Consider the following 72,089-nt stretch of genomic DNA (forward strand, 5'->3'; position numbering starts at 1 on the left):
CATGTATGTTTGAACTCTCTATTGATCATAGTTCAATGTACTCAATTACCTTTTGAGCACCTAAGTGTTTGTCTCAGTGTCCAACACTAAATGACTTGAGACTAGTCATACTCACGCTTGAGTTAACATAACACATACTAACCTTAGCGGATTGTCAATGCCCAATTGACAATCCTATGGCTAGGAACATTTTAGGATTGAACATAAGAGAAATGTCTCGTTAATCTTACTTAGATCACTTCTCTCTTAGATCAAATACATTCCTTAGATTCCCTTATTGCTTAAACACACAATACAATAAATAGTGATTAACAATAAGCTTTGCCCTTCATTAAACATATAATAGTTTAACATAATAAGTATTCCAAAAGCTATTACATCAAATGAGTGGCTTTGTGGGCATACTTCCAACAAAATAGCCATCATTTCTCTAAAACAACTTAAGTCCAACTCTCTTCTAAAAATCTTCAAATTTCTCTAAACACTTTTCCCTCAAATTTTAACTTTGGTATCAGAGGTTCTTCGGCCAATGGCCCCCCAACTCATCAAGGGCACGTGAGGCTTTTGGCCTTGACCTAAGGTGTTAATTGTTTTGCAGGTGCATTTTCATCCAAGAAGAAGAAGACGGAAATTTGCATCCACAAATTGGTGTTTTCATTAAGAGTTTTGATTCACACGCTCGTAAAAGACTCTCGCATTCAAGGTTTTTGTTTTCTTGTTCATTTGTAGATTTTTTGTATGTTCTTATTCTTGGAATTTTTATTTATAAAAATTCATTGACAAAACATAAAAGAAAAGTACAATGACTAGAAACTCGTAAACCACAACGAACGGAAATTCCAAAGTTCAAAAATTAGGATCACGGTGATCCACGAGGCTAAACGGGACGACGAGTGGAGCGGCACCACCCCTAAGGGACACCACCGTGGCTATGCCTACAACAGCCACCACAGCAGTAGCCATCGTGGCAGCTCACAGTGAGATGGGGACTCACGGTAAATGCCTCACCTTGCAACCACAAGCCCAGGTCCGTGCCACCTTGTAGCAGGAAGCCCAGGCTTGTGGCACAAAAGATCCTAGCACGGCCTAAGCTCAATGAGCCCAAGCTGCAGCCGCAGTTGCCAAGGCAACAACCCAAGGCCCGCAACCCAAAACACTGCACAGGCCCATGCCACATTAAGACAAGCTTAGCGCCCATGTGCTCCATTAGCCCGGTCAATGCCCACGACCTGACCTGTTCTCGCAGTCTAACTCGAAGCCCAACTCACTCTCATGGCCTTCCAAGCAGCCCAAGTTAGTCTAAGATTGGTTCAACCATCCCGACTCCAAATTTCTAGGCCCACAATTGAACTAAGGGCATTTTGATCCTATTTATCCTTGGATTTGACATTTCCCAACTTAAATCGTGTGCCTGAAGTTTACCACACATCCGTTACTCAAGGAGACGTATTATATCCAAGCTTTTCCATCTTAGATGGCGAACAACACTTGTCTTGACAAGTCATAGAGTTGACGAGCACCTTTGCACAATAGACGACCTTGATGAATCAACTCTTGCAACGCACCGAGATACAACATGCCCTAGCGAGGTGTCCCGAAGTAGGATAAGGGCAAATGAAGAACCTCTCCAACAGCATCCTAGCAAACAGCCACTCGACCAACCACGAACCGAGCGTTCCGGTAGTGTACACTCCCAACTAGGCCCTCGAGATAACATATAATCTCGTCTTAGCTCGCAGAAGAGCATGCACTCTCGGCCAGGCGAAGTGTTCATAAATGGCTAGGCCTAGAAGGAGCATCATCCACCTCACATCGAAGTAGGTAGCACGACGGACGGAGAGAAACAGTCACTCAATCCGGCTCAAGTTCAACTGGCAACCTACGAGGAAATCGCTCGTTTGCTTAGAACATACCAAATGCACCGTAATCACGGTATAGATGAGCCGAACATATAGAAGAGTAGCCTAGACTAGCAGGTCACGACCGGGGATAGTTGAAGGCTCCGTTACCCCAACAAAGATAAATTCAAGAAGAAGTAGGAAGGTTATTGACCGAGCAATTGCATGATTTCTAACACAATGAGGTCACTGATGAGGCGTTACGAAAGAATATGACCAATATGAGTAGGTCCTCCTTCATGGACGAGGTCAAGTAGGCAGAGCCTCCATGTAAGTTTAGTGTGCCACATTTCATATTCTTAAAAGGAGATGGAGATCCCGAGAGACACTTGAAGCACTAACAAAGCACGATGGTCCTTTATCGGAACAACAATGCCCTTATTTGCAAGTTATTTACCACCACTTTGCAAGGTGAGGCGCAACATTGGTTCCACACCTTGCCGCCATGGTCCATCCAGAGTTTCAATGATCTTTCTTTGGTTTTCACCAAAGAAGATTCGTCCTATCGCTCAGTCAAGAAAAAGTCCGACCACTTATTCAATGTGAAGAAGAACCCAAGGGAGTCGCTTCGTGACTACGTGAAGAGGTTTAAAGCAGAGAAGGCAAAGATAGTCGGATGGGACGACTCGATAGCAAGCGCAGCCTTCCAAAAAGGACTCTAAGCAGACCACTCACTGTTCAGAGAATTGATCATGAAGGAAGATCTAACCCTGGTAGAGAAGTATCCCATTTGGGACGAGGCTCGGTGAGTAAACAAAGCACCCGAGCAGCCTCGAAAAGATTTGACAGTGGCTTAAAAGAAAGAGGACGGAAGAAATACAATAATACAAGTAGGTATGAGGCCAAACGTAGGGACCGATCCCCAACTAAAGTAGGCCCGACACCCAAGAGCTATTCTAAGTTCTTGATCCCGATCCACCAAATCTTTTGCGATGTCAAGAGCGAAACATGGTTCAAGCTACTGAAGCAATCAAAGGGATATACTTCCAAGTTGGACCATACCAAGTACTATGTATTCCACCGAAGTCTCGGTCACACAACTGACGACTGCTACACTTGGAAGAATTACTTAGAGAAGCTTGTGAAAGAGGGTAAGGTCGACAGATACTTGGACAAGCCAGCTGTGCAGCCTAGAACAAATGCAGACACCAATGAAGAGTCGTCAGCTAAGACAATTTGGATTAATGGCATCTTCGCTAAATCCGAGCACTTGGAGGCCACCAACAATTCCAAGAAGAGGAAGATCCAACAGGAACTACTAGTCTCACAAGTCCAGGCAGTCGTCCAACCTGGACCTTCGTTAGTTTCACTAAAAAAGATGCCGTAGACGTCGACTTTCAGCACGATGATGGGTTGGTGGTATCTGTCAAACTGGCCCATGCCATAATTGGCAGAATGATGGTTGATAATGGAAGTGTGGTTAACCTTCTTCAACTCTCAGTAATTTAGAAGATGGGCCTGGAAAGCACAATCATACGTCGAGTGGATGTACTCATTAGGTTCAACGGACACACCTCGACTGCCATTAGCCACATTATACTTGACGGGAAAACACCGCCAGTTGTCTCAAAGTAGACGTTCATGATAGTAAGCAACCCGTCTCTCTGCAATACGATTCTAGGGTGACCTTGGCTGATAAAGCTGGACACCGTCACTTTCGTCAAGTATCAAAAAATTCGATTCTGCATCTTGGAAGAAAGAGTCAGAGAAATTAAGTCTGACCAGGCCGCATCTCGACAATGCATTGTGCAAGTATTAAAGGAATCAAAGAAGAAGACCTTTACCCCGTATAGGCTACCGAGGTCCGAGGGGACGATAAACCTACTAAATAGCAACTACAGTAGACGGATTAAGAAGATGGTGTCTAAACCAACATGCCAATAGACGAGACGGGATGGAAACCCAAAAAGGACACCGAGCACATCATTCTTGATCCCCAGCAGCTGGAGAAGACAGCTAGTATCAACTTACATCTAAGGCCGAAGGAAGAGGAAGATCTCACAACTTTCCTTAGGGAAAATCATGACATATTCGAGTGGTCACCTTCCGACATGCCTGGCATCGACCTTAAGATTGCTTGTTATAAGTTACACGTCGACCCTGTTGCCAAACCAGTGATCCAACAAAGAAGGCATTTTGGGCCCAAACAAGTGACAATCATTGAAGTGGAAATTGACAAGCTACTAGAGGCCGGATTCATAGAAGAGGCAGCACACTCAGCATGGCTTGCCAACGTTATGCTAGTAAAGAAGAAAGAGAATGACAAATTGAGGGTTTGCGTAGACTGCACCGACCTCAACAAAGCATGCCCAAATGATTCTTATCCACTTCCCCGAATCGATCTATTACTAGATTCAACTTCTGGGAACCAGCTGCTCAGTTTCTTAGACGCATACTCCAGCTACAACCAAATAGCCATGTATGAGCCCGACAAGGAGAAAATCGCATTTGTGATCGAGTGAGGCACCTACTATTACAAGCTCAATCCCGCCAAATGCACATTTGGAGTATCTTCCGGCAAATTCTTGGGTTATCTAGTAACCCAAAGAGGAATCTAAGCACATCCCAAGAAAATCCGAGTAATCCTAGAGATGAAATCTCTAACTACCTTAAAGGAGATCCAAAGCTTGGCTAGATGAACAACCGCCGTTAACCGCTTTCTCTCACGATCCACTGATCGATGCAACCCCTTTTTCAAGGCCATCAAGAGGGCACAACGAAACAAATGGGATGATGAGTGCGAAAGAGTTTTCTAAAACCTATAGAAGTATCTCACATCACCTCCTTTACTATCCAAGTAAAAGCAGCGGAGGACTTATACATCTACTTGGCAGTATCCAAAGTAGCAATGAGCTCTGCCTTCATATGAGAAGACCTGGGGGCCCAACTGCCAGTATTTTACACTTCTAAACCTCTCTATGATGTGGAAACTAGATATCCAAAGATTGGAAATTAATTTTGGTGCTAGTTGTTGTGGCTTGGAAACTCAGACCATACTTTTAAGCTCATACAGTCATCGTCATGACTTAATATCCTCTACGGTCAATCCTACATGGTCCAAACGCTTCTTAACGAATGATGAAATGGGCTTTGAAACTTGGCCAATATGGTTTAATTTTTTGACCTTGCATGGCGATAAAGACCTAAGCCTTGGCGAACTTCATAGAAGAATTCATGCCTAGCCTAGGTGACGCAACACCTTAGCTGAGCCTGCTACACCTAATGGAGATTTCTAGCATTTTCATGTTGATGGCGCATCCAACTACAAAGGCTCAAGAGTGGGCGTGGTCCTTGTCACCCCAAATGGCTCAATGCTCGAGCAGGCGATCACTCTAGGCTTCAAAGCATCTAACAATGAAGCGGAGTACGAGGCCTTGCTAGTAGGCCTCCGAATGGCAAAAGACTTGGCAGTGAAAAAGCTAGCAATTCAAGGATAGCGCAATACCTATAGGCATTTCAGACTTACACCCTTACTCAAGTTTCACGGGCAGATAACACCCATACGGACGCGTTAGCCGGCCTAGGCTCTGCTTTCGACCACAAACTCAAACGCTCTATTCTGGTGCTTATCTAGACAAGCCATGCATAGAGGCAGAGCCAGCAGTCGAAGTGTTACAGGTTAGTATAACTCCCAACTGGAAAAGTTCTATTATAGACTACCTGGTCAATGGCACACTCCCCATGAAAAGGTTGGCGTCTAGAAAGCACCAAATGGTGGTAGCATACTATTAAATGTGCAACAACATTCTCGTCCGAAGATCCTACATTGGACTACATCTCCACTGCTTAGCGCCTCTCGATGACCTAAAGGTTCTAAGCTCAATCCACGAAGGTGTTTGTGGAAATCACTCTGAAGGCCGATCCTTACCACAAAAGGCTTTTCATGTGGGCTACTAGTAGCCTACCATGCACCAAAATGCTAAGGAATTAGTACAAAAGTACGACCGCTGCCAACGCTACAAACCGGTACCAGCACTGCCTGCCATCAAACTACACCCGCAGACGAGTCCTTGGCCTTTCATGCAGGGGGCAATCAACTTGGTAGGGCCAATATCACCCGCTACTAGAGGTAGAGGCATGATGATTGTGGCAATCGATTACTTCATCAAATGGGTAGAAGCAAAGCCCATTACAACCACAATAATGGCCCCCAATTCGTGGGCAAAGATTTGGCGAAGTTCTTCCAAAAGTATGGCATCAAGCAGCACATGTCTACGCAAAGATATCCTCAAGGCAATAGGTAGACTGAAGCATCCAACAAAATGATTCTTGACTTCCTCAAGAAGTCCCTCTCTAACAAGAAGGGAAAATAGCTAGACGAACTCCCCGGATGTCTATGGGCGTATCGCACCACCAAACGACGAGCTACCGGTAAGATTCTTTTCTCTTTGGCATTCAGTTAAGAAGCAATCATTTCTCCTAATGTCATCATGCCAAGCATTAGCACTCTACTACCAAGCATCAAGCAGAACAATAAGGAGATGGCCACAAGCCTAGATCTGGTAGAGGAAAAGTACGAGTAGACCGTCACCCGTATCGCAGTCTACGAGCAACAACTTCTCTCTAGCTATAACAAAAGGGTCAAGATCCAGCAATTCCAGCCTAGAGATCTAGTCTTAAGAAAAGCCTTCATCACTACCTGCAGAAAAGGCTCCAAAAAGATGGATCCTATTTGGGAAGTGACCATACAAGATCAGCAAAGTAGGCGGCAAGGGTAGTTACACCCTTGCCACCATGAACGACAAAGAGATCGAAAAGCAGTGGAACGCCTACAATCTAAGGAAGTACCATGTGTGACCTCCCGCTACACTAAAGCCCGAAGACTCAAGCAGCTTAACGGGTACCACCTCGTTAGCTGAGGATTATCTAGTTGTTATGCTGTCTCTACTTTACAGCTAAGTTTTTTGTTCGTTTCACTAGTTTTTCAATGAGGAATTCAGAAGTAATTTACAACTTGGCTTGACTATATGTTCACAACAATTAATCACTCATCCATTTCAAAAGAAGATCACACCCTTGTTAGGGACTCATCGTAGGAATTGCACCGCCCAAAGGACCAACCATGTTTTCCAGTGCAAGAGGGTAAACCAGTTCCCCGACACCCACATGGTTCTATTCTTCAAAGCGGGATGATAAACTCTACACTCCGAATATCCAGACGTGGATGAGCTGGGATGCCCTAGTATAACTAGATGCATGATAGCTTGCGCCGGGATTCGTAGAAGTAGCCATAATGGTATTTTTCAAGGCTTAACTAACATAAGGATTTTGGGTCTCTTGGCCTAATCAACGGGGAACTGGGTACCAGAAATTGAGGGGCCACATTACGTGGTATGCCCTATGGATGGCTGCCTTGGAACCCTCAAGCTGTTACCCAATGCACTAAGGTGGCCTATAGTTTCCAGAAAACTGCCTATAGTTTCCTAAACTTATACAACTGCACATTTCTGTGAGAGGTTAAATAAGTTAGGGTGCATATACGAAGCTTCGTCCATCGTTGACATGCTACACAATCGATAGGCTTCATTTCTACCAAAGCGTGGAACGACCTACACCAAGTCCTAAAGTGTTGTGATACTTGCTACATAACCTACGGAATTGGAGAAAGCCAAGGTTAATAGCCTAGTGGTCAAGAAGACTTGTCTGCTTTTGTAAGTAAGGTGTTCGACTCCTGACACTATGGCTAACAACTTTGCAAAGTTCTACACCAACACCTACAGCTGCATAGGCTACACGAACCTGACTGCTTATAGAAAAGTAGCACATTCAGTAGCGGCACCATCTGCAGCTGCGACACCTTCAGTAGCGGCACCATCTGACTCTTTACCCCCAGCTACTCCTACTTGGGCATCAACTTCTCCAACTACTTCACCAATGGAAGCCTCGAAAGTAAAGATGAGCAAGTATTCTGAAGAATAAAGAAGGTCTCGAAGTCTTTACCAGAAAACTCAAAGTCAGACGGCCGCCCAATGAAATGGTCTACATAACCTAGCTTGTAGAAATCAGCTTGACTATGAGTAAACGAAGCCTCGAACCTAGCCTTTTCACCCTTCAACTACTCATTCTCCTCGAGTAGACCAGCACGAATGCGTTGTGGCTCCTCCACTTCTTTCTTCAGATTATCGTTGATCTTTAAAGCACCCTGGAGTTCCAACACTTAAGGTTAAAGCCTGTCAATCACCTTCTTAAAGTGGATCACTTGGTTATTAGCAGCGATCAGTTCTTTAACCTTTGTGTAAGTAGCAGAGCGGAGGTTAGAGACGACACGCTCAAGGTTTTGAATATAAGGTATGTAACACCCGATCTCTTTCTTTATACTTTTATACTTAACTTGGATCACGTTAAGCCTAGTCTTCAAATCCACGATCTTCTGGCGAGCGATCTCAAGCTGCAGAGAAGTGGGGGCAAAGATATTAGACCCTTTCAAAGCGGCAAATGTAGATTCCAACCTCTTGACTTTATCGACGAAGGAGTAAGCTTCGGCTACCATAGTCCTTGCCACCTTCTTAGCAGCCTTGGTGTCCTCTTGATCAAAGAGCATAGACTCAGCTGCTAGAATCTCTGTTTTCTACATCATAGTCAGTAGAGCAATCCTTCTATACTCAGTCATATGCTGTACAAAGCAACTTGGGCTAATAACCCATTTGACGCCATCAACAAACTTGGCACACATATCCATATACTCAAGCAGATCTGGTCCCAAAAGTACACAAATCTCAGTAGCTTTCCCAGAAACAAACTTAGTGGATTTCTCACAACTACCTGCATGAGTAGTCTTATTCTTCTTACCTGGCGAATCAATCCCAGCAGTAAGGGGATAGGGTTTTGATGCCACTTTGGCAACAGAATCCACTTTATCGCTATTCATGGTAGCAAGACTTTCCAAATGTGAACCAAATTTAGCCCCTGACGGAAGTTTTGGCACAAATTTTAGCATTAGGGGCATAGCGGAACTTCTACGCTGAGCAGTCCTAATTGAACTAGCCACCTTCGGAACGACATCCTCTTTCTTTCCCTTGAAGGAAGTCAAGTTAATCACAAGTTTGGAAGCAGCTGGCAAACCTTCGTGAGAAGTGGAAGAAGTCTTTGGCTTTTTCTCAGCTGGCATCTTCTTAGCAAACGGGAAAAATCTCTTATTTCACCTTCACGGGCAGCAGGCTCAACTACAGTGATCGGATGAAATAACGCCTCGGCCTTGATTCGCTTTATCTCTTCTTTCGGGGGCAGGCCACCTTTCTCCCAGCGAAGAGGACTAAGTAGCCAACGCCACTCACAGTACTCAGGAAGGATACCTATGGCAATATACACCTTCTTCATATCTGAAGAAGTCTTAGGAGTCAAGCCGAATTCGAAATCTACAAGAGTAGCAAAAAATAATCAGCAAATCAGATAATAGCTTAGCACAAGTATAAAGCAACCGAGAGATTAAGCAGTCGACTACCCGGATATGAAAACCGTCGAAACATGCAGCTCGGAGGAGGAATCAGACTCTCATTCTCCATTTATCTCCAAAGTCTCCCTTGTTTGAATGATCAAATAAACTATGGCGGGATCGTAGCTGTCCAACTCACTAAATGTGGCCTATGTCAAAGAAGTACCAAAATTCGTTGACGGTCAAATCTAAATAAAAAAATTGCTTAGATTGAAGAACCCCACTATCGCACGAACTGCATTCAATGAACATTGAGTGATAGCATACTTCATGGAGCAAAGCACCTCTTGGAAGAAATGCGGCATGGGAAAAGTAAATCCCAACCTGAAGTAATAAAGATTGAATTTGATGGCTTTTAGAGCCCCACTACATGGCTCACGACTGCTACTCTCCTTGACGCGTTTCACATGCACTCATGACAAAATGACTTGTCTATATGCCTCAAGAAAGTCTCTGAATGAATCTTCTGAGCTAATTTTGAAGTAAGCAGCCTTAAAGTAACCTACCTAGCTCAAGGACCCACCTGGACGATACAATGGCGACATACCATCATCACTCTTGTGGCTTGGGGAAGACATGCTCGAAGAAATTCTACAAAGACGCAAAAAAGATTCATTAGACTGCTGAGCACAAAAAAAAAAAAAAAAAAAAAAAGCAGGCCAGACCCCACAGCCTGGATCGTATCTCTCATCTCATCCCACTCAAACGGGCAACACACTTGGTCTCTCTCTCTTCCTTCTATGCCAGCACGGGGCAGGGCCCAACATTTAAAAAAAAAAAGAAGGAAAATTCACAGCTTAAGCTGTAGGAGTCCAACAACTGTGTCAGGCCCACAGCATGGCCTGAAATCCACTCAGCCCGTAAGCCTCACGACCCAAACCAAATGGAAGAGGGTTGATGCCCCACTCCCTCTCTCTCCCTTTCTCGCATGGGCCGAGGCCCAAACCTAACTCACCAGCCTGGCCCGCGTCAGGCCCATCTTATCACCCTTACGCTCCCATCAGCCTAGCCCAAGCTGAGCCACCACTGGCCTAACTAGCCACTGCCATTCCAAACAACCCCACGGCAAGCCATGTCGTGGCCTTCTACAACCAACTTTGACATATCCTCGACCCTTGTCGAGCCAAATTTTAAGCCCCGAAGCTCGCAAAAATTGCGAAGACAAGGAAAAATTAATTTTTTCTTACCTTAGTGCGGCATGAAAACGAAGTAAGCAACAAAAGACAGTCTTTTGCACATGCAAGTGTAGAAGATTGCTAGGGGAGGGGGAACAAATATCCTTTAGCTTTCTCTTTCTTGTAGGGTAGAATAAATTGCTCTCTAAAGTTGATTTAATAATCTACTTAAGGTAGACTTATATGGACTTTAGAAGTAATTTATTTCCCTTTCCTAGAATCTAATTTTTAATTAAAGAGGGAATCTACATCAAAACAGAAACAATCTTATGTTTCCTAAAGCAAGAAGATCTTTACACCTGCTGCCATTTCCTGGGAGCAGCCCGACATTTGTGGAGCAAAAAATAATCAAGAAAAGTATGGAAGCGACACATGGACTTTGGGGTAAAAAGAAAAAATTACCCTTGAGGCACATCGGGACTCCCACGCACATGCAACAGACAATAATGACTCAATCGAGGTCAAAAGTGATCAAAATGGTATTCTTTTATACCCTCTCATCACTCCTCATCAAACCTTCATCCACAAGGTAATTCCCAATTATTCTTTTCAAATTGGGATTAATTATCAAAATTAATTGATTAATTTTCTAATTGATTGCAAGATATTTGACATAATATCTTGCAATTAGAGCCAATAAACCACCATAAGTGGCCGGACCCCTTTTCTCCAAAGAGGGTCGGCCACACCCTATAAATAGCCCTCATTTCTCCAAATAATCTAAGTCCAATTCTATTCTAAAAATCTCCAAATTTCTCTAAACATTTTCCCCTCAAATTCTAACTTTGGCATCGGAGGTTCTTCAGTCAAAGCCCCCCTCCCATTCATTGTGGGGGCATAAGGCTCTTGGCCTTGACCTAAAGTGTTAATTGTTTTGCAGGTGCATTTTCGTCCAAAAAGAAGAAGACGAAAATTTGAATCCACAAGTCTCACATAAAATGTTCATTAAATGCCTTTAAATGATTGTATGAACCTTGGTAGTGAGCTCACCGAGTTTCTGGTTTTTCTACGTAGGGCTGTGTAATATTGCATCTTATCTGTTTACTTGAGTTTCTTAACTTAAACCAAACCAGAAGAGCCTATAGCCAAACAATAGGTCTCGTCGATAGGTAATTTATTTTGTTATCTGTAGAATCCAGAAACTAGGTAAAATGAGTCGACTATTTAGGACAAACTCATATGCCAGTTCTAGCTCTAGATCTGGTCTAAATAGGATCCCAGACATAGTGAATGAAGAACAAAAGTTAGAATTTCAATTAGATGAAAGTGTTGACTTTGGAGATTGGAATATCCCCAAGGTGTCTAGTAAAGAAATTTATAAGAAAAATGGTCAATCTCTTCATTTAAATATGAACACCATGTCAGAACAGTTAAGCAAGCTTATGCTCTTAGTAAAGAACATGAAACATTTTAACTATTAACTCCAGAACAAATAAGAGCTCATAGAAAAGACGATCATAAATACATTCACATTGGTCTTGTATAGATCGCAGTAAAACCATTAACAAGAAGAGGTCTCAACACCTTTATTTTGTTATGTCTTCGAGATGCAAGATTCACTTAATTTAGTGATAACATTCTTGGAATGGTTGAGTCAAGCTTAAACAATGGACCAATCCATTTCGATTGTTTCCCAGATCTCACAGTAAGCTTATAAGATCCTCATATGTTAAAAGCACTCACATTAAACATAAAAACTTTTGGTTATCAAGTCATGGAAGGTGTCCAAGCATCAGCTCTAATTTTCAGAGTCTATTACAAATGCACGGGTACAAATATAAACTTCCAAGCCATAGCTAAGAGTTCTAGAGGCCACACCTTGTTAATACAAAGTAATGAAGAAAATGCCAATGTCAAAATACCTAGAACCATTAAGTGGTCAGACATCCGTTTACCCTCATATTGGTGCCTAATTAATGAAAGTACCAGTAGATATCCAAAACAATTTAGTCAATCTAGACAACATAGAACAATACTTTAATGGTAAAATTAAAATCAATTTCAATCCTCCAACTACAAAGTCAAGCATCCAACTTCAAAGAATTAAGTCAATCAACTATGTTTAAAGAACCAACTAGACATTCTTTTTCAGGATCCACCTTAACAAACATATTAGAACGTGACCAAGAATTAATTATTCATTTAGTAAATATGAGACTTAAATCAATTAGAAAAAAACTCCAAGTTACTCACCCTTGTTACGAAAACCAAAGTCAAACTAAAACTACTCAAACTCAAGAAGATCCAACTTCGCCAACATCAACCGATTTTGAAGTAAATCAAATAAATCAACAATTATTGGTTTTAAGTAAGCCATTTAAAATACACTGGAATTCATTAGAAATTGATGTCAAAGCAGACGAAAATATACAAAGGGGAGAAAGATTCATACAAAGTTATACTCAAGAAAAAAAAAATTAGATATTTACAAAAAAAAAAAGGAAACTTTTATGAACAAACACAAGATTGATATATTATTCTTCAATTTTGTTGAAGAATATTATGAATCAGAAAAGAAAATCGAAGGAATCACAAAAAAAGGATTGGGTCAAACAAGACAATATTAATCACTACTTTAAATACACAGGTAATGGCTACACCTTACAAAATTTCTAAAGAGAATGCAGGAATTAAACCAATCATAGAACAAAACAATTTCACAAACCAAAGCCTACATGTCATTGGAAAATAATTAGACAAAACTGAGAGTAAAATCGACAAACTTCCACAACAAAAAACAATGACCAACGAAAAACCTAGGGGTGGGTGTGGGTTGGATTGGGTTGGTTTTAGGCCAAAATTGAAACCTAACCGACCTAGTCGATTAGGCCAAAATTGCAAACCGAAACCGACCAAGCTAGGTCTAAAACTGATCAGCTCGGTTAATCAACAGTAGCGGGTTGGTTTGGGTCGGTTCTCGGTTTGCGTGAAGACAAAAATACATAACGAATGTTAAAGGAATTAAAGGAAGAACAAAAAACTATTAAAGTAGTAAGACAACATGAGTCGCAACCAGAAACAACTTCTATAAACTCAGAATCAGAACAAAGTAATTCAACCACAATAGAAAATTTAGAAGAAGCTTTACAAAATCTTGAAATAAAAAGAATAACAAATAAAGGTAAAATAACCTCAACCAATCTTACCAAGAATTGACATCCAAGACCAACACCCCTAGAAATTTAATTTGAAGAAAGAAATTTTCAAAGTCAACTCCTAGTATTTGTAGATAAACTCTATGAATGGAACATAGATGGTTTATTTGAGCAAGAAATTTTAAACAAACTACAACACAAATCTATGGTTGCTAACAATTATGTTACTTATCATAGTCTCAGTCAATCAAAAGTCGTCAACCTTTTGGTCACTGGATTCACAGGAAAACTCCAATCATGGTGGGAAAAAACATCTCACTGAACATTTTAGGTCAGCTATTAAAAACACAATTAAAAAGGAAGAATGGTATGGGAGTCCCAGTTGCTATTAACACACTACTTTTCACAATAATTGAACATTTCATAGGAACACCTAGTCATACATGACCAACTCAGTAATCTAAGATGCCCTACCTTAAGTGATTTGAGATGGTAACCAATCATTTTGAAAAGAAAAATTCATTAACAAAACACTAAACTTGTTTGCTCACAAAATCAGACAAGTTTTAGTCAATGAATAGGGTATCATACCATATAGTACCCTTATTTATGGAATATTATTAATATTATCCAAAAAGAATGATTAAAATGTGTATCAATATGAAAATCACAAAACACGTCAATAAAGACAAATCAATAGCTAAATATGAGTTAGGGATATTATGTGAACAATATGGTTTACCCTTTATTGCTCTGTCCAATAAAAAGAAAAGAATAGAAAAACATCCCAATAAATACCCAAGTAAAAGATTTCACAAATATAACAAATACAATAGGAAAGACAAAAATAAACATTTTGACACCAATAAATTTTATGAAAAGAATAAACCTAACAAAAATTGGAAAAAGAAAACATTTAAAAACCCCATAGATCAAACCAAAGGTAATTGCTATAAATGTGGCAAGTTTGGCCACTATGCAAATAAATACAAAGTTAAAAAGACAATTAACATATTAAAAATATCTAAAGAAGAAAAGGCTGAATTAATTCAAGTTTTATGATTAAAAGACACAAACCAAAGTGAAAATGAACAAGACTTCGAGTCCAACTCCTCATAGTCAAATCATTCAAGCAACTTTGATTCCCCAAACATAAATATGGGATGCAGAGATACTTGTAGTAAAACAATTTCAGTTTTAACAAACAAGAAGAACGAGAAGATTTATTAATTGAATTAATCTGTAAAATGGATAATCTAGAATTAAAATCTTATTGCTTGAAAAAATTAAAAAAAATTAGTCATCTAAGGAAAGGCTAGCACCAGTCAATCGTCGGCTTCTCAAAGTAAAATATGTTTAAATACAATTTTAGAAAGATTTAGTAAAGCAAAAGGACAAATAATAGTTAAAGATTTACAATACGAAGTAAACAAAATTAAGGAATAAATAAAACTCCTCAAAACAGATAATCAAGAAATCCGATCATCTCAGCTACAGACAAACACAAAAACTTGCCAACAAAAACAATGAATCAACTTCTTTCTATCTGAAGAAGAACCATGAGAAGTCAACTATGATGAAATGATAAAGGATCAACTAAAAGTCTAATTTTGGGTTTACTCAACAAAATAAGAATAAAAATGGTATTCAAAAGTAAAAATAATAATTGAAGATTTCCAATTAGAAACAATCGTACTAATAGATTTAGGAGCAGATTTAAATTGCATACAAGAAGGAATAATTCTAACTAAATACTTTCACAAATCAACCGAAGTACTTAGTGCAACAAATCTTTCACCAATGCAGTTAAAATATGAACACCAAAAACTCACATTTGTCAAGATAATGTTTGTTTTAAAACACCATTGTCTTAATAAAAAAAAAATATCACACCATATCATGTTGGGACTTCCTTTCATAGCCCTATTATATCCCTTTACAGTAGATTATGATGGAATTTCCACAATTGCTATGGGTTAAGAAGTGAAATTCTAGTTCTCTTAAAAAACAAAACTTCGAAAGGTAAATCAGCTAAAGAACGATATTATTTCAAAATCGATCAACTTAATTGACAGAAAAAACACAACATATCAGTTACTTAAAGAAGAAATAAATTACAAAAGGATTGAAGAACAATTAACTAGTAAACCTTTACAACAAAGAATCCAAACCTTTCAACCAAAACTTATTAAAGAAATTTGTCCATATTCCTAATGCTTTTTGGCATAGGAAACAACACATCGACAAATTACCATACACCAAAAGAATTTAATGAAAAGAAAATACCAACAAAAGTAAGACCAATTCAAATGAGTAAAAAAATCATGAAATTCTGTAAAAAGAAAATACAGAATTACTTAGTAAATGAATAATCAGAAAAAGTAAAACGCCTTGGTCATGCCAAGCTTTTTATGTTCATTAGAAAGAGGTACACCAAAACTCATCATTAATTACAAACCATTCAATGAAGTATTGGAATAGATAAGATATTCCAATCCCCTATAAAAGAGATTTAATAAAAAGATTGAGTCAAGCTGTAACTTTTTCAAGTTTGACATGAAATCTGGCTTTTGGCAAATCCAAATTGATGAGGATGACAAATACTAAACAGCATTTGTCACCCCTTTTGGACATTATAAATGGAATGTAATGTCATTCGAACTAAAAAAGGCACCCAATATATTCCAAAACATCATGGATGAAATATTCAATCAATATAGTCACTTTTCAATAGTATACATAGATGATGTTCCCATTTATTCTAAATCAATTGATGAACATTGGAAACATTTAAATATGTTTGTCAGAATAAATAAGTCAAATGGGTTAGTTGTCTCAGCGTTAAAAATAAAATTGTTTCATACCAACATCAGATTCTTAGGATACAACATCCACCAGTCGACTATCTAACCAACAGATAGAGTCATCCCATTTGTAGACAAATTCCTAGACGAGATTACTGACAAAACCCAACTTCAATGATTTCTAGGATCATTAAACTATGTCGCATAATTTTATCCAAATCTTAGAGAACAATGCAAAACTCTATTTGACAGGCTCAAGACTAACCCTCCAACTTGGTCTCCTACACATACATCTATAGTCAAACAAATCAAGTCACATGTCAAGACATTGCCCTGTCTTGGTATTTTTACAGTCAATTAATTCAAAATTGTTGAAACTGATGCCTCTAAAATTGGTTATGGAGGTATCCTCAAAACAGTCAACTTGTTCCAGTTCTCCTGAACAAATTTTTTGTTTCTATTAAAGAGTATGGAATTTAGCTCAACGTAATTATAGTACTATCAAAAAAGAAATACTATCTATAGTACTATGCATTAAGAAGTTTCAAGACGATTTATTGAATAAATGTTTTTAGTAAAAGTCGATTGCAAAAGTTCAAAGCATGTTTTACAGAAAGATGTTGGCATCAAAATAGATTTTTGCACGATATTAAGTATTTTTTATTTTGAAATCGAGTATTTAAGAGACAGTCAAAATTACATTGTTGATTTCCTAACAATAGAGTTTTTGCACCCAAAAAAATATCAAGATGAAAACCTAATTAGAGAAGGCTTCTTGCCTCTCTCAACCCAGTAAAAAAGGAATCAGTCAAATAAAAGGCAAGCCTTGTACCTTTCCACCAAACATCTATTACCAACCAGAAAAGTTATACAAAACCCTTGGGTTTTACAAGAGTATACTCTTTGAAACCGAGTCAATAACCATTAAACTCATCGCTAGTCACACAGATGAAAACAACATCCTTATAATTTACACATTGGAAAAATCATGACAAAAAAGGAATGGGGAATCCCCATTTACAAACACAAGTCCCTTCATACTCAATCACCAAATATTTAGTACAATTACCAATGTTCTAAAAATAGCCCTAGGCAGTGGCTTGCACCATAATTAATCCATAATCGAGAGAGATAACGTGAAAAAAATTAGGCGGACAACTGGGCGGCTTAGGCGGGCATTCAGAGGCCTAGGCGGGCCCTGAGCGGTAAGTGTAACTCAGACTTCCTCTCAACTCAGTTCCTCTCTCTGCGACAGAAAGAATTGAGAACAAATCAAAGAGCTTGATCACTAAATGTGGAAACTGAAAAGCCTTGGAGAACAAATCAAAGAACCCATCTAGAAATAAGAGTTTGGAAGAAAGAAATTCATTACATAAGAGATGCAGCGGGTCATGGCGCTCTTTTGCTCGCCAAATCGATATGAACCTTTTTTTTGAAACTCGAAGTCTAAACCCTCGCCAACTTTATTGTCTATAGTTAGATTAATTTGGAAATAAGCACTAACAAATTTATGTTATATAATAATAGTAAAGGGAAATATATAATAAATATAATATAATTTCTTAATTTTATCTTTATTTAAATTACTTGGTAATGTTTTATTTCCATTCTTTTCCCTATTCAAATCACCCTAGTCTGTTTAGACCCCACCTAGGTGCCTAGGCGCTAGACCCTAACCCGCCGCCCGACTAGTGCCTAGCGTCTTATAGAACCATGACAATTACTATGATTACAACAATGCATAGACCAACATTTTCTTCTATCAGAAAGAGGATTTCAATAACTCTTGGTTTATCAATTTCGACAAGAAATTTCAACCAATATTTCCAGCTTGGTTCTCCAAGTTGTGGTCAGTTTCAGTTCATGGCCCAACAGCCAGTCTTATACCAGACTCACTCATGCACAGAGTCCTCCATTTTTAGTCAAGATTTGACAGAAGTTAGTTCACCAGGAAAATACCTCTTCTTTAAATTTTCATGGCCAAATATAAAGTTCTATGGATTTTAAAATGGGGGAATTAAGCAGTCAATGAAGAAGTTCATAGAGTCAGATCAGTCAAATGGTAGGACAAATTCAACCAACAAAGAATCATCGACCAGGTTCTTAGTGAATTTCCCATTAATCCATAACTAGTCGTTACAACACAGTTATTATCAGACATCTCCTCATCTTCTTCACTAAAGGGAAAATTAAAATTCTCCAAGTCATCAACATCAAAGAACAAAGTTGTAGAAATTGAAGTCCTTCGATAGAAACTTCTCACCCAAGCAGCACAATTACAATCACAGACAGCTCAATTACAGTTACAATTAAACCGGCCCAACCAGTCTAATGAAGACAAAGACAAAACTTATTCCGAATCTTCAGATGCATCATCACAACAACTAGTAAAGCCAAACAATCAAAACACCAAATGGGCCGACTACCAAGATGCCTAGGACTTATTTGCATGATCCAACCTGTGTAAGCATTTAGAAATTCAGAGAGCATGTGATCACAACAAGAAGCATGTTTTCATTAGTCAAAAGCACCAAAAGAAAATAGTAGAGGCAATCAAGCCGACAATTTAGTATTCATGAAAAGTAAAAACAGTTTACTATTTAGCAACAGTAAAGGCATCAATGATTCATCCATCGAAACAAGAATCCAACTCACAAAGCAACAATAATTCACATCCAGCTCACAAAGTGTTACAACCCGTTCATTAAAATATTATATTTTATTCTCGAAACATGTGAAATGACTATTTTGCCCCTGAATGGGTGTCTTAATTAATTTATTGAGCCTCGACTCGAGAATTCAATCCTTGTACTTTCTTAAGTCTCATGAATTTAATTTAGCACGTTATTATAACGTCAATAATCGAATTTTAAATCAGAATTTGAGGGTATAATGTAATTTTCACAATTTTTACAATTATGGAGGGTAACTGGGTAATTTCATTTAAGTTATGAATGTTGTTAAACTCACCCCATTGTCTTATTTTTCCACCAACCTTATTATCCCACCACCATAAAAAATTTAAAAATTTAAATCTTATTTTCTCACACACTATTATTCCTAAAATAACCTTTATACCACCACACCTCCAATGTTCTGTTTCCACCACTAGTCCCTTCCCCTGAACTAACTTTACACCAAAATCAAGATTGCAAATTTTTAACAGTGCAAACTAAACAAACCCAAAAATTTATCTAGTGAAAATTTACAACCTTGAAAGCCATTGTCATTGGTTTTGTTGGAGAGTTGCAGAGAGCAGGAGATCTGCTTCCTCAATTCAACTAATTTTGTTTGAATTGAAAGAATTAAAAAGTAAAAGTAAAAAAATTCTAAAGCTGAGATTTGATTCAAATGAGCTGGAAGCTATAAAATTAAAGATGCAATTCAAAATTGCATTAAAACGTCGAAAAGTTAAAAATTTATTGGAAAACACCACAAATTGATTAACATATTTGGACCACAAATTGATTAACATATTTGGAATTGGAGCCCTAGAAATCATATAGAAACAAACAATGAGAAATGCTGGCTGCCGGCAGATTCTTGAACTTCTTCTGCCGCCGGAAAAACTGGATCTTTCTCTCGGATGGAGAGAGATGAAATGGAAGAGAGAAGAACGGGGAGGAGAGACGGTGGTGGAGAGAAATGGGTAGGGATTTAAAAGTTTTTTTCTACAAGGATAAACATGTCATTAACATTTTCATTAAAATGTTGATAAAAAAATAAGCTTAGTAGCACTCTAAATTATTTTAAGTGGGATATACCCACGTCCGGTTCTCTCTCTTCCCTCATTTTCAGACTCTCTCACTCTCTAAACCCTTTTTCTCTCTCGAACTCACTCTCTCTCTCTCTCTCTATCTCTCTCTCTCTCTCTCTCTCTCTCTCTCTCTCTCTCTCTTTCTTTCTCTCTCTCTCTCTTTCTCTTGTTTCTGGGATATTTGGATGAGGTTTTTAAGCTATGTGTTCAAGTCTAACCCCTGCATGCACCCTCATCTCTATTTCCAGTTTCCGGCAATAGAAGGAGGACTAACGCCGGCGAATTCGAGCCACGGTTCACCACCAATCCTGCTGCACATGGTCTGGGTAAGTTCTCAGTTATGTTTGTGGGATTTTTCTTTAATTTAATGTTGTGATTTACCTATGTTTTGATGCATGCAAACTCTCTGTCACTTTCTGCAGTTTCGGCGAGTTTTTCTGAACAAAAACTGTTGAATCCGAGGTGGATTCAACCTCTCCTCCTAAACCAGTTCTAGGTGAGTCTCTTTATCTTTGGGATCAATTTGGGACTAAAAATCAGTGAATTTGGAGCTCGGGGAACCCATGATCATCTCTGTGTTTTTCTGCAGATTTCAGCATTGGCACCGACTGACGGTCAACGGCAGTCGCCGTAGTTTTGAAAGCGGTAGCGACGACGCCGTTAACTTTAACAGCATATCCTTCCTCTGCATGTATATCGCGTTACATTTAGTTAAATCGCACCGGCGAGTGTGACGTGGCGACCGCGAGTATGACGGCACGTGTTTCCCGGCACGTGACACCACAGTGACGGCGCGTGCAGGACCCGTGACCTTCCCCTAGGTTTTTTGGTGTTCTGATCACGTGGTGTCCTCCGTATGTTGCAAATTCATAACCGAAATGGTAGTTTTGGACGAATTTCGATAAAATGTCAATTAAAGCTTAACTTAGCTTATTATGATTACAACGGACTCATTAGAGGATCAAAAGGATTTAGGCAAGGAGCCTATTGACGAGTGACGCTCTGCTTACCTATAAGTGAACCCTCTCGAAAAATAAAACAACAAGCAATGAGACTTTCGCAACCCACAATTATCACAAAAATCCTTATTTGAAACTAAAAAAAGTGGACCCTAACAAATGCCTAGAAGCTAAAACAACAAGTACTTGACGAGACGGATGCCTAAGACAGCGATGCCATAAAAAGGCAACGCAAAAGTGTTCTTTGAAGCAGAAGTCTTAGAAGCACGACCAAGTTTAATTGGATATAGTCCATCCTCACATGGCCTCTGAAAAAGAACAACTCCCGTTTTTAAATCACGAATAACAAATTCCTAAGTGAAAAATGTCAAACTACCAAAATTATCCCGAGTAAACTTAGCAACAGACAACAAATTTTTACGAATGGCAAGAATGTGTAAAACATTAGACAGACGAAAAATAAAAGACTGAGATGCAAAGGACAAATTACCAGTGTGCTCAATAGGGAGAGTTTCACCATTACCAACCACACCTAGTGGTACCAGTCAGAGAATGAGCATCATTAATCATGTGATGGGTTGCACTTGTGTCCGGAAGCCAAGACGCATCAGAACATTGAGCAAGGTGCTTACCAGCAAATGCACGGGATAACTCATCGTTAGGATGAAGGGTCTGCGGGCATTGTGCAGCCAGATGGCCTTGTTGACGGTAAATCTAGCAAGGACCACGAGAATTTGGTGATGACCCAAGAAGTCTAGGAGCTGCAAAAATACCTCAATGAGGGGCCCTATTATTGTTGTTGTTATTGGGGCCATACCCTTGATTTGGTGCATTGTGACCACCAAAGTTGCCATGATTTCCACGTGGAGCAACAGCTCCACCACTATAATTACCATACTGCCAAGGACAGAGCTAGAAAATTTTTTGATTGGGGGCGTCTTAAAACAACCAAGTAAAATAATGGGTTTTAGGTTATTGAGGATCAAATACAGTAAAAAATCTCTAAATTGAAAGGTTAAATTGTAATGCCACAAACAAATGAATGAAGTAAATTCATATAAAATACTTTGGAGTAAAATTTTTGTATTAAATTATGATACTTCATCATTTGAATTCAATGTATTTATGTCACAGCCCGTCCCGAAATTTTTTTATCGGGAGCGTGAAATTACGAAAATACCCTTGACGGGTATTAAGGTCCGTGTTTGACATATGTATATATTTTATGGACTAATTATCATCCCTAAACTTTTGGAGAAAATTGAGTTGTAAATTTGTGTGGTTAGGGATTGAAGTGGGATTGTTTTGGTTGGACCACACCCTCACACACGGACTCACCTTTCCTTCACCCTATTCCCCGTGTCTCTCTCTCTCTCCTCCCTCACGACTTTCTCACTCTCTCTCACCCTCGATCGTACAGACAACACCAAAATCCTCCAAAACTTCGTGGATCGAAGCAAATAAGGTATGATTCTTCACCCTCTTGATGTTCTGAGTTGATTGGTACTAGTTTTAGGAAGTGAAACCCTCAGAATCGTCGTGAAACCCTAACCCCGAAAATGTGCACTGTTCATGCACACGTGAAATCTTGCATTTCAAGGAATTTCAAGCTCACAGTGAGCTTAAGGACATCCTCACGAGCTTCGGGGTACTTCGTTGGTGATATTTGGACGTCGGAGGACCGAGAACGGAGGTTCTCAAAAATTTATGAACTATCGTGCTTCCCCAGGTAAAATTTAGTGAATTTTAGACCTTCAAACTAGTCCATCGTGATTCTACATGTTGAGGGCTTCAAATTGATATAAAATTCAAAGAAATCAGTTGAGAAACGAAGGAGAACAAGCATTTTTAAAACCCGCCAGAATCCGGCCACCGGAAAAAACCAGTCCGGCGACTGGCTGAGGAAGATGATGCGCGTGGGGACGCGTAGGCCTGTGCCACCCATGACGCGTGAGGGCGCGTGGCAAGCCTAAAAATTTTTCTAAAAATTCCTCGACTTCCGTGACGTCGAGTAGGTCGATGTGGTATATTCATATACCCAAATTGAGCATCGTATGAGAAGTTATTTCGAATTGTTGGTTATGTGTTTAAATTAACGTTTTTATAGTTGTTTCGCATATAGGTGACACCTATCCCGAGGACGAGCGCATCCAGGGACGTCACGGGGGTTACGACCCATCGACTTATCAGTGAGTGGGCAGTTTTGTTTTCGTATTACCTATATACTACTGTTTTTCCCAAAAAATGCAATTATATGAAAATATGTTTTAAAATGCCATGCATGCAATCGATGAGATATTTGAATTGATAATTGATGCATATATATGTGAATTGACGCTGTTGACGCACAGGTGAGTTTTTACATTATTCATACGATTTATTTTATGTGAATTGCATTGGAAGCTCATAACCTGCACCCTAGGTGTTAGTGTTTATAATATTCACTACACCGCACGCTCGCCTTGGATCCAAGTAGGTGGATGTCGTACAGACTACTAGAGGTGGTTCCGACATGCCAGTCGTACAGACCATTAGAGGGGTTCCGACTGGTAGGTGACCTTAGATTATGTGCACAGATGATTGATGAGAGAAGCACTAGAGCGTATTATTTCACCATCTTAGTCGTACAGACTACTATAGGTAGTTCCGACTTATGTGCAGTGTAGTGCCGTACAGGTCACAGTTAGTGACTCTGGCAGGGCCGTACAGGTCACAGTTGGTGACTCCGGCTGGATGGGATAGTGAGCTATAGAATCAGCCGTACAGGACCACTGTAGGGTCTCCGGTTGATTTATTATTTCACCTAAGTTATATTGATGCATTCATATTATATTTTGGCATGGCATGGCATATTCTTTCTGAGATGTTATGTTGATAGATGGTGAGCGGAGTTTTGATGATATATGTATATATACGTTTATATACTATTTTTTTTGGAAAGTATACAGGTTTTACGGTGAAGGGTTAGAAACGTTTTAAATGAAATGCTTTTGGAAAATCTTTGGTTTTACTGACCCACTCATCTTTGTTTTACGCCCCTCCAGGTTCTAGTTAGCAGTTGGTGGCTCACGAGGTCTTTTTTTGCATTCTGACAGACGTTCTGCATGTAGGACTCACCTGCGGGTGTTGTACTTTAATTATGGTCCTACTTGACTGCACTTATACCTACGCTCTGAATTCATGTGTTTTACTTTATAACTCTCTCTTGTATGCTAGTAGGTTATTCTGCTAGTGGTTGGTTTAAATTCCTTCATATTTCTGTTATATCTTGCTTTCGTGTCGCACTTTTGGCTACGTCACGCTCACGTGACGGCCAGCACGCCTTGATTCTAGGATCGGGGTGTGTCAATTTGGTATCAGAGCCTAGGTTGCAGTCCTGTATAATTATTAATGCTCTAATGATCTTTTGATGTTTTTTGTCAGAATTATGCTGCCTCGTAGGGAACGTAGGGAATCCCGCCGTACTCCTGAACCTAATTTCCCTGATATCACTCAGTTAGGGGAAGCAATGGCCCAGGCTCTTCAGAATACAATTCGTCCTCCTCCCCCTCCTCAGATGACGCCCCTAGAGACTATGTACAATTTGAAATTGGATCGTTTTATGGGTAATGAAGGTCATGAGGGGGCAGAGAAATGGCTAGACCATATTGAGAAGACGTTTCAGGTGATGGAAAGTCAGGGGAACTTTCCTGCTAATAGGTGGGTTGAGACCACTACCTGGTTTTTGGGCTGAGAGCCAGTAGCTTGGTGGGAAAATCAGACTAGGTTTATGTCACCTGAGACGGCTGCTGACTGGAAAGTATTCAAAGAGAACTTTATGAAGAGATTTGTCCCTCCAGAATACATCGATCGTAAAAAGCAAGAGTTTACTCGATTGAAACAAAGGAATATGTCAGCACATGAGTACTACAGAAAGTTTACTGATTTGTCTCGTTATGACCCTGATACAGCTGGTAATCAGGTAAAGATGCTTCGACGTTTCAAGTTGGGAACTAAGAGAAAATGGCGGACTTTTGCCAGTGCACTTCCCTGCGCCGATTATCATGAGTTTTTCGAGATTTTGGTTAGGATGGAGGACTCCGATAATCTTCCCAGTGACAGTGAGGATGACGAGGACAAGAATGATGGTCAGAAGAAGGATGATAAAGGTAAGGGTATCTCCATTCCAGGACCTCGTAAGACACAGAATTTTAAGAAGAGTGGAGCGAGTTCGAGTTCTTCTAGTGGAGGATATAGTATTACTGGCCCGAGGAGAGGTGGTGGAAGATTTTCTGGTGGACCCAGATTTCAGAGGCAGAGGGATTCCGGTGGTGCTGGTGGTTCTGGTGCTCCGTGGTGTCGCCGTTGTAATTTTCGTCATCATGGTGAGTGCAAGAGAGGTGGTGGTGCTTGTTATGCTTGTTATGCTTGTGGACAAATGGGACATCGGGCTTCTCACTGTCCCCAGGGTCAGCAGAGACCTCAGCAGACCACTATGCCACCTCCAGCGCCGATTCAGCAGAGCTTTGGACCAGGCAGTTATGGCCAGTCGGGTCGTGGTGGTGCTTACCACTACTAGGGGGATGCTGCTCCTTATGCTTCCGGACCTTATCAGTATCCCCATGAGCCTTATTCTCAGACGGGGTATTCCCAGGACCTTGGGGGTTATTCTTCTTATTCTTCCATGCCAGCTGATGGATCTCAGTGGCATCAGGGAGGCCAGCCCCGTCAGGGAGAAGTTGCTGCTGGTGGTGCAGGATCATCTAGGCAGCCTAGTCAGTCAGGCCAGGGACGTACTTCTCAGGGGCGAGGTAATCAAGGCATCAGAAGTCGTGATGGACGACAGCAAGCTTAGGGGCGTGTTAATCACATCTCACTGCAAGATGCTCAGAACCATCCAGATTTGATCATGGGTACGTTAAATGTTCTTGGTCACTTTGCTAGAGTTTTGATTGATTGTGGTGCTACGCATTCTGTGATTTCTCATACGTTTGCTCAAATGACTCAACCCCACCCTTCACCTCTAGGATTTGATTTAGAGTTTGCCATGCCTAGAGGAGATAAGTGTTATGTTGATAGTGTGTATCTTGGGTGTCCAGTGTTGGTAGAGGGCGTAGTTATGCCAGCTGATCTTATTCCATTAGATATTGTGGATTTTGATGTGATTCTCGGAGCAGATTGGTTGCATTATAATCGTGCCCATATTGATTGTTATGGGAAATCAGTTACTTTTTATCGCCCTGGACTACCCGAGGTTACTTTTGTGGGCCAAAGAAGTGGGGTGAGACATGGTGTTATTTCTGCCATAAGAGCAAGGAAGTTATTATCGAAGGGTTGCCAAGGATATTTAGCACATATGGTGTTAAATGATGTTGTTCCTAGCAGTGTGGAAGAAGTTGGTGTGGTCAGGCATTATCCTGATGTATTTCCTGATGATTTGCCGGGGTTGCCTCCAGATAGAGATGTGGAATTCTCTATCGAATTGCTTCCAGTTACAGACCCTATATCTCTAACTCCTTATAGAATGGCTCCAGCTGAGTTGAGAGAATTGAAAATTCAGTTACAAGAACTACTTGATAAAGGTTTCATTCAACCTAGTTCGTCACCTTGGGGAGCTCCAGTATTATTTGTGAGAAAGAAAGATGGAACTCTGAGATTATGCATTGATTATAGGCAATTGAACCGGGTAACAATTAAAAACCGTTATCCATTGCCTCGCATCGATGATTTGTTTGATCAGCTGAAATGTGCGTGTGTATTTTCTAAGATTGATTTGAGATCTGGTTATTATCAGTTGAAGATTAAAGATGAAGATGTACCTAAGACGGCTTTCAGAACCCGTTACGGACATTATGAATTTCTGGTTATGCCATTTGGGTTGACTAATGCGCCTGCAGCTTTCATGAGGCTAATGAACGAGGTATTCCAGCAATATCTTGATAAATTTGTTATTGTTTTTATTGATGATATTCTGGTATACTCTAAATCTAAAGCAGATCATATCCGACATCTTAACTTGGTATTAAAGAAATTGAGGGAACATCAGTTGTATGCCAAGTTCAGTAAATGTCAGTTTTGGTTGACTAAAGTGGCATTTTTGGGGCATGTTGTATCAGCACAAGGAATTCAAGTAGATCCTCAAAAGATAGTAGCAGTGGAGAATTGGGAACAACATCGAACCGTCACTTAGGTACGAAGTTTTCTTGGTTTGGCAGGTTATTATCGACGGTTTGTTCAGGACTTTTCTATGATTGCTTTGCCGTTAACGAAGTTGACCAGGAAGGATGTTAAATTCGAGTGGGATGAGAATTGTGAACGGAGTTTCCAGCAATTGAAATATTGCCTCACTTATGCTCCAGTATTGGTACTCCTTGATGATAGCAGTAATTTTGAGATTTACAGTGATTGCCTATGCTTCTCGACAGTTGAAAAATCATGAAAGGAATTATCCTACTCACGATCTTGAATTGGCAGCCATTGTCTTTGCTTTGAAGATTTGGAGGCATTATTTATATGGTGAGAAGTGTAAGATCTTCACAGATCACAAGAGTCTCCAGTATCTATTTACTCAACATGATCTTAATCTTCGTCAGCGAAGGTGGATGGAATTGCTGAGTGATTATGATTGCACTATTAAGTATCATCTGGGTCGTGCTAATGTGGTAGCTGATGCACTGAGTAGGAAACCTCAAGGTCGACTCAATGCTTTATATGCTTGTCGTGTTCCCCTTCTTGCAGAACTAAGGGCAACGGGAGAAAGTTGGAGTTGGAAGATCGAAGCGGAGCTTTTCTTGCTAGTTTTCAAGTCAGGCCAGTTTTGGTTGATCATATACTCGAAGCTCAGATGGTGGATGAGGAAATTCAAGAAATGGTTCAATTAAGAAATGAAGGGAAAAAGAAAGACCTTAGGATTCGAGAATCAGATGGCATGCTTATGCAGGAGAACAAAATGTATGTACCGAATAATGAGGAATTAAAAAAGGAAATTTTGGATGAAGCGCATTGTTCAGCTTATACAATGCACCCAGGAGGAACTAAGATGTATCATACCATTCGACCATTTTATTATTGGCCGGGTATGAAAAGGGAAATTGTAGATTATGTAAGTAGATGTATTATTTGCCAGCAAGTCAAAGCAGAAAGAAAAAAGCCTTTTGGGCGAATGCAGCCACTTCCCGTTCCCCAGTGGAAATGGGAAAATATAACTATGGATTTCGTATATAAGCTTCCTCGTACACGAAATGGATTCGATGGTGTTTGGGTGATTGTGGATCGACTTACCAAGTCAGCGCACTTCATTCCAGTGAGGGAAAAGTATCCTCTAAATAAATTGGCTAAGTTGTTTATCACGAAGATTGTGAAGTATCATGGAGTTCCAATAAATATTATTTCTGATCGAGACCCAAGATTTACTTCTAAATTTTGGGTAGCTTTTCAGGAAGCTCTTGGTACGAATTTGCTTTACAGCACTGCTTATCATCCTCAAACTGATGGGCAATCAGAAAGGGCTATTCAGACGTTGGAGGATATGTTGAGATCTTCAGTGTTACGGTTTGGTGATTCCTGGCATGATCGCCTAGACTTGATGGAATTTGCCTACAATAATAGTTTCCATTCGAGCATTGGGATGTCACCATTTGAGGCACTTTATGGTAGGGCGTGTCGTACGCCATTGTGTTGCTCTGAGGTTGGTGAAAGAGTGTTAGAAGGCCCAGAGATTGTGAATGAGACTACTCAAAATATTCAGGTGATTAAGTCCAACCTGAAAGTAGCCCAGGATCGACATAAGAGTTTAGCGGATCGACATGCTACTGATCGAGTGTATGATGTGGGTGATTGGGTATTTTTTGAAATTGTCACCTTGGAGAGGTGTGGTACGATTTGGGAAAAGAGGAAAGTTAAGTCCTAGGTACATAGGACCCTATGAGATCATTGAAAGGATTGGTGAAGTTGCCTACAGGTTGGAGTTACCTCCGGAGTTATCTAAGGTTCATAATGTGTTTCATGTCTCTATGCTTCGACATTATATTTCTGATCCTTCACATGTAATCCCTCCTCAACCGCTAGAGATTAATCCGGATTTGACGTATGATGAGGATCCAATCACTATCTTGGATTGGAAAGATAAGGTTCTAAGGAATAAGACGGTGAGCTTGGTAAAGGTGTTGTGGAGGAATCATTCTGTAGAAGAAGCAACCTGGGAGACAAAAGATCGAATGAGAGAGATGTACCCAAGGTTATTCTATGGATATTAAGCGGTTTATTTGGTTGTGGGAATTTCGGGGACAAAATTCTATAAGGAAGGGAGATTGTCACAGCCCGTCCCGAAATTTTTTTATCGGGAGTGCGAAATGACGAAAATACCCTTGACGGGTATTAAGGTACGTGTTTGACATATGTATATATTTTATGGACTAATTATCATCCCTAAACTTTTGGAGAAAATTGAGTTGTAAATTTGTGTGGTTAGGGATTGAAGTGAGATTGTTTTGGTTGGAACACACCCTCACACACGGACTCACCTGTCCTTCCCCCTCTTCCCCGTGTCTCTCTCTCTCCTCCCTCACGTCTTTCTCACTCTCTCTCACCCTCGATCGTACGGACAACACCAAAACCCTCCAAAACTTCGTGGATCGAAGCAAATAAGGTATGATTCTTCACCCTCTTGATGTTCTAAGTTGATTGATACTAATTTTAGGAAGTGAAACCCTCGGAATCGTTGTGAAACCCTAACCCTGAAAATGTGCACTGTTCATGCACATGTGAAATCTTGCATTTCAGGGAATTTCAAGCTCACAGTGAGCTTAAGGACATCCTCACGAGCTTCGGGGTACTTCGTTGGTGATATTTGGACGTCGGAGGACCGAGAACGAAGGTTCTCAAAAATTTATGAACTATCGTGCTTCCCCAGGTAAAATTTAGTGAATTTTAGACCTTCAAACTAGTCCATCGTGATTCTACATGTTGAGGGCTTCAAATTGATATAAAATTCAAAGAAATCGGTTGAGAAACGAAGGAGAACAAGCATTTTTAAAACTCGCCAGAATTCGGCCACCGGAAAAAAACCAGTCCGGCGACTGGCTGAGGAAGATGATGCGCGAGGGGGCGCGTAGGCCCGTGCCACCCACGGCGCGTGAGGGCGTGTGGCAAGCCTAAAAATTTTCCTAAAAATTCCTCGACGTCCGTGACGTCGAGTAGGTCGATGTGGTATATTCATATACCCAAATTGAGCATCGTATGAGAAGTTATTTCGAATTGTTGGTTATGTGTTTAAATTAACGTTTTTATAGTTGTTTCGCATATAGGTGACACCTATCCCAAGGACGAGCGCATCCAGGGACGTCACGGGGGTTACGACCTATCGACTTATTAGTGAGTGGGCAGTTTTGTTTTCGTATTACCTATATACTACTGTTTTTCCCAGAAAATGCAATTATATGAAAATATGTTTTAAAATGCCATGCATGCAATCGATGAGATATTTGAATTGATAATTGATGCATATATATGTGAATTGACGCTGTTGACGCACAAGTGAGTTTTTACATTATTCATTCGATTTATTTTATGTGAATTGCATTGGAAGCTCATAACCTGCACCCTAGGTGTTAGTGCTTATATTGTTTACCACACCGCACGCTCGCCTTGGATCCAAGTAGGTGGATGTCGTATAGACCACTAGAGGTGGTTCCGACATGCCATTCGTACAGACCATTAGAGGGGTTCCGACTGGTAGGTGACCTTAGATTATGTGCACAGATGATTGATGAGAGAAGCACTAGAGCGTATTATTTCACCATCTTAGTCGTACAGACTACTATAGGTAGTCTGACTTATGTGCAGTGTAGTGCCGTACAGGTCACAGTTGGTGACTCCGGCAGGGCCGTACAGGTCACAGTTGGTGACTCTGGCTGGATGGGATAGTGAGCTATAGAATCAGCCGTACAGGACCACTGTAGGGTCTCCGGTTGATTTATTATTTCACCTAAGTTATATTGATGCATTCATATTATATTTTGGCATGGCATGGCATATTCTTTCTGAGATGTTATGTTGATAGATGGTGAGCGGAGTTTTGATGATATATGTATATATACGTTTATATACTATTTTTTTTGGAAAGTATACAGGTTTTACGGTGAAGGGTTAGAAACGTTTTAAATGAAATGCTTTTGGAAAATCTTTGGTTTTACTGACCCACTCATCTTTGTTTTACGCCCCTCCAGGTTCTAGTTAGCAGTTGGTGGCTCACGAGGTCTTTTTTGGCATTCTGACAGACGTTCTGCATGTAGGACTCACCTGCGGGTGTTGTACTTTAATTATGGTCCTACTTGACTGCACTTATACCTACGCTCTGAATTTGTGTGTTTTACTTTATAACTCTCTCTTATATGCTAGTAGGTTATTCTGCTAGTGGTTGGTTTAAATTCCTTCATATTTCTATTATATCTTGCTTCTGTGTCGCACTTTTGGCTACGTCACGCTCACGTGACGGCCAGCACGCCTTGATTCTAGGATCGGGGTGTGTCAATTTATGAAACCCCTAGTTCAATTGAGTTTGATTTAGGTTAGAAAACGTGGAATATTTGGAACCAAAATCATAATTTTAATTGTTGTTTTAATTGTCATGACATTTTTGCTTTTCTCACCCAAAAATTTGAGTGGGCCGAATGCCCTCCCTGGGCCTTATGTAGCTTCGTCCATGCATACAGCTGCTGGTGGTATCCCTCATTGGCACGATTTCCGGACATACTACCATCATTGTTGTGCATAGAGTAAAAGGCTTGAGGTGTATTGAATTTTATACCGGAAAAACCATGTTTATTGATTGATAAAAATACCAAATACAAAGAGGCCTTTATATAGAGAAAGACTAAAGCAAACCCTAGACTAAAACCCTAAAACAAATCCTAGACAACAACAAATACTGAATGGGCAAGTAACTAATCCTTGGCCCGCAAGATAACTAATAACAATCTAAACTCCAACACCCCCCGTCAAACTCATGGCGGAACACAAACATGAGTTTGCCAAAGTAGATGTGGATGCAAGACTCCAAATTCCAGTTCTCATGCCCCGATCCCAACATACGTCGAGAATCAACACGTAACAAGGAAAATAACATTCGTTGAATACAGTATAAGTTATGGAATGAAATACTTTAACTGATAAACCAAAATAATGTGACGGTGGCTAAGTTCTCCACAAAATATTTACAAATATGTACATCCCAAAAAGAAACATAATATTTGCTTTACAAAGAACAAGTTTGAGGTGCTCAAAAGAAAGTCCCAAAGATAAAGTACAAGATAGGATATAGGGGTAACCTAGCACTCCAAATCTCTGATAATTGTACCGCTACCCTACCTATGAACCTCTCGAAGCTACTCAGACTTGTTACCTGTAAGATCAGTGCCTACACGATCGAAATGGTGCACTGGACAAACAACAACCCGGATAAGCTACGAAGCTTGTGTGAGCGACAAATAATACAAAGTATATGATACTAATAATAAAACCAGCCATCATTCACAATTTATAAATCTTGAATATAAATCATTCATAACAAATCGCTACCAAACCTTGCAAACTCCGAAGGAGTCACACATACATCCAAAGAGTTTTCTAAATTAAAACTCAGAGTTCTCAAAGCCACATTCATAGATACATTCAAAACTAGAGTTAGAGAGACGTCGTTCGGCTGAAGCCTACGCAAGTAACCAAATAGGAAGTGGCCTTCCAAAGCGGATCAACCAAGCAGACCTACCCCTGAGAAAGTAACCAAGTAGGTAGTGACCCCCTAATGCGGATTAACCAAGCAGAGTCCCCCTGAGAAAATAACCAAATAGGTAGTGACCCCCCAATGCAGATTAACCAAGTAAAGTCACTCCTACAACTATTGGAAAGTGATCACCCAATGTGGATTAACCAAGCATGATCACCTTTAAATGTGTATGGCCATACCTAGGATATAAGGATCGCCCAACGCGGATTAACCAAGCGCAATCCACAAATAGTATGGTCCCTTAACGCGGATTAACCAAGCAGGACCATCCAGTACCATTGCTACGTGGTGCAGACTTAGTGTCACCTAACCCCATTACACTAGGGTAATGGTCCTTTACAATCCATCATTTTATCAAACCATCAAATATATATTCCAAAACACAATCCATCATTTTTATCAACCATCAAATATATATTCCAAACACAATCCATCAACAGTTCAAATATCCAAGTCACCTAATGTTTCATAAGTAGATCGACGACAACTTAATAGCAACAATTATTTAGCATCAGAACTATTTTAAGAATCCATGGTGTAACCACACAGTTTATTAGAACAAAATATTTCAAAGTAATAACCATATCACATAGATTAGAATCACTCACCTGAGATCCACACTAACGCACTTAAACATGGAATTCAAGGCGTCAAGCTCTATCACCTCCTAAAACAAAGCACAAATCCACATTTAGGTTTCTCTCGATAAATTCATATACCCAAAACTCTCATAAGTCTCCCACAACGACATTTAATGGAGGAATCAAACCGTCGTTCTAAGGTAGGGTCCATGATCTTAAGTCACTTGCTCCGTAAGATCCAATCACTAGATTTTCACTAGTAAGTCCCTAAGGTCCTTAAACAATATCTACCATAGTATACTAAAATCTTGTGTCAATTCAATGGTAAGATCGTCAATCGTTAGAATAATCAAGTGGCTGACCTTATCGATAAAATACTCAATCAACAACATTTTCATAAATCGAATGTCACACACCGGAAAATTTGACTTTCTCCAAAAATTCTCAAATTTTACAGGAATAAAGATTTCAACAAGTAGAGTAAACTTTATACCTGTGGTCGAGTCCAATTTGGCCGAGAAGGCCCTGAAATTGGCTCGCACCCAACGAACCCTAAGGTTGGTGTTCTTCAATTCGGCTTCCTTGGTGTTCCAACGCCCCAACCACGAGTTGGGTCTTGTTCCTGGGTCCAAGGGAAGTTGATTAAGGGTGATGGTTAATGGTGATACTCTGCGAAACGACAATTCGTCGTCGAGAATCCCCGGGGTTCTCCTATGGAGTTCCACCCAAATTTGGCCTTAAACCCTTGATTTTTGGTGGAGATGAAAGATGGAAGGTGGTGGAAGATGTGGTAGGTGTAGGATGGTTGAAGATTACCTGAAAATATGGTGGAAGATGGCTGAGTTTGGACCGGCTGAAGATATGGTGTTGTGGTGCACAGTTAGCCGAATGGAAGAAAAGAAAATCCCACTTCTTCTTTTCTTTTTTCTTCTCTTCCTTCCCTTTCTAATTTTTGCCCAATTCCCTTATAATAGCCGGCCCTTTAATCCCAAAAGTGTTTGGGCCTTTTCCCCCAAGTGGAAATTAAAATAATTCCCACAATCTATAGTTTCACAACTTCAAACGTCCATAACTATACCGTTATAATTCGGACTCGCAAACGGCTTTCACCTATGCTTTCGTGGGTTCAAGATCTATTTAAAAATACTAGTTGCAACTTCAAATTGTCAACGAAAGATAAAGATTGATTATGAAATTTTGTAACTCGATAACTAATCAATTACTAAACTTAAAATTAATGGAATTAAAATTAACTAATAAAGATAACGTAAGCGCAAAATACGAATTTAAAATACGAGATACGTAATAAATGGTGAAATTCCAGGGATGGGATTTCACACCAGTGCTAATGCCAATGGAGATATCGATGCCGATACCGATGCCGACTTTAAGCTACCATGTCCAATCATCTTTCCTAGATTCAGATTCTGAATCAGTTGCAATATGCAAAACAGAAGCTGCTCCTGCTCCAAGTGGTGACTTCTGTGGAAATTCATGTTGCTGAGATCTCTTAGGACAGTGGGATTTCCAATGCCCTTTCCCTTTACAATAAGAACACTCATTTATAGCAACCCCAGTTCTAATACGAGATCTTGCCGCAGCCAATGCTGTAATGTTTGACAAAGATGAAGAGAGCCTATGCGACTGCACACGAGCTTCTTTGGCTTGTAACTCATTAAGAACATAATCAACAGATGGGGAAGGATGGAGCTACGGAGTGTCTCGAACTCATCCTGAAGAGGCATTAGGAACTGAACAAGATGTTGTTCTTCTCTATATTGACAATAGAGCTCAACAATGCCAAGTTCTTTAGGCTCAGTCAATGCAAGTTGATCCCAAAGATTGGTCATTTCATTATAAAAAAAACTTGAATACTCTTATCACCCTGCTGGATTCCACGAATCTCCATTTCTAATTGATACCTCTTAGCAAAATTGGCCTTGGTATACAACTTTGCCAAGTGATCCCAAACTTCCTTAGACGTTGAGAACTTAGCAAGTTGCATTCCAATAGTCAAATCAACAGAATTATTAATCCAAGTAATAATCTTCGAATTATTCATCTCCCATGCAACTAACAATTCAACATGTTTCTCATCTTTGGGGTTATTTGGAATAGAAATCATTCCAGAAACATAGCCCCACAAACCTTTTCCAATCAAAAAATTCTTCATCACATACGCCCAATACACATAATTATTTCCATTCAATTTCACACCAATAGCTTGTAAGGAATCATCTTTTGCAAATTCCATGACAACACTAAGGAACAAGATACCTGATAGCAAGCAGGCGACTTGAACATACGAGTTTTGATCTGGTTATGTATACTGATGTAGATGCAAACTGATGCAGGTGCAAAGCTGCAAAATCAAAGATTGTGAGTACGGCGAAGCGGTGCGACGGTAGTCCAGTTCATCAACGTGGTTGCAATGATTGCTGTAATTCAAGTAGGTACAAATTCAAACCGGTACAGGTAGGTTGCAGTCGGAGGGGTCCATATAGATGCAGCGGTGCGGAGTGATCTGGTGCGGTGGTGGGCTAATCGGGCGGAATGCAAGGTGGTTCCTGCATAGCAACCTTCATCTGATACCAAGTTGAATTTTATGTCGAAAAAACTATATTTATTGATTGATAAAAATACCAAATACAAGGAGGCCTTTATATAGAGAAAGACTAAAGCAAACCTTAGACTAAAACCCTAAAACAAATCATAGACAAAAACAAATACTTAATGGGCAAGTAACTAATCCTTGGCCCGCAATATAACTAATAACAATCTAAACTCCAACATAAGGGACACCCTGAGTCACGGGCAATTGTGACTCAAATAAAAGAAGACGAGTTCAATTCATTGAACAGAGGAAAATGAGGAAAATTAGTCAGCATAGGAATGAGTACACTATACTCTAATCCCAAACCATTGGCAACAGGCTGCACAATCGAAGCCAAGTGATCAACAAGATTCTTGACCTGGCCAAGGTACTCAACAATTAGGCTAATGGTATTTCTTGGTTTGTAGGTATGATACCCTTGACGGAATTTGCATCCACACTAATTGCACTTAATTTGTTTAACACAAACAAAAAAAAAAACAGAGAAAATTGAAAGAAAAAAAAAAAAAAAACCCGACGCATACAGTATCAAAAGGTTTGTTCTTCATTTTTTTTCTCCAGCCTTCAATTGTCTATATGAAATTAGTATAATACTTTTAATCTCATCTTCCATTTCACTATTGTTTGTTAGTGAAGCTTGGATGGTGGTGGGAAGAGGGGAGAGTGACAGAGGGAGTTGGAGTTAAGGTTAAACCTCTACTGTATCTTTTTTTCTTTCATAAATTGATACCTACCTACAAATCTTTTTTTTTACCTCATGCACAACATCTTCACTTCCATATGAACCACTATAGCAAAAACAAGATTCCAAGGCAACCCAAGTTCATGAGGATCATTGCATTTTAAATTTGCCTCCACACAACCAAGGAAGGAATCAAATTGGTTCCAATGAAGATGATGTGGAACATAAATATTTCTTCAAACCCATATAGTAGCATGATAGCTTGAGAAAACATGCGAGATATTCTCCACTGTAGAACTACAAATCTGACAAAAAGTGTTGCCAGACATGTGTCTTTTAAAACGTTGCTCATTAGTCAACAGCTTGCCATGAGACAAAATCCAAAGAAAGCATTTAACTTTATGAGGCAACTTGATTTTCCAAATGAAAGCCCATGAACTGTCAGCAAATTCCTGGTTAAGAAAATTCATAAGATAGCCATTTTTCACACTAAACTCTCCATTATTAATACCACTCCAGATCATTGAGTCATTGCCACCACAGGACAAAGCAACCAGAAAACAAAGAATTTTCTGAATCACTTGGGGAGGAATCATAAGACTTAACTTATTAACATTCCAAGACCCATTCTCAATGAAGTCTACAACTTTTAAATTTAGATCAAAACCATTAACTGAAGGCAGATCATAATTAATCAAGGTATCATTTCCAACCTAAATATCAGACTAAAAATTTGTATTTTGACCATTTCCAATTCTCCATTTAAAGCCTTTATGTAAATTCTCAACACCATGAGTAATACTCCTCCAAGAAGAAGAAGCACCCTTCCAAACTTTAATTTTAAAAAGATTAGCCTCACCATGTTTGAGATACTTTTACCTACACATATTAACCCATAGATCATTGTCCTTATTCAGTAACCTCCAACCTGATTTAGCAAGAAGGGCCCTATTCATCTGATTTACTTTTTTAATGCCAAGACCCCCTCTACTCATAGGACAACAAACTTTATTCCAAGTCACAAGATGTGGTTTGGCTCTATCATCCACATTACCCCAAAGAAAGTTTCTTTTGATTTTATAAAGAGAATTGTTGTAGCTATGCCTTGCAAGTCAATCTTTGGAAGAAACCTTTCAGGACAATGTTTGTATGTATAGATAACTCTAATACAACAAAAGGCAAAATCACTCATTAGGACTATCTCAATAAACGATATACGTCCAAAATAATGAATCCATGGACAATGGATCGATAGAAGAAGTAATCTAATGATGTTAGACTGCAGAGACCTTCTTCACATAACCATAATGTCAAAAAAGGTTCATGGTCATAGGATTGTCAAAGGGACACTGACAATACATAGACCAGTACATACTATGTCCCCTTCTAATGGGAAGGATGGAAAGTCTCATGCCATTCGTGTAGTGATACTAAGACAAGTATGTAGGTGCAAATTAAGGGAATGAGTTCACTGACCACAATCAAACGAGAGTACTTGCATGGAGGTCTACTCACATGTCAAACAAGTAACTCTACTAGTTGGAATAATGGAAGTAATCTTTTGACCTGAGACATCATGGTTGTCTTGGGGATACGTTGCTGATCATTTGATAATGAGATGTGACCACATCTCATCTTGGATGTGTTCTATGCACTGTTGGGGTCAGTGATTTATTCTCAGAGGCATGTGAATGATCAACAAGGGATCTCTAATCCTCGTTACGAGAGGAAGAATACTCTAAGATATGATTTGGGAATCTTTGGCCGAAGTATCGAGCGTAATGATGGAAGGCGTTCCTATACGACTCAATTGAATCATATAACTAAGTATAATCACATTAGGGGTTTGACATTCAGTATCCATACCCTAGTAATCTGACTGTGAGTATTGTATTGGAGAATGATCGAATTACATTGTAATTCCAACTGAATAGGTTCTTCAACCAAATTCTACATTAGCTTGGGTAGCCATGATATATGGTTAGATGTCACTCATGGCTTATGGGTTCTTCTAGATGATTAAATAAGTAGTCATCAAAGAAGAAGGAAAATTAAAAGTAAGTTTTAATTCACTAAGTGATTGGATAAATACTAATCAATTGGATTGGTATTAATCACCTCACTGCCTCGCTAATTAGAACCTAAAACGATTGTACACCAATACACTCTTGTGGTGAGACAACTAAAGGCTAATGGAATTAATTAATTGGATTAATTAGGTGTTATGATTAATTAAAAAGTCTAAAGAAATCATAGAAGCGATGAAAAGTTCGGGTTCATGCGAAGATGACAATTAGAAGGGAAAGAAAGAAAAAAAAACCTTTTTGATGAGGGCTTTGAATTTGACAACGATTTCGATCTCCAACAGAAGGATGCAATCGGTCTGTCTATGCATTTGTAGCGACGAGGGAGAAGGAGAGGGAGAGGGAGTGGGACGGAGAGAAACAACCGCTTCTTGTTTGACTAAAGCACTTAATTTTTTTCCTTTTTAATTCTAACTCTGCGCTTTTAATTTGAAACCGCACTTTTATTCTGCGCCTCATTTTATGTTAATGGTTTTTTCCTTAGCCGAGGAAATACTTTTTGTTGCCCTGAAATCGTCATCTAGTATTCTTAAGACAGCAGGGAAAGGCAATTTACCTATCAAAATTAAATTCATTGGGACATTGCATTTATGCCGACAAAATCATCCTCGGTTAACATTCAAATTTTCTCTCCTAAAATTTATGCTATAAATTGGTTTTGGCTTGAATATTTAGTCAACAAAAAATTTTAGTCAGTAGAAAACTCTTGTGCTGACACAATTTTGCTTTGTAGGCTTAGAATTTGTTGGCAAAATAATATTTTCTAGTAACCATCCACCATTTCAGCTACTAGGAAAGTTACCATTCTTTAAGAAAAATAAGAAATCATGTCAAATTCAACCACAAAAGGCCTAATTCAATTGAACACGAAAGGAAGGAATGATTGGGGGCCAAATGGGTATTGGGCACCCACCTCATGGGAATTGAACACGAAAGGAAACTTCGCTTGTGTTTGTCTGGCGTCTGTCGGAAAATTGGAGACGGATTTAGGTCGCGCCGTTTGGGGATTAGGGTTCTTCGAGCTGGGGTTGGGCGAAAGAGATTTTCAAAGAAAGGTGTAAATGATCTCTGGGTGGGAGGAAAATCTATTTATGTCTTATTTTTGTGCATGTCGTGTGCATGCTCTGTGCATATTTGTTTTGTCCTATTTCAATCCTACGATTAAGAAAATGGGTGACAATTTCCCTATTTTATTTTAGTAAAACCAATACTTTTTTTACACCCAATTATTATGTCTGAAAGGATTCATAATAAAACTATGGTCTTCGGATTTTCTTTATCTCTTGACTCGAAATGGGAGCAGGTTTGGAAAAATGATCTTAGAGTGTCTAGGGTTGGGCCAGAAAAGTCCCTTAACGCCTTTCTTTTTTCTTCTCATCGGAGTTATTTCACAATGACTAGCCAAAAAAAAATCCAATTCCTTTGAACTTTCTCTTTTTGGAATAGAAATTTTCTTTATACACCCAGCAATTTTTTTATGAACAGGTAAAAACCATTGCCAACACTTCGAACTTTCTAACTCCGACCAGTCCGATTGCCGACGACGATGGAAACAATAATAACAGAAATAAAAAAAATCAAAACCCATTCATATTTCTCCAACTCCTATACTCCCTTACCACACAATCTGCACACATTTATGTTCAATTCTTAAAAGAAAAGATGAAGATGAAGAAATTGACGACAGAAAAATGAGAGAAACAGAGGGGTAAACGGAAGAGAGGCGGTTTGAGGATCAATTAATTTTTCCCTGCTATGCAAACCACTGATTTGAATGTAATTATGCAATTAATATTCAAATATGATGATTTGGGCTCTTACATTGGAGATGGTCATATTGATTTGATTGTTATATGGTGCCACGCAAGGTGAAATTGAATGAATATAGACAATTAGATTTACACCCAAATGTATCAATATATTTTAGGAAGAGTTCCTATTTCATAGTCATATTTTTCCACTCAGGTTATACTTTTCATTAGCCCCATAAAAAATTTTAAAAATCAAACACTCTCTTAAATAATAATAATAATAATAATAATAATAATAATAATAATAACTGTTAGGAATATTTTAGGAATATAAGTGGGTAGGAAGAGAGGGTTTTATTTTTTATTTTTTATTTTTTTTTAATTTTTTTTTAAGAAGTACAATATTCATTTATTTAGAAACGATAACGTATAATATCTGAGTGTGCTTATATGGGTCTCGATAAAACCTTGCCGGAGTTTTCAATATGGTCAAAGGGAAGAGAATGTCTCGCACATTAACTTAGAATTAATTATCCTCCTGAACAACATGAAAAAGAAAATTACATAAAGGTATCCTCGAAGAACATCAGTTATGAAATTTGGGCCCATATCATCACTAACAGTTTGATATTCTAAATAAAATAAATATAAATAATGATTGAATCAATATGACCATCTCCAAATAACCCACTTATTGAGTTTTATAAATAAGACTATAGTGGCCATATCAATAACCCACATCAAATTAAGCTCTTTGACCATCTTACCACCCCTATAAACTTTTCTTACTATGTTGACGAGTCGTACTAACAATTACTAGTGCAGTTTTCACTCTTTATTATATTGAGTGCCCTTCATTTGTCTATAGAAAGAAACTCCTTAACTTCTAATTCAATGCAAATTTTGCCAATTGAATGCATATATTTTCTTTCTTCCAATGTTGTCTTCTCCAACGGATTCAAAAGTAAGTTTTATTTTACAAAAGCTTGTGTTCTTTGTTCTTCTCCCCCCTTTCATGTCTCTCCGATAAATCTATCATGTAGGGTGACCAATCTTCTAATCTTTCCCTCTTATGCAAACTTCTCACGTTGTTTCTTCTCTACCTTTTCTTTTTCTCTACCGACTGTTGATTTTAAACATTACAAAGCCTACGTGACCCGCAGGTCGAGTAACTATGAGCTAACTACGTCCTTCTTGGGAATGCGGATATGCCAACTCACAATCAATCTTGGTTGGGCGAGTAGAAGAGATGTGGTGGTCGTGGTCATGGTGGTTTCGAATATGCTAGTGACTTATGTGCTTTGAGCAATTACGATCAAGGAAGGAACACGTCTCATACTCTAATTCTAGACACCCTCAAGTTTACACTTCTTATTTTAATTCAAATCAAGTTTACACTCTTTTTTAAGAAATATATACCCTCATGTACAAGTACTAGAAAAAGAATAAGAAAGTCCTTAATTATAAGAAAAAGAATAAGTAAGGAACAAGAATTTTTTTTTTTTAATAAATGATATTATCTACACTAGGGTACTCGCTTAACTTTGAAGTTGTGATGGGATCTGGTGCATGTAATTTGGTATGATTGCACCAGAATCAAATTTATTTTAATTTTGTATTTTCTACATTTACTAAAGTATGTGTACCATAGTCATTAAACTTTTTAACTTTCACTTGTATTTTCACAATACAAAGTATACAATCAATAATTTTGTAATTCTGTTTTTGTTCATAGTTTTTAGGGAGACTTTGAATGCGGTCCCTAACTATCAATATTCTTTGTATGTAACTATATATTTTTAAATTAAAAATTGATATTTATAGTTGTTTATAGGGAAAATTAGGTTCACATCCTTCTTTTTGTTACTCCATTGATTAAAATCCTATTCATTTTCAATTTTTGATCAAGGTCCTTGGGTATTAATAACATCATTAATTATTTGAATAATAAAATATTTTTATTTTTAAATATATTCCTTTAGTGTTAAAAATGTTACAATTAGTATATTTATATTTATATTTATGGCTAAATTTTTTATCATATATTTTTATTTTTAGTTTGTACCTATTTTTAATTTGCAAATAGTTTTTAATTTGTACCAATTTTATTTTCATTTTTAATTTGTACCCATATATTAGTTTCTTTTTGTGCCCATATTTTTTAAAGTTTTATTTGTGTTTGTACTCATGCGTATACCGTCACATGACATTGTATATTTAATCAATGAGAGAAAAATTACATATGGTATATTTATGTTTTACACAAGGAGTTAGATATGTTGATAAATGAAATGATTTTGTAAAACATTTATTTTTGCCCACTCACGTTTTCTGTTTTGCGCCCCTCTAGGTTTTAAGTAAGATTGATGTTGGTGGCTAGAGGACGTCGGCAGTTCTGACTTATCCATATTATAGTAGGACATTCTTGGTACTGTATAACTAGTACTTGTCCTACTGGACTACACCTAAACTTTATGCTCTGACTAGGAGTGTTACTGTTGTACTTAACTCCTACCACTTTCTGTTTAGAAATGCACATTAGTAATATGGTTTTTAATTATTCGTATGTTGCTATATTTGTCGCTTCCGCACTGTGCACATAGCTACGTCACTCTCACGTAACGGCCAGCATGCTTTGACCTCGGTCGGGGTGTGTCAATTTGGTATCAGAGCCTAGGTTTAGCAGTCCTACATAATTCTTGAATGTTCTAATCCTTCTGATGTTTTAGGTCAGAACTATGCCGCCTCTTAGAGGGCCCCGTCAACCAGCTGAATCTAGTTTCCCTAATATTGCTCAATTAGGGGAAGCTATAGTTTCTGCCATTCAGACATCATTCCATACTCCTCAGAGGACACCTCTTGAGACAGTTCATAACCTGAAATTGACTAAATTCATGGGTAATGAAAGTCATGAGGGGGTAGAAAAATGGTTGAATCATGTAGAGAAGACCTTCCAGGTGATGCAGAGTCAAGGAAATCTTCCTCCTAATAGGTGGGTCGAGACGACTACCTGGTTTTTTGGAGAACAGCCTGCATCTTGGTGGAGACAGAAGTCTTACGAGATAACCCCAGAGGAGATTGTGGACTGGGGAGTGTTTAAAGAGCGATTTCAGAAAAGGTTTATTCCTCCTGCTTATATCGACCTTAAGAAACAGGAGTTTACTCATCTAAGGCAAGGAAAGATGTCTGCTAATGAGTATTATAGGATGTTTACTGATCTTTCTAGATATGATCCGGAAGTTGCTGCTAATCCGGTAAAGATGCTTCACCGTTTCAGTTTGGGTACTAAGAAGAAATGGCGTTCTATAGCGACATCGACCCATTGTGCCTCTTACCAGAAGTTTTATGAGATTCTACTGAGGATTGAGGCCCCAGAGAACATGCCTAGTGAAAGTGAGGATGAGGAAGGAAAGAATGTGGGCAGAGACGTGATGACAAAGGAAAAGGGCAAACATTTCAGGGACCCTGCAAAACCTAGAACTTTAAGAAGAGTGGTGGCAGTTCCAGCTCTTCTAGTGGGGGATTGAGTACTAATATGCAGAGGAGAGGTGGTAGGTTTACTGGAGCCCCTAGGTTCCAGAGGCAGAGAGATTTTGGTGGTTCAGGTGGATTTGGTACTCCCTTATGCCGCATGTGTAATAATCGGCATTTTGGGAAGTGTAGGAGAGGCAGTCATGGATGTTATACTTATGGACAGATGGGTCATAGGGCTGCTCAATGCCCTCATAATCAGCAGAGACCCCAGCAGCCTTCATTCCCACCACCTGCACCTACCCAGTACGCTTCAGGATTTGGTGGTTATACTCAGACAGGACGATGAGGTGTCTATCACTACCAGGGCGATGCCGCTCCCTACACCTCAGGGCAGCAGCAGCAGTATTCTTAAGATCCTCAATATCAAAGTGGGTACCTTTAGTACCAGGAAAGATCTATGTCTTATCAGCCTCATTCAGCTGGAGGATCTAGTGGTATCAAGGGGGACAGCCCCAGCAGGGAGAGATTGCTACTAGTAGTGCAGGATCTTCAAGGTAGTCAGGTCAGCAGAGGCAAGGACATGGTGTTCATGCCAACAGAGGTCGCAGTGGACGACAGCAGAGTCAGGGATGTATCCACAACATGTCACTGCAAGATACCCAAAATAATCCAAACTTAATCATGGGTACGTTAAATAGTCTTGGTCATTTTGCTAGAGTGTTGATTGATTGTGGTGCTACACATTCTGTTATTTCTCATACATTTGCTCAAGTGACGCAACCCTATCCTACACCTCTAGGATATGATTTAGAGTTTTCTATGCCTATAAGGGATAGATGTTTTGTAGATCAGGTATATCCAGGATGTCCAGTGATAGTAGAGGGTGTTGTTATGCCAGCTAACCTTATGCCGTTGGATATTATGGATTTTGATGTGATTTTGGGCACGGATTGGTTGCACTATAATCGTGCCAAGATAGATTGTTATGGAAAGACAGTCACATTTAATTGTCCTGGATTACCTGAAGTTACATTTGTAGGAAAGTCTAGTGAGGTGAGACATGGTATTATTTCAGCCATGAAAGCAAAGAGAATGTTGTCGAAAGGTTGTCAGGGATATTTGGCTCATGTGGTGCTGAATGATGATACTCCTAGTAGTGTGGATGATGTTCGTGTGGTCAGACATTTTCCGGATGTATTCCCTGAGGATTTGCCTAGATTGCTGCCAGATAGAGAGGTCGAGTTTGTTATTGATCTGCTTCCAGGTACGAATCCTATATCCTTGACTCCTTACAGAATGGCTCATGCGGAATTAAGAGAACTGAAAGTGCAATTGCAAGAGTTAGTGGATAAAGGTTTTATCCAGCCGAGTACTTCACCTTGGGGAGCTCCAATTTTATTTGTGAGGAAGAAAGATAGAACTTTGAGGCTATGTATCGATTACAGGTAATTAAATCAGGTAACCATCAAAAACCGTTACCCATTGCCTCGTATTGATGATTTGTTTGATAAGCTCAGAGGTGCCTATGTATTTTCTAAGATTGATTTGAGGTCGGGATACTACCAGCTGAAGATTAAAAATGAAGATGTCCCCAAAACGGCATTTAGGACTCGATATGGTCATTATGAGTTTCTTGTGATGCCATTCGGGTTAACTAATGCACCTGCAGCTTTTATGGATTTGATGAATCGAGTATTCCAGCCGTATTTGGACAGGTTTGTTATTGTATTCATTGACGATATTCTGGTATACTCTAAGTCTAAGGCTGAGCATGCTAGACATCTAAAGTTGGTGTTGAACAGTTTGAGAGAACACCAACTATATGCTAAGTTTAGCAAATGTGAATTTTGGTTGAATCAAGTGGCATTTTTGGGGTATGTTGTTTCTGCTCAAGGCATTCAAGTGGATTCCCAGGAAGTAGCAGCTGTGGAGAATTGGGAGCAACCTCGAACCGTCACCGAGGTACGGAGTTTTCTTGGCTTAGCAGGCTATTATGGACGGGTCATTAAGGATTTTTCAGTGATTGCTTTGCCACTGACGAGGTTGACTCGAAAGGATTTTAAGTTTGGGTGAGATAGTAGATTTGAATAAAGTTTCCAGCAGCTAAAGTACTATCTTACTCACGCACCTGTTCTAGCACTTCCAGATGATAGTGGTAATTATGAGGTTTATAGTGATGCTTCTCTGAATGGTTTGGGTTGCGTATTGATGCAACATGGTAGGGTAATTGCTTATGCTTCGAGACAGTTGAAACCTCATAAGAAGAATTACCCTGCGCATGATTTGGAGTTAGCAGCTATCATCTTTGCCTTGAAGATTTGGAGACATTATCTTTATGGTGAGAAATGTAAGATCTTCACAGATCATAAGAGTCTCCAGTATCTGTTTACTCAGAGAGATCGTAATCTTTGTCAACGGAGATGGATTGAGTTACTTAGTGACTATGATTGCACGATTGAGTACCATCCTGGTCGTGAAAATGCAGTGGCTGATGCACTTAGGAGGAAGACTCCAGCTAGACTTAATGCCATATATGATTGTCATGTTCCTCTCCTAGCAGATTTGAGGTCCACTGGAGTGGAGCTAGGAGTGGAAGATCGAGAAGAAGCCTTGCTTGCTAATTTTCAGGTTAGGCCAGTTTTAATTGACCGTGTGCTTGAGGCTCAGATGATTGATGAGGAGACTCAGGAAATAATTCAAGCAAGGAATCAAGGTAAAAAGAAAGATTTTGAGATTCGAGAAACTGATGGCATGCTTATGCAAGAAAGCAGAATGTATGTGCCAAATAATGCAGAGTTAAAGAAAGAAATTTTGGATGAAGCACATATTTCGGCATATACGATACATCCAGGAGGCACTAAGATGTATCATACCATTAGACCATTTTATTATTGGCGGGGTATGAAGAGAGAAATTGCAGACTATGTGAGTAGGTGTGCCATTTGCCAACAAGTTAAAGCTAAAAGGAAGAAGCCGTTTGGGTTGATGCAGCCACTTCCCATTCCACAGTGGAAATGGGAAAATATTACTATGGATTTTGTGTACAAGCTTCCTCGCACACAGAATGGTCATGACGGCATTTGGGTAGTAGTTGATCGGCTTACGAAGTCAGCACATTTTATTCCAATGAGGGAGAAGTATTCGTTAAGCCGATTAGCTAAGCTATTTATTTCACAGATTATGAAGTACCATGGTGTGCCAGTTAATATTATCTCGGATCGGGATACTAGATTTACTTCCAAGTTCTGGATAGCATTCCAGGAAGCTCTTGGTACGAGATTGCTTTATAGTACTGCATATCATCCTCAGACAGATGGACAATCTGAGAGGACCATTCAGACATTAGAAGATATGTTGAAATCTTCAATGCTGCAGTTTGGAGATAGTCGGCATGATTGCTTGGATTTGATGGAATTCACCTATAACAACAGTTATCATTCAAGCATTGGTATGGCACCATTTGAGGCACTTTATGGGAAATCTTGTCGTACGCCTCTATGTTGGTCAGAGGTTGGCAAAAGAGTTTTAGTGGACCTAGAGATTGTGGATGTGACTACACAAAATGTTCAGGTAATTAAGTCTAACATGAAAGCGGCCCAAGATCGACAAAAGAGCTTAGCAGACAAGCATGCCACTGATTGAAAGTATGATGTAGGTGATTGGGTATTTCTGAAGCTATCACCTTGGAAAGGTGTTGTACGATTTGGAAAGAAAGGGAAGTTGAGTCCTAGGTACATTGGACCATATATGATCACCGAGCGAGTCGATGAGGTTGCTTACAGGCTTGAGTTGCCTCCAGAGTTGTCCAAGGTACACGATGTGTTTCATGTTTCGATACTTCGATATTATGTTTCAGATCATTCACATGTGATTCCTTCTCAACCTTTGGAAATTAATCCGGATTTGACTTATGATGAGGAACCAATGACTCTACTGGATTGGAAGGATAAAGAACTGAGGAGCAAGACAGTCTGTTTGGTAAAAGTGTTATGGAGAAATCATTAAGTGGAAGAAGCTACTTGGGAGACAGAGGATCGGATGAGAGAGACGTATCCACGATTGTTTTATGATTATTAGTGGATGTATTTGTTATGTATAATTTTGAGGATGAAATTTTATAAGTTGGGGATATTGTCACAACCCGTCCCGGAAATATACATTATTTTGTTATCGTTGATGTGAAAAGACTAAAATGCCCTTGAGCGTTTGTGGCATTGTGAGTCGTATGTGATAGTTTTAGAAATGGACCAATGTGGTTATTTTCCTAAGTTTTTGGGGCCAATGAGAACTTAACCTTGGTTAGTTATGATTGGTGTGTAGGTTGGACCACACACACACATCCACATCACCTTCATTCTCTCTCTCACTCCCGTGCACCCTCTCTCTCTCTCGGACTCACTCTCTCTTCCCTCTCATTCGTACGGACAAGGTCAAACCAAGCCAAATCTTCATAGATCGAGGAAGAAAATGGTACCATTGTGTTCGTGAGGACCCTACGAGTTCAAAGCTACCCATTTCATGTAAGAACTCGTTCGATATCACGTTGCAAACTCAAGCTCCGAGTTGAGCACTATTCATGAACTTTTAAATGGTTGTGTTTTAGGATAATCCAAGCTTATAGCAAGCTTAGTGAGGTCCCAAGGAAGCTCGGAGTGCTTCGTTTGAAGGTTTTCGACGTCGGGATCACGAGCTTCGAAGTTGGCCGGTTTTGGTGAAATTGTCCTAACGCGTTTTCGAAGGATTTGGAAGTTTTAAAAGGTATAGCCTTCTTCCTCTCGAAATTTGTGAAGTTCTGGTGAAAATTTCATGGAAAATGGTGTAGAAACGAGTGAGAAATCGTCGATTACAAGGTTGCCCAGTTTTCCGGCCCTGCCCAGTTTTTCGACGTCTGGATGAAGAAGATGATGCGCGTGGGGGGCGCGTGGCACCGTGGCCCCCCTGGCACATGAGGGGGTGTGGGCCCTAGGAAATTATTTTAAAAATATCTCGACGTCTGCGACGTTGAGTAGATCATTGTGGTATATTAATATACCCATTTTGAGCAATGTATGAGAAGTTATTAGCTAGTTTTGTCTATGTGCTTTAAAATAACGTTTTTATAGTTTATTCGCATATAGGTGAGACTTATCCCGAGGACGAGCATATCCATGGGCGAATCGGGGGCTACGACCCTTCGACTTATCAGTAAGTGGGCTTTTGTTTTCAGTATATAATTATATACTTGATATAATTCCTAGAAATGTGTTTTAAATGAAAATATGCTTTGAAATAATATGCCAAATGCCATTATATTTTGAATATGGATTTCATGGTTGTATATATATATAATTGTGGTGCTGTGGAGGCACAGGTAAGTACAGGTAAGTTATGTTTGGTATATGTGAACTACGAACGGCTTGATCCTTGTTTAGGGTACATAGACAGCCTAACGAAATGTTTGGTGCAGCCATACAATATATGACATGAAATAAATGAGATATAAGTTTATTTGAAAAATTGAGTAGCGTGATGAACATGTTTGGTCGGATATATGAGATGTGACTGCGAAACGATGAGCTCATAAACTTGCACCTCGGGTGAATGCGATTTAGCCAGAGAGAGTTGGCCCAGGCCTATAAATTATGTTACCTCCCGCACCATATGCTCACATTGGATCCAATTAGGTGCACAGTCTTGTCGTACAGACCACTATAGGTGGTTCCGACTCGTAGGTGACTAACGTATTATCGCACAGCTAGTATTAAGAAAGTAGAATTGAGCATAACTGTATCTCACCCAACCTTGTCGTACAGACCCTTTTTAGTGGTTCCGACTTATGTGCAGTATATTGTCATATAGGTCATAGTAGTGACTCCGGCTAGATTGACTTTGAGCTATGAATGCAGCCGTACAAACTACTCAGGAGTTCCGGCTAACATGTCATACTTCTATGAAATCATTATTACCTGGATTGTTACCTAATATATTTTGGCATGACATACATATGAATATGTTTATGTGAAGCATGAATTGAATAGTTATGATTTCAGATATACGTGTATATGCTTACATCTTGATTCTGGGAAAATTTTACATGTTTTATAGCAAGGAGTTAGATATGTTGATACATGAAATGATTTTGTAAAACATTTATTTTTGCCCACTCACGTTTTCTGTTTTGCGCCCCTCTAGGCTTTAAGTAAGATTGCTGTTGGGGGCTAGAGGACGTCAGCAGTTCTGACTTATCCATATTATAGTAGGACATTCTTGGTACTGTATAACTAGTACTTGTCCTACTGGACTGCACCTAAACTTTATGCTCTGACTAGGAGTGTTACTGTTGTACTTAACTCCTACCACTTTCTGTTTAGAAGTGCACACTAGTAATATGGTTTTTTTTATTCGTATGTTGCTATATTTGTTACTTCCGCACTGTGCATATGGCTACCTCACTCTCACGTGACGGCCAGCATGCCTTGGCCTCGGTCAGGGTGTGTCAACTATAATAAGGGATTTTAAATTTATAGGATTATAAATCTCATAAAATATCAAACAATTAATGTCAAAACTATAAAAATATAAATATTAATAGTAATATAATGAGGTGTACAAAGTCAATAGAGCTTGATCAAACTTTGAATACTATTAAGGTTCTAATCAAAGAATGTTAAGGATTAAGGACCGCATCCAAAGTATCCCTTGTTTATATTAAAGAGATTTTAAATAAAAACCCATAATTTATGGGATTAAAAATATTAAAATATAAAAAATTATTGTACCAAAACATGGGTACATTCTTCAAAACCACCCAAAAAAAAAATATTAGCCTTAATAACATTTGTAAATTTCTTCGATTAAAGTTGACATGGATACTTTCTCAAATCAAAGAAAAATGATTTACTCATACAAGCTTAAAAATGGATTAGAAAAAAACTGAATAGATTATATATATAAAAAAAAAAGTACATTTTACATATAACAAATTGATATATTTAAGAATGGGTACATTTTTAAGATCAAAAAAATTGAAAAATTACATGAATGGGTACATATAAGAAATTGAAAACATTTCTATAAAAAAATACTAATGGTACAAACTTATGCTAATTTTTTATTTATTATGGAAATGTTTTAAATTGAAAATTAGTTAGGAGTTTAATAAAGGTGTGAGTATTAAAATCCTAAATCCTAAATCAATTATTAATTTTTATTTTAAAAAATTATGTAATTGACATGTAACTAGGGACCGGATACTAATTTTTCCTTCCCATGTATTTTCAGAAACTAGGTAAACTATTATGGAGTGTTTACCAAACCGGGTAGGAGTGGGAGAACGAAATTGTATGCCTTCCAAAGCATTCTAACGTTACTAATTTACTTTTGGGGAATCAGAAAATGAGTGGGATCCGGCTAATATCCAAAATCGAATTGTTAACGGAAAATTGGATTACGTGCATGGAGGTGATATTCAGATTCCAACAAGAAATGGTCTATTTGGAATCAAGCTTTTCATCCTAAAATATCCATGTACTTTTACAATAATCCTAAAGCACCCTTCCACCAACAAGACACCACGACACCACCCACCTTCATGAAAGCACCAAGACACCAAAATCACTTCGACTCATCCATCGACTCGATCTCGTCGGTTGGCAACGGCGCAAATTATATATTAATAGAATCCAACAGAGAGGAATTTATAAGGGGTGTGTGTGAGAGAGAGAAACTTAGCGTTGGCTATGGTAGCGGTGGGGGAAGGTAGAGAAGTGGTCACATAGTGGATTAATACCACTGATTTTATTCTCTTTACCAACAAAAATTAAGGAGGACTTGAAGCCTTCTTACAAAATTTTAAAAATAAAAGAATCAAAGTTTAACTAAGGATGAAAAAGAATTAACACAAACTACAATACTTGGATTAGGGACATTTTAGTAATGATGTTGGTTCTCATTCTGATTCATGTGAGTTTTATAAACAGTTTATATGAATTGTTAACATTCATACTCCTGATCCAAAATAGTTTTAGTAAACAAATTCATCATGAATTTGATTCTAACTGTACCTCATTCTAATTACTTTTTAATCCAATTTCTCCTCAATTCAATTACTTTCAATCTAATTACAAAATAGTAAACGAGCCAATTGTGCAAAAAAAAAAAAGGAGTAAACGAGCCATTAATGTGGAAGAAATTATTGGATCTCTTTTAGAAGTCGCACTAAACCTCAGGATGTATTTGGTAATTAGATCGGTTTCCAATTACAAAATCAAATGCATATATTTCCATTGCAGTTTGGAATTTGGAAAGAACAATGATGGACTTCACAAAATTGTGAAGGAATTTCTCTACAAAACACTTTGAGTTGATATATAAAATATCGTGCCTTTGGAACGATTTATGTTATATATTACTCGATGTAGATGCCAAAGAGGTGGCGGAGAGCATTAATGCACTGGAGGAAAGCCATGATTCAGATGGTTGTGTAGTGGAAGAAATAGAGGTGCTATGTACAAGATTTCGAAGTTTCTCTTGGAGATGGCAACGTCGTGATTCAAATGTTGTCATGCATGAGCTTGCTCAATTTGTGCTTAGGTTTGATGATTTCCATACTTTGATTGAGCCTAGTTTTTTTTTAACGGATGATACTAAGGAGATGGGGGAGCTAAGCTTTACTGATGAGTCACTTTCATACTATTTATTTTAGGAAAAATTGCACTTAGATTATACTTTCAATACTTAATTATATATTGAGACAACACTTTTTAAACATTTCAAGAAAGGACATTTTTTAAACCCGCGTAAGATGACGTCATGTTTGGGTTTTCCATTAGAAACGGAGTTACGTATTTTGTTAAATAGCGATTGGCGATGACTCGAATCATTCAAATTATATTTTCATTTATCTGCTGTTTTTCTTTCTCTCTGAAGTTTATCTATTCCGATTTATATTTTGTCATCTCCCTCAATTATCTCTCGCTATAATTTCTATTCGAATCATTCAAGTTTTCTTCAAAGGTAAGTGTTTCTCTCAAGTTTATCCCTCTGAATTTTATGTGTTCCGATTTAGATTCTCGATGTGTTGTGTGCTTTTGAATTTTTTTCGGTTTAGATTTCAAAAGAGTCTAATTTTTTAGGTTTTTATTGGTCGCATTTTTTTTTATTGTTCTTGTTTTTTGCAGTCACGGTTTTTTAGTTTTGAAGATTTTGATTCGGTTTGACCTTATTTGATCGAGTATTTGGTGAATGTGATTTTCGTTGTGCTACTTTTGATTTTCATTGAAGTTCCTTTCGTTTTTTGCAGTATAGTTATCATATGTATTTGTTAGAATTAGAATGTATCATGAGTTAGTTTAGTATTTGGCAAAGGTTATTAATATTTATGCAGCATCAGTTCATAGAATTATGCAGAATCAGTTGGCATAAGTTTTTTTTTTTGGGGGTGGAGGGGGGTTGGGGGGACCCCCCCAAATAAACATTTAATAATTTTCAACGTAACACTTATGCAACATCAGCTCATAAAATCTTGAAAAATCAATTGGCATAAGTTTTGGGATGATGGAGAGGGGTTCCCCTAAAAAATAAAGCATTTAATAATTTTCAACGTAATACTTGTGCAGCATCAATTTTATATAATTAACGATACTTGTGCATCATTAGTTTTATATAAATATTTATTTAAAGAACAATGGATTAGAAACGAGTTAATGGATTATTTAATCTTTTTTGGCGTTTTGTGTTGCATTTATGTTACAGATATTTGTGCAACATCAGTTTTTATTGATTATTAGATTTACATTTTAAAATACATACATATATATATATATATCCAATTATTTTTGTGCAACATCAGTTTAACTTTATGTTTTTTTTTTTTGGTGTAGATCACGTTCGTTGTTAAAATGTTGAAGCGTGTATATGAAAATTGTGCAGCAGTTGTGCCGCTTTATCCGCATACTAGTTATGAGAATTTGTGTGGGCAATTAACTTTGAGGTTTCCAAGTTTGTCATCAGGAGGCTTTCTGTTGAAATATTCATTATATGGAGGTGAACCAAACTGTTTATTAGAGTGCAATGAAGATATTCAGACCCTTCTACTGGTGAATAACTTGATTTCAAATCCAGTTGTTGATGTTTATGTTCAAGTTAAGAAGGAGATGTCTATTGTTTTTACTAGTAGTGTGTTGTCTTGCCTAAGTGAAGCTACTAATATTGGAGATGAAAACCAATTTTTGTGTAAGTATGGCTCTTATAGACCTCACCATTATGCAACAAATGAGTGGCAGAGTTATATTTCTTATGAGGGTCAAAGTAATGAAGATGGTGCAGTTGAGTTTCATAGAAAACTTACACAATACTCTATTGAGGTTAGTTTTGTTTTCAAGTTCACTAGGAATGATTCGAAGCGTGTTACTGCTATTTGCTCAAAGAAACTGTTAGAGGCATGTCAATGGCGCATTCATGTTGTTGTGCAACAGCCTGGTGGTTGTTTTATCATTAAAAAAATTAAATAATATTCATACTTGCACTGGACGTATTCGTCAAAAGAAGAATAAAAGGTTTGCCTTTTGTTTTGTCCTCTTTTTTGGTTGCCAAGGTTCGTTCGAATCCATCTATTAAGGCAAAGGATGTTATGAGAGATATGAAGGAGTGTTATGGTTTTGATGTTAAATACTATGCAACTTGGCATGGCAAAAAGATTGCATATAATGAGGTTAATGGTGATGTGGCTCTCTCATTTGTATTTTTACCTTAGTACCTTGATGAGTTTATGTGTGCCAATGATGAATCCTTTTGTGCACTAGAACTTGATAATGACAGTAATTGGTTTGAAAGATTATTCATATCTTTTGGAGCTTGTGTTAAAGGATTCCTATGATGTAGACCAATGTTGTTCCTTGATGGTACGTTTTTGAATGAAAGATATATTGACACTCTTCTTGGTTGTTGTGCTAAAAGTGCAAATAATGGTAAATTTTTTTTGAAGTTTCTTAAAGTGCAGCATCAGTTTAATAATGTGCAAGATCTGTTTATTAAAGTGCAGCATCATTTTAATATTGTGCATTTCTTTATTAAAGGTAGCATCAGTTTAATAATGTACAGCATCAGTTTATTAAAGTGCAGCATCAGTTTAATAATGTACAATATCAATAATATTATATGCAGAACTTATTTTTTGATATAATTATTAATTCTTTTTTTCTATACAGAGATTTTCCATGTGTGTTATGGCATTGTTGACATAGAAATGAAGAGAATTGGACGTGGTTTATTAAACATTTGACTTGGATATTAAATTACCAAAGAAGGAAGATCACGTTTATTACTGACTAACATCATAAGCTTTTGAATGTTATTCGAAAGTACTTCTCTACTGCTTCTCATGATTTATGCATTATACATTTGAGGGAAAATTTAGAGAGGCGAAGTGCAGGTAATAAGTTTTTGAAAGATCAGTTGTGTGAATATTTATAAAATTGTGCATGCATGTAGTGTTGAAGATTTTGATAGGAATATTGAGAAAATGAGAAGTGTTAGCGGAGATATTTCCGATTCATTTTTAGATGATCTTCCGAAATGATGGGGCGAAATGAGTAATGCAACTGCAGAATCATTTAACGCAATAATTTATGAAAAGGATCAGATGCCTACTCTTGATTTGATTGAATCAATTAGGGGGAGGTTGATAGTCATGATGTCCGACAGGAGGCGTGTTTAAAAAAAAAGTTTTTCTTTGTTATGTCCAAAAAAAGAATATGATCTTAGAGGTTTTGTTTAAGAAGGTAGTTGTTGGATTGTTTGTAGGTCATCTGATGATGTGTTTGAGGTTCGTGGGATAAGAACTCTTTTGTTGTTATGTTGGATCAATACCAATGTTCATATGTTCAATGGAAGCATAAATGATTTCCTTGTGCTCATGCTTTGCAAGTTATTCTGCATGATCATCGTGATATTAAAGATTTTGTACATGACTACTGGAAAGTTTCTTCTTATAAGCTAAGCTATCAGTTTCCTATTGTTCCAGTTTCTTACTTGAACAAGCCCACTTTTGATCTACTAAATGCTCCTGTTAAGCCCCCTCTTACAAGGAGACAAGGTGGTAAACCACGTATTCAACGTTACAAGTCTAAAAATAAGACAAGAGGTGTAAGATGTGGTCGTTATCATCATGTTTCACACCATAACAAGCAGACATGTCAGGCTTTAATTTAATTTTTTGAGTGTTGAATTTTTTTGTATTATGGAAGTTTGTTATCAAATCAGTTTTTTGTTATTTTTCATTCAAAATAAGTTTTTGATTTTATGCAGAACCAGGTTATACGTTTTGTATGCAACATTAGTTTTTTGTATTTTTGCAATTTTTGGTTCCCCAATTTATGAAGAATCAATTTTTAGCAATTGAGTTCATGTTTTTATGGATATGAGACATAATATTTTTCAACGTAATACCTGTTCAGCATAGTTTTATATAATCAATGTAATACTTGTGCAATATCAGTTTTATATAAACAATATTTTTCAACGCAATACTTATGCAGCATTAGCTCATAGAATCTTGCAAAATCAGTTGGCATAAGTTTAATTTTCAACGTCATACTTGTGCAGTATCAGTTTTAAATAATCAATGTAATGCTTATACAGCATCAGTTTTATATAAACATTTATTTAAAAGACAATGGTTTAGAAACCAATTAATAGATTAAAAAGGAAATGTAACATTTGAAAAACATAATAATTTTCAACATAATACTTGTGCAGCATCAGTTTTATATAAACATTTATTTAAGGGACAATGGATTAGAAACCAGTTAATAGATTAAAAAAGAAATGTAACACTCGAAAAACATAATAATTTTCAATGTAATACTTGTGTAGCATCAGTTTTATATAATCAACGTAATACTTGTGCAACATCAGTTTTACATAAATAATAATTTTCAACGTAATACTTGTGCATCATCAGTTTTATATAAACATTTATGTAAAGGAAAATGGATTAGAAACCAATTAAGGGATTATTTAATCATTTTTTGCATTTTGTGTTGCCTCTATGTAATAGATATTTTTGGCATTTTGGCATTTTCTGTTATATACATGTTTTTATAATAATGAGTTATTGGGGTGAAGCTTGTTGTTCCAAATTTTGCAAATTTTATATCATGAAGAAAATGAATGAACAAATGAAAAGGCTATGTAACATTTGAAGTTGATAGATTAAAAAAGAAATGTAACATTCGAAAAACATAAACATATGTAATTTTTTATTTTTTATTTTTTTTGCAAAAGGAAATGTAACAATGTAATTTTAAACATCAAAGTTCATAACAATTGAAATGTTAGAAGTCCAGCTTCTTCTTTTTTATTGGTTCAAGGTGGTTTTTGTTTGTCCTTTACTTCAGTTTCTTGTTTTTGCTCCTCAAACTTCATGCTCCAGCTTAATCTATGATGTATTATTTTAGATGCAATATCATGGCGCACATAGTTGACTTCTCGCTTGGTTAAGGACCTTTTTTCATCTTTCCACCTTTTGCTATATTTCGGATGTAGTATAGCACAAATACACCACAACCATCTCTGTAAAATAAGTTTGCATAATTAGCATGCAGCATCAGTTAAAGCAGACTAATGCGACATTAGTTATGGAAGAATAGAATTAGGATGCAGCATCAGTTAAAGCAGACTAAGTATACAGCTTGAGTCATGGAAGAATATAGCTTCAGTATGCAGCATCAGTTATAGTATACTCATTCAATATGTAAAATTATTATTTTATATGGAATCTAATTATTGGTGTAGAATCATTTTATCACCGAACATTTATTCTTGAGCATCGGTTATACCAAACTTAGTATGCAGCATCAGTTATACCAGAATTAGTATGCAGCATTAGTTATATCAGACTTAGTATGCAGCATCATTTTACTATCTTATTCATTGCAAAAATTAGTTTAACCTTAAATATGTAACCAAAAATAGTAATTCAATTAAAACAATCAAAATACACAATTATACTTACAATCCAAGCTGAATAAGACATTGCTTATCTTCATCCATCTCAAAAGTTGCATTTGTATGGCTCATTCAAATGTAGTCATTTGTTGAACTTTCCATTTCATTCAATGGAAAATGGAATAATCTATCTATGTTGTTGTACCATTCTTTAACCATTTTGACATGTACACAAATTAAGCGTATATTTGAAAAATGTATTAGGAAATCACTAAAAATATAAGCGATAATGAATCTAGACTTATCACTTTATATGCATTGTCATTGTGGATGTTTGTTTCACCTTCTGGAAGTTTTTTCCAATAGAATTGTAAAAATTAAAATGTCTTTCATCTGTGTCGAACATAAGCAATGTGTAGTGTTTGTGATTTAGAAGAGGTATACAGATTTTTCACGTAACTCCCATTTGTTTGTTTAATCGCTCCCCCAAACTGTGATTTAATTCTTTCATTTCGGCTTTGTCATTTTCATAATTGGTGAAGTTCATCTGTTTATCCAGAACATAATTAGTATATAGACACTCAGTATGCAGCATCAGTATGAATTATCAGTGTGGACATGTGTATGAGTCATCAGTATATAATTTCAATGACATTGAATAGATTTTGTCTAAATTCAATATTTATAACTTACAAAGAGATTGACTGAGAAGTAGAAGTTTTGATGATCCAAATTGTTTTCTTGGTCCCTGAGAATGTAGTTGTGTGCATCAATCACAGTATTTGTAACTCTCTCATCTCCAAGGAATTCATCCATATCTTCTTTCATCACAAAATTGTCATAGTAGTTGAACTCATTTGCAATTGATGACCAATATATGTCCCTGAAATGCAATATACATAGAAATATGTTAATACAGGATCAGTATTTTGAAGTCTAACAGAAATTATAGATTTAGTTGTAAATTTTTCTTACACTGGTGTTTTTTCCCAGAAAAGGTTGATTGTTTTTTTGTCCATTGTGGGTAGGTGAAAGTATATTGGATGGCATTTCCACCCATTTCATTCTCTTGTTTTTTCCATGGCAATGTAATAGAATTGCGTAGTTCTCTTCTTTTTTTTGGCTTTTTGCTTGATGTGTCTGACCATTGTTCGAGTTTGAGGTTGAACAAGTGTTTGAGATTCTGTTGGTACTTCTTCTGGAGTTTGCAAAACCTGTTTTGACTAGATATCTACCTCTTGATCAGAAGCGATTACAATTTTGTCCCCAGTTTTAACAGATCACTTTTTAGTTACAAAATCAATAGCAGAATCTTGATGAACATGTTTCTCAGTTTTCTCTTCTTTCTCTGGTTCAACCTCATTGATGAAACCCAAGGTCTTGTTTAGCTCTGAAATTTCTTCTTGTTGCTTCTTCACCAATTCTTCAAGAGAATTTTTCTCAGCTTTTAAAATTTAAAGTGGCATGTGTTGATAGCATTATTCAACATCTGAAGCCGAAGTTTCACCCTCATTTTTCAGTACTGTGTAGCATCTATTTGCTTTGAGAGAGCTCTTCTTATGTTAACTCCTCTTCTAAATTTTCACATTCCCATTTTTCTTCACCCGTAAGAGGAGCAAGAAGTCATTCATAGAATATTTGTTGCTTTATTGTCTTGATTGTCGACTCTTTGGGTGAACTGGCAGTTGAGGAACAAATGTTGCATTTCCTTCTTGTTACTTAGCTTGAACTAGCAGTGGAGGGACGAAGGTGCTTGGACCCACTATTTTCACTGTCGCTTCTTGCACTATAGGAACTTATTCTTGGATTGAAGTACTTGGAAGCTCTTTTGCACTGCCACTTCTTGTATTGGAGGAATTGATTCTTCAATTGATGTACCTGGAGCCTCTTTTTGTACTACCTCTTCTGCTTGGAAATGAACCACATTATTGATCACCCTATCAATTTCAGTCATGTCCATGTCTGTGATGTCTACATTTCTTTCTTCATTTTCAACACTTTGATAGGCAGAATCATGTGCAATATTTTGGTCATCTTGTACTTGCTAATTTGGAATTTGAGTGCCAAAGATACTCTGATTATCAACTAGTGTGTCAAACTGATCTCCATTTTCATTTTGTTCTCCACCCTCTTCCTCCTGATTGTATTCAAAATCAAGAATTAAATGAAAAAGATTTAGTATGCAACATTAGTTATGGATTATAATGACAAAGCTTCAGTTATGAATTATTACTAATACAAAAATTTAGTATGCAGCATTAGTTATTGATTATAATGATAAAGATTCAGTTTTATAGCAAAATAATTATGCAGCATCAGTTATGGATTATAATTACAAAGCTAAAAACTTAGTATGCAGCATCATTTATATCAGACTGATATAAGTTTTTGGCATACATTATTATTTATACAAGAATTAGTATGCAGCATCAGTTATACCAGAATTAGTATGCAACATCAGTTATATCAAACTTAGTATGCAACATCAGTTACACCATACTTATATAAGTTTTTAGCATGCATTATTACTTACACAAGAATTAGTATGCAACATCAGTTATACCATAATTAGTATGCATCATCAGTTATACCAGACTTAGCATGCAGCATCAGTTATACCCGACTTAGTATGCAACATCAGTTATACCAAACTTAGTATAAGTTTTTAGCATGCATTATTACTTATACAAGAATTAGGATCCAGCATCAGTGATAAAAAAATTAGTATGCAGTATCAATTATACCAGACCTAGTATGCATCATCAGTTATACCAGACTTAGTATATAGCATCAATTCTACTAGACTTAGAATGCATCATCAGTTATACTAGAATCATTCAATTGATGGCATTTTAACTTTTTTATGGCAAAGTCATGATTTTACCTAAAATATAAACACAAATTTTAAGCAGAATTAGCTGTTTTTTTTTTTTTTTTTTTTTACCATTTTGTCTGATGTCACAGCCCGTTCCAAATATATAATTTTCGATGATGTAAAATGACAGCGTTATCCTTGGACGGGAAAATGATAGTGTGTATGTGTGACATATCGAGACTTAGAGATTGTTTTGTGGTCTTGAATTGGTGACCATGTGGATCACACACACTTACTCCTTTTCTTTTCTTCCCGTGCCCTCTCTCCTTTCTTGGACTCTCTCTTCTCTCTCTCTCTCTCTCTCTCTCTCTCTCTCTCTCTCTCTCTCCTTTTTCTTGTACGGACAAACACTAAGGACCTCTCAAACCTCATTGATCGAGGAAGAAAATGGTACCATTGTGTTCGTGAAGCTTAGACGAGTCGATTGGTACCTATTTCAGGTAAGGATGCCCTCGAAAACCCTAGTTTTTCATAACCCCTTATTTATGCACTATTCATGCACACGTAATTATGGATGTTTTTGGGAATTTGAAGCTTGTAGGAAGTTTAGTGAGGTCCCAAGGAAGCTCGAAGTGCTTCGTTTGAAGGTTTTGGACGTCAGGATCGTGTGGACGAAGTTTGGCCGGTTTTCTTGGAATTCTCTGGTGAGATTTCGTGACTTTTAGAACATTAAATTAGTGTGATTGTGTTCTACAAGTTAAGAGCTTCATTTTGGTATAAAATACGTGAAAAATGGTGTAAAAACAAGAGAGAAATAGGCAATTGCAGGTCTGTCCAGAATACAGCACCGGTGACACAGTTCCGGCATTTAGAGGTTAAAGGTGATGCGCGTGAGGGCGCGTGAAGCCGTGCCCTCCCCGGTGCGTGGGGGCGCGTGAGCCACAGAAAAATTTATCTAAAAATATCAAGATGTTTGTGAGGTTGTGTAGGTCACGTTGGTATATTCAAATACCAAAATTGAGCAATGTATCAGAAGTTATTAGCTAGTTTTGCCTATATGCTTTAAAATAACGTTTTTATAGTTAATTTGCATGTAGGTGAGACTTATCCCGAGGACGAGCGTATCCAGGGGCGACTCGAGGGTTACGACCTGTCGATATATTAGTGAGTGGGCTTTTGTTTTCAGTATATATTTATATACTTGTTATATTTCCCAGAAATGCATTTTTTAAGGAAAGTATGCTTTGAAATAATATGCCAAATGCTTTTATATTCTGAATATGCATTTCAGGGTTGCATATATATAAATGTGGTGCTGTGGAGGCACAGGTAAGTTTAGGTAAATTATATTTGGTTATATGAATCATCGATGATATGATATGTGACTGAATAATGTTGAGCTCATAAAACTGCACCTAGGGTGATTGTGATGTAGCCAGAGATATGGAGTACATGCCTGTTTATTTACGTCACCGCCCGCACTATGTGCTCATATTGGATCCAACTTAAGTGCACAGTCTTGTCGTACAGACCTTATTCATGGTTCCGACTCGTAAGTGACTAGCGATTTATCGCCCGACTATTATGAGAGAATAGAATTGAGCATAATTATATTTCACCCAATCTTGTCGTACGAACCCTTTTTAATGGTTCCGACTTATGTGCAGTGAAGGATTATTTTGTGAAAACATGTTCATTTAAGCAACATCTATAAGCATGCAATTAACAATTAAAGGCGGAATCATGCTTGCATGCACTTAAAAACAAAACATTAACCATGAAATTCAAAGCCTAGTAGATTGGTGAACCATGAATCAACTCAAAATAAAGTGAGTTGAAATTTATACCTTTGTAGATTCCTCTTTGCATAAGCAAAGGCTAATCACCCAAAGAGAGGGCCTTCATTCCTTGCATATTAAATCTATGGATTTGGATGGAAGAATAGGATTCTCCAAGTTCTCAAAATAGAGAACCTCTAAGTCTCTTCACCAAGGTTAGATTGGAGAAGAAATGAGTGACCTTGGAGTAGTGGGATTGCTAGATGCACCCTCCAAGGGGCCGGCCTCTTTAGAGAGAAATGGAGAGACATGTTCTCTCCAATTTTCTCCAAAACAAACCCTTAATGAATTTTGGCTATAAAGTCATATTTATACCTTTATTCATTTGAGTGGCAAACTTGTAAATAAGTCCAAGTTCACTACCCTTAACCATATGGCCGGCCTTAGGGTGTTGTTTGGGCTTTTGGGCTATTGTGAATTAAGTTGTCATACAACTTAAGTCAATGGGCTTGACGTTCGAAGCCCATTGGGCCTAAACGTCCAAAACTATCCCGATGTCTTTAACGAACTTATTCGTTTGATTAATTAACATATTAATTAATCCTTGCCATAAATAAATGATTAAACCATTTAATCATTCTTACTCATCTCCATTGTTTCTTCAATCTCCACCTTACACGGTGTGCGATCCATTAGGTTCCTTTTAGCGAGGCAGTGGGCGATTAAAACCATTTTACATCGATTGTGAATTGAAACTTACTTTCAATTCTCCCTTTAGTGATTATACACGTTTAGGGCTTCCACAAACCATGAGTGACACCTTGCAGCATATCATGGTTACCCAAGCTAATCAGAAGAGGTAGAGAAAACCTATTCAGTTTGGGATTACAAATGCAATACGGTCTTTCTCTAATCTAATACTCCTGACCACATTGTTTGGTTTGATAGTTTATTTATTCATGTCTACTATCCAATGTGATTCGTGTGCTTATATGATTTCCTTGAATGTGATTCGGAACGCATTCCCAAATCTCATTCATACTCTGGCCAGAGATTCTAAATCATATCATAGAGTATTCTTCCTCAAACAGTTTGAAGGTTAGAGATCCCATGTTGCGCATTCACTTGCCTCCATGGCTAAGTGGCTTAACCCCAACGATGCCGTGGACACTCTAATGGAATGACGTTTGACATAATCAAAGATCAAGGACTTAACCACAAGACAACTATGATGCCTCAGGTCAAAGGACTACTTTGCATTATCCCAACCATGAGTTCTCATGTGACATCATATGAGAACTCTTCGTTGATCACGTTCAGTGAACTCATTCTCTATTGAGCACCTATGTACTTGTCTTGATGTCACACACACCAATGACTCGAGACTAGTCACTCTCCCTGAGAGAAGACACAGTACGTACCGATCTTAACGGACTGTCAATGCCCAATTGACAATCCTATGATCAGGAACATTTAGGATGTGTCTACGAAAGAATGGTCTCATGAATCTAACTTTATTAGATTGCATTCTCCCAATCACATATTCCTTGGACTTTATCGTTTAAGCATATAACATTTATATGAGACGGCTCAAACAATAATCTTTGCCCTTTATATTAAACTAGATTAGTTTAAGATGTGAAATGTCCGTAAAGTATCATCATATGATTGGCTTTAGGGCACATTTCCAACAATCTCCCACTTGCACTATAGCCAATCAGCTTGTTCATCAGTGATGATACCTCTTCTGTAGTCATTTCATAAATGGCTGAGTAGTAGGCCTAGACAATGGATATCTATATGTTATCCATAGAAGCAACCTTGAGAATAACGACGTCACCATTATACATGATTCTCAATCATGTGGTTCAGTCTCTCATATGAGTTCGGACCTTGATGAGACCTTGATTCCCTGGCTTGAGCTATCGCCCCATTAGTGTCATAGTGTCAGTACACTAGATACACTTTCTGGTTGGAACCGAATAGAGAGTTCATAAATGAACTTTCTCATCCAAGCAACATTGTTGTAAGCTTCTTTATGGCAATATATTTTGCATTCATAATGGAACACACTAAAGTCATTACTTTAATGTTTCCATCCAAATATCTCTTTAGTCATAATAAAGAGATATCCGTTTATCTCTTCATTCATAATGAAGAAACATCCAATGATGAATTAGATTCATAATCTAATACATTTACACTTCCTTTACGTTACTCTAATTCTTCCTCATTCTATGAGGAATCTATCCTTTAGTATTTCTTAAATACTTAAGGACTCACTTGACAGTTGCCATGGTTCTGATCCTGGGCTTGCACTGATATCGTCTTGTACCGTTCTAGGTACAACTCATATCAATGTTTTTCATACAATATAAAATACATAAATCACCTTTATGCGTATGCATAAAGGATTCTATTTACGCATTATTTCTTTGGGAGTCAAAAAGTACGTTCTCTTTGAGAAGAGCAACATCTTAGTCTCACTAAAGTTGTCCTCCTGATTGAAGTTTATCATCATATGAGAAACTTCCTAGCATCTCTTGTCTATTATTAGGGATTGATATAATCAAATTATATCCTAAAATCTATCATTATAGATTTCCATCCCATGTATATAGACTATATCTCCCATATACATTCTATCTTCATATAATGTTTAAAGTCATAACTTTAACGAAGAAATATTCTTTTCATTTCCAAAATTAATATATCATATATATATTCATATATATCACATATATATTTATATATATATACAAATTTAGGAATATGATTAACTCCCACTAATCTTTTGTAAACCTAGTAAACAAAAGATTCATTTACATCTTTATGAGAAATCAAACGATTTGACCTTTCTCTCATAAGACGCTTATAGCTCCCACTAGCTTGCTAAGATCCATGATGGATGGATCTCTACAACTTACATGTCTTGTGATTCATAGTTTTTAGACATATATTATCAAGACTATCTTAATAATGGTTTCGAAAACCCATACTATGTCCAAACATTGAATCACCATTTAGCTGTAGCTAGCAATCTTCGAATTAATTGAAACCAACACTATCTCAAAGATGGTTTCTTCAAAGTCAACCATTCTCTTTGATTGTAGTCACCTTAAGCTACCAATTAGCTTATAAAGGTTTCATTATTTCGGGTCAAATGGTACTTTACCATTTCCTTAAGTATATATCATATATATACACTCAATGTAGTCATAAGGATTTTCATTCTTATTTCTTTCGAATTAAGAGGTGCAACTCTATGACATAGTCATAAAGTTCAAACCATTCAACTGAGACGGTTTATAAATCCTTCTCTACTACCTTGGAGCTTTTGGTATAGGAACTAGGTTGTTTATATTTGTTGATTACTTTCTTGTCTCTCAAAGAACCCATTCTTTGAGTTCTATCTCTTGTTCATTTGCTTTTAGGCAAATCACATTGTAGGATTACAATGAACTACCCAACAAAACAACATTTGTTAGTTGGTTTATAGAAGCGATATCCAAAAGTTAATTTAAGGATATCCCACAGGATTGTTATCAAACAAATATTGCTTATTAGCTCACAACCCCAAATTCTTAACATGCTTGAGATTTGTCTTTCTTTCCAACTACATCTTTTGGAGTCATGAAAAATTTGGAAGATCTTCTAATTGACAATCATATTGTTTTAGAAGTATATATCCTATATATGGGTAATAGATAACATCGAACTAAATCTTATTCGAGTTCGTTCTTCTCCTTAATGGAGAAATTTATTATCTTATGATGCTTCTTTCCTTGATATCTTTCAAGGAGACTCATCTAAAGTGTTTCTTTTCCTTGGATCAAATCTAAGGAGGTAAATACTTTAGACGTCTTACTCATCAACTTACATTTCTTGAATTCTTTGAAAACTTTTGCAAAGCATTCGGACTTGTGTTTATTCAAAATAAACTATAGTCCAACCAAGAGTGATCTTCGGTGAATGTCATACAACATGAGTAGTATTATGTTTGTGGACAAGTGCCACTAACATCTAAGTGAATTAACCTCAACAACTTTGTGATTCTTTCTTCTTTCCAAAAGAATAAAGATTCGAACATTTCGCCTGTATACAATTTTAACAAGAAGGTATTGGATCCGGATCTAACGATCCAAAGCATCCATCAATGACCAACTCGTAATTTATGTTTTAGAGGTATCACAACTCAGTTGGGATTAGTCACTACCTTGCAACCTTTTGGGTTTTAAGCATCATTGTATTCTAAACAGTTAACACTACCATATCATCTCTACTATAGAGATAATTAATTAGATTACAATAATCTAATCATTCATTAATAAAGAACAATGTTTTGTCAAACAAAACATTCATCCATCTCTACTATAGTGACGGAATTAAATTCCTTAAAATTGGAATGTAAAGACAATCTTTGGTTTTTCCAATTTCTTTGGTAGTTCATATGAGGAAGTAAGTACTATCTGCTTTCGCAGAGATCTTTATTTTATTCACGTTCCGAATGTGAAGCACCTTTTCCTTCTCTCATATATCTTCTACTTCTTATTAGTCACACTTTTACAACGATTGTAAAACATAGTTACTAATACGGAATCAAGCATTCAAGTAGAAGAACCAACTGTTTTGAACTATTCAAGAACAATTTACAACACCTTTGAAAGGCTTGTTCTTGACACTTGCAAGACATTTCTTGCAAATACCCCTTCCAATGTCCATCCTTTCATAAAGAAAGTTTGTTCCCTTGGAGTTAATTCTTATCTTCTTCATTTGACTTTCACCTTTGACTACATTAGTCATGGTCCCTAAACTCCTACTATCTCTCTTGAAACTTATTTCAATTGTGTTATACACATCAAACATTTTGGAGAGCATGTGGTTATTGTTCACCACATAGTTTACAATAAACTTAGTGAACCATTACGATAGGGACACATAGGTGAAGTCCTTGCATAGTTTCCGTCTCGTTAAGTGGTTTATCACTTCAACACTTAATGATTCAAAATCATCATAAGTCCATGTTAATGGACTATTTTTGTCAACCAATCATTATGTTCTAAACATAATTACAAACTTTCAAGAGTTGTACAAGGCAACTCTTATTTCTTCATACAACAATTTGTAAGTGAAGAATCATGGCACATAAAGTGTCCATGCCTTTGTGCTTTCTTCTAAAGTTCCTTGTTCATGTAACAAAGAAACAAGCACTAATGTTTGCATTGATTAAGGGTTGTTCAAAACAACTCTTATTTCTTTATACAACATTTTGTAATTGAAGAATTATGACATTAAAAGTGTTGTCCTCTTTATGATAGACTTTATCTAACATATACTTCTAATGATACTTTATCAATAGGAAGATTGTGAGGATGAGACTACTTAGGTACATTTACAAGCCATTAAAGACAATCTATGGTTTTGTAGTACCAAGTCCGGAAACTAAAGCTTTCGGCTTTTATTTGTCAAGTGTTGGATAGCGTTTGCAAATATATTGGTAAACAAATACATAACGAATATAAATTGATTGATTTTAAGCCATTTGATTCGGGTCTTTAAATCAAAATAGCACCACCCACTATTTTTGGCAAATTCCATATCCCTCATTGGAATTCGAGAGTTTTGGATGAAACTCTTAGTAGGGTATGGGAGGCTCACTATTACCAAGCCCACCTCAGAAGAAAATCATATTGGCTAGCGTTAATAATAATGAGAGAGTACGCTTACTCATTTGCATCTCTTGCAAGTACCCATCTAGTTTGGCCTCTAGAGAATGATGCCTCAGAAGAATATCATATTGGCACCATTGCACTTAGTTAAGTCATTCCCACCATGCTAGTTCAAGTAGGGGTTCAAGAATGGCCTCAGAAGAATATCATATTGACCACACTCGTTGCCTACCTTTCACTTCATCATATGTGTATAGGCTTCTCCTGAATGTAAGCACATACTTTGCAACCCCAGAACTGGACGAATACGGTGTATGAGTCATAAACGATTGAAGCCCACCACGGTGGAAGGCCACGAAAGAGTGTTCAAAGCACTCTCACGCTTATCAACTTAATAATGGTTTAGTTGAAGGTTTTAGGTCTCATCACATATAATCATACATTTTAATCTCTATTAAAACAATTTTGGTCCTATTACAACTATTGGTCCATATGATTGTTTTTAGTTGTATATAATACTCTCACTATGCTTATAAAACGTTTTTAAAGCAAGAGTATATGATACTACTAACATAACCTTTGCATTCATTTGATGGACTATATAGTTGCCTTAGGGCCTTAGGATGACTATGAACCTTTGTTTGGATTCAACACGAGCCTTGTGTTGAATCTCGGTCTAGGGATGGTGATTGATTTTAGTTACGCGTTTAATCACATTAAGGCGTGTTGTCTTAAGGGCGTTGGACCCAACTACTTCATTTTCATGCATATCATATAAAGCAAGAAAGAAGTACTTCAAAGTAAAGGTGAGCTTATGCTCATTACAACATTTGCATAAAACAAATTACTTTAAAGTAAAGAAGAGCTTAAGCCCTTTTACAACATTTGATCAAATCAAATTACAACCAAAATCTAATCTACACATTCCCATGGTTCAAACAAATTTGAAACGGCCTATCACATAGCTCAATTATATTAGGCTTAGGTTCATAATCACCCTTTAATTAATTAACACTTTAACTAATTAAATTGAATGCAACATTTTCATTTGGTTTTTGTATCCATAAAATTGATTTAAATGGAGCTAAACAAAATGAAAATCCAATTCTCATTTAAAGAGACAAAACAATTTTGTTCTCTACCTAATTTGGGCCATAAAGCAATTAACCTCAACTTTTGGGCTATATTGCAAAACTTTTGGGGTCACTTTGTAAAGACACAAAAGTCCACTACTTCATGTAATTACAATAGAACCCAAAATTTAATCAATGCAAAAACTTCATTAAAGGAGCAAAACAATTTGTCCTTTAGCGTTTTTGAACCTAAACGTAAAAACGTAAACTTTTGGGCCAAAGTGCAAATACACAAAAGTATCAAAACTTTATGTAATTGCATAAAAGGCCCCAAAAGTACTCCCATTGAGGGAGGGCAGGTTTTTAGAGAGGGAAAGGGAGTGGAGATAAGTCCACACAAATTTGGAAATTTTTTCAACAATTTCATAAATTCATGCAAGTGGAATTTGTGACATAAATTCATGCAAGTGGTATGTGACTTAAAGTCATGCAAGTGATGTGTGTGTAAGAGAAGTACTTCTTACACACCTATCACCATTTCCATCACCTTACACAATTTCTATCACATTAAAACATTTGATAAAGCACAAAACAAAGACTTTATGAAATAAATCAAAACTTTGAATCAAAACACAAACGTTTTTGTTCTTGGCAAAAATGTCAAGAACAATGAAGAACACTCATGAAAAAACTCAAAATTTTCCATGAACATTTTTCACCCAAAAACATTCCAAAACCATTCAAACTCAAGGGAAATAACATCTAACCAAACTAGGGTACATAGGGGTTCCAAAAGTCACTTTAAAACACTTTTAACAAGTCAAACAAGAACCCAAAAATCCACCCTTTGGATTTGGCCGAACTTTCCCAAAAGCATGGCACCAAATTTTAGCTCCAATATTCATGCTCATATGAACTACATCTACAACATTTGAGATGGCAAATTTTCTAACAAATTTTATATTCAAAGAAGCAAGAATAAAGCTTGTAACAATTACAACTTTTAAATCACAAACTATGAACTACAAAACCCAAAAGGATTCACCAACTACTAGACCTAGGCTCTGATACCACTTGAAGGATTATTTTGTGAAAACATGTTCATTTAAGCAACATCTATAAGCATGCAATTAATAATTAAAGGCGGAATCATGCTTGCATGCACTTAAAAACAAAACATTAACCATGAAATTCAAAGCCTAGTAGATTGGTGAACCATGAATCAACTCAAAACAAAGTGAGTTGAAATTTATACCTTTGTAGATTCCTCTTTGCATAAGCAAAGGCTAATCACCCAAAGAGAGGGCCTTCATTCCTTGCATATTAAATCTATGGATTTGGATGGAAGAATAGGATTCTCCAAGTTCCCAAAATAGAGAACCTCTAAGTCTCTTCACCAAGGTTAGATTGGAGAAGAAATGAGTGACCTTGGAGTAGTGGGATTGCTAGATGCACCCTCCAAGGGGCCGGCCTCTTTAGAGAGAAATGGAGAGACATGTTCTCTCCAATTTTCTCCAAAACAAACCCTTAATGAATTTTGGCTATAAAGTCATATTTATACCTTTATTCATTTGAGTGGCAAACTTGTAAATAAGTCCAAGTTCACTACCCTTAACCATATGGCCGGCCTTAGGGTGTTGTTTGGGCTTTTGGGCTATTGTGAATTAAGTTGTCATACAACTTAAGTCAATGGGCTTGACGTTCGAAGCCCATTGGGCCTAAACGTCCAAAACTATCCCGAGGTCTTTAACGAACTTATTCGTTTGATTAATTAACATATTAATTAATCCTTGCCACAAATAATTAAACCATTTAATTATTCTTACTCATCTCCATTGTTTCTTCAATCTCCACCTTATATGGTGTACGATCCATTAGGTTCCTTTTAGCGAGGCAGTGGGCGATTCAAACTCTTTCAAATCGATTGTGAATTGAAACTTACTTTCAATTCTCCCTTTAGTGATTATACACGTTTAGGGCTTCCACAAACCATGAGTGACACCTAGCAGCATATCATGGTTACCCAAGCTAATCAGAAGAGGTGGAGAACCTATTCAGTTTAGGATTACAAATGCAATACGGTCTTTCTCTAATACAATACTCTTGACCACATTGTTTGGTTTGATAGTTTATTTATTCATGTCTACTATCCAATGTGATTCGTGTGCTTATATGATTACCTTGAATGTGATTTGGAACGCATTCCTAAATCTCATTCATACTCTGGCCAGAGATTCTAATCATATCATAGAGTATTCTCCCTCAAACGGTTTGAAGGTTAGAGATCCCTTGTTGCGCATTCACTTGCCTCCATGGCTAAGTGGCTTAACCCCAACGATGCCGTGGACACTCCAATGGAATAACGTTTGACATAATCAAAGATCAAGGACTTAACCACAAGACAACGATGATGCCTCAGGTCAAAGGACTACTTTGCATTATCCCAACCATGAGTTCTCATGTGACATGAATATGAGAACTCTTCGTTAATCGTGTTCAGTGAACTCATTCTCTATTGAGCACCTACGTACTTGACTTGATGTCACACACACCAATGACTCGAGACTAGTCACTCTCCCTGAGAGAAGACACAGTACGTACCGATCTTAACGGACTGTCAATGCCCAATTGACAATCCTATGATCATGAACATTTAGGATGTGTCTACGAAAGAATGGTCTCATGAATCTAACTTCATTAGATTGCATTCTCCCAATCACATATTCCTTGGACTTTATCGTTTAAGCATATAACATTT

General features: G+C 37.6%; 1 protein-coding gene across 1 annotated transcript; it reads left to right on the plus strand.

The window, feature by feature from the left end:
* Positions 1-25,783: 25,783 nt before the first annotated feature.
* On the plus strand, positions 25,784-29,354 carry LOC139190914 (uncharacterized). The gene is made up of 7 exons (XM_070811404.1): positions 25,784-25,910; positions 26,199-26,280; positions 26,485-26,681; positions 27,574-27,697; positions 27,838-28,050; positions 28,567-28,968; positions 29,060-29,354. Exons 1-7 carry the CDS (start codon positions 25,784-25,786, stop codon positions 29,352-29,354), a joined length of 1,440 nt encoding a protein of 479 aa, XP_070667505.1.
* The last annotated feature ends 42,735 nt before the right edge of the window (positions 29,355-72,089 follow it).

Source organism: Malus domestica, chromosome 13 (genome assembly GCF_042453785.1).
Source record: "Malus domestica chromosome 13, GDT2T_hap1".
NCBI lineage: Eukaryota > Viridiplantae > Streptophyta > Magnoliopsida > Rosales > Rosaceae > Malus > Malus domestica.

Bases quoted from the DNA above. Each gene is read 5' to 3' on its own strand.
- LOC139190914 (XM_070811404.1), top strand. From the start codon at position 25,784: ATGCCAGCTGATGGATCTCAGTGGCATCAGGGAGGCCAGCCCCGTCAG. The intron at 26,281-26,484 runs GTTGCATTATAA...TGTTCCTAGCAG, and splicing joins GTGATTCTCGGAGCAGATTG to TGTGGAAGAAGTTGGTGTGG. The intron at 27,698-27,837 runs GTGGATGGAATT...CCCTTCTTGCAG, and splicing joins CTTAATCTTCGTCAGCGAAG to AACTAAGGGCAACGGGAGAA.